Consider the following 72,089-nt stretch of genomic DNA (forward strand, 5'->3'; position numbering starts at 1 on the left):
TGTTATTGAGATACCCAGGTGTGGGTGCGATATGCAAACATTTGCAGATAAGCAGGCACAATTTATGTTCAAAGAAGATTCCAGTTGGGGAGTTATGGAGATATAGAGGAAATAAAATGGAGTAGACAGCTAGGGGAGTAAGGGAGGGAGGGAGTAAGGGTGAGAGAGAAGTAGGGAAGGAGGGAGAGACTTTACAAGAGGTGTGAGGTCCTAGCTCCTCAAACCTTTAAGCATTGCTCAAAGGCTTGGCCCTTTCTAGCCATTCATCCAGTAGCCTCTGGTAAAATGGACTACAAGATTTTTTCTTAGCTCTTGCTTTTATCTGTGCCTGGAATGACTTCTTTCTCTGCAAATCTTCAATTCCTCTGATTTTCTCTTACGTTTCAACACCTGGTTCATTTTCCACTAGACTTTTCTATTGCCCTTTAGAGAAAGGAAATAATTTCTTCCTTTATGCTACAAATATGTTGTATAGGCTTCATTTATTAGACTTATTACACCTCATTGAAATTATGTATTTACATGCCTGTCTTCCCTAGCTGGCAATGAATTCTTGGGAAAGTGCCCATGTTTTACTTATCTTTGTATCTCCATCTCCCAGCATCGTGTAATAAATATTTGTTGAATAAGTGAATGAATACATCCTCAAAAGAGAGGCAGACTAAAATGTTTTATTAAAATTTTCCTGATCTATTGACTAATTACGTAATCTTAAAAGGCATTTCACTCAAAATAGCTAATTTATATATGTAATTATTAAGTCAATTGATTAAAATTGTGATAACATTCTGAAGTTATATGCGTGTATATATGTATACACCCACATCTGTATATCTATATCTATAATTAGTTGAACATATTCTTCATCTGGGATACTAAATTAGACACTCTGGAGAGCATCCAGGTAAAATTTAATTTCACTACAAAATTTACCAAATATACCCTCTATCCAGCCACCCACCAAAGTTAAGATGTTCTTTTGAAAAAGTTTAGCATTAAAGAATTAAAGGCAAGGAAACAATTGTAAGTCTTCTATGTAGTACCTGGAATATATTTTTTCACTTTGTTGAAACATAATGAAGAAAAGTGCACATAAACGTACAACTCACCTTCACACACCTGTATAACTAGCTCCCAAGTCAAAAATACAACATTAGCACCAGTTCCCCAAAGCCCCTTATAGTCGTGCACTGCATAATGACGTGTCAGTAAATGATGGATGGCATATATGATGGTCACCCTGTAAGATTAGCACCATATTGCCTAGGTGTGTGGTAGACTGCACCATCTAGGTGTCTGTGAGTACAGTCTATGATGTTTGCACAACTACAAAATCACCTAACGATGCATTTCTCAGAATGTATTCCCATCGTTAAGCAGCACATGACTGTATTTCCTCCCCTGTCCATAACCCTCTGGCAAGTCTTGCAAGTCTTACCAGACTTCTATAGGCATAGATTAGTTTCTGCCTGTTTTAGCAGTTAAAATATTTACCATATTTAAAGTACTTATGGCTTACATAATGCATACATTATGACTACATTAAAAAAATGTATTCTTAGCTCTGCAAAGTTACAGAGATGGAGAAGACATAATCTTGACATTTCAGAAGCTTATTGGATAGAAGAGGTAACACATAACCAAATACCTATGGATGCATGATAGTGTATAGTGAATGGGTTCTGAGTGATAGCAGAGTCTTACAAAGGGAAGCTCTCATCTGGCTTCATACAAAGTGTGGAATCACTCTTGATGCTCCAAAAGAGGTATGATTTTAATAATAGATTACTTTCTGGTTGGCAGAAACAAAGCTATTTAGATCTCCATTATTGTGATAAATTTATATCATGAATAGATGCAGATCTTCATAAGCTTCTCTCTGATGGAAGCCTCTTACATCATATTAGAGATAAATTAAAGGAGAAAAGTTAGGTAGTGGTCATGATGGCAAAATACCTATTTCACCACTTTTGGGTTACTCTTTGAAAGAAGGACTATTAATTAACTGCAAAGGGAATTGGTGGCCAGAAAAGTGGGTCAGAGGGCCTAGTTTTAAAGCTACTCTTGCATATGGATGAGAAGTCACACAAAGCTAGAAATGAGAGTTTTTCCAAGGATCAATTTTCTGTAGGTTACAGATTGCCTGGGGTTGAGCTTCCAAGTAAACAGGCTTCCAGGCTGCTGAGACAGGCGGGGTGGGTCAGCAGTTGTCATTGAGAGGCTAAATAGCCACTGGGGACTAGGAGTATGAGCTGCAGAGTATGATACACTATTTTTCAGAAATGTCTTCTTTATGCTCTGATGAAAAAGTAATGCCCTTTGTCAAATCGTCTTTCTTGGAAGCCGAGTGGTCCTCACTCTATTAAACAGTTGTCTGCCCTAGAATCAGCTTAATCTCCTGAACCACTGGGTCTCATCACCCAGAGCCTTGTATTTCAGGCTAGGTCTCATTAGGCAATGCTTTCTATTACAGGCCACTTGCTTCTATAGTTGGCAATTTCTGACCTCACTCTGCTGTCAGCCCAGGAAATGGTTTATTTATCTTACCTCCCACCATCACCAAAACAATTCCCCATCAAAAAATTCTCTTCTCAACCAATGCCAATGAGTTTTGGAGAAAAATTGTTCCCTCACAAAAAATTGAACGCTCAGAGGTTATGCTATTATTGAATGATGTTCCAAGAAGAGTAGAATTTGGCTATATCTGTGCACTTTGGTTTCAAAAAAGCAACAATCTGAATCACACCTAAACTCCAAAGGCCTCATGTTCCCAGAGTCACGGTGAAGGAGAGATCTGGTCAGGATGGGGATGGTGTGTTTTAGGATGAGCCTCCCTAGAGCACAGTAAGGAAAGAGCCAAATGCAGTTGAGCTCAATCAGTCAAGTAACATAATATGATGACATTAACATGATGGCACAAAGCGAGCAAGCCTCTTCTCCCTTGAGTCTTGGAAATGGATGTTCCCTCAGCACATAAAACAAAGTGTTTTCTCTGTGCCATTTTGGACAATCTGTCCCAGGATTTGCCTTAGGGAAGACTGCTTTCTCCAAGTCCCAAACCATATAAACACTAGTTCTTCGATTCATTTGAGGGATGTGTTGAAAAGAAACTTACTTCACAGTATGGTCTCAGTTATGGAAACAACAAAACAAAAACCATGCATTTATGTAGTTCTAAACAAAGAAATACATACATATGTATACACACACACATATATAGTGCAGAGAAAATAAATAAAATAATACGTCTCTAGTGATTATGCTTTCTGGGTGTTAGAATGTATCACGAGGAATTTTGTTCTTAACTCATCTATAATGTTCTAATTTTATACATCAAGTAATATTACTTCTACAACCAGAACTGAAATCAAAACTGTTATTTTTAAAAGTGAACCAATGAATTAATAGAGATTCTTATTTGAACTCTAGGAAATGATCAGTGGTGCAGACCCCTCTGGGCTCATAGCAACATTATTAAAATAGGTCTGTCAAGATTGAGGTGTTCCCAGAGGGGTAGGGCGAGATGAGAGACTCCTTGCTCTGCGCCCCCACAGCTGCTGTACAAAGTATAACACATGGAATTTACATAGTCCACATATTGACTTACGTGTGCTTCCTGTTGGTCTTTGACCTCTTTAAGATAAACATGTAGCCTAGTAAAGAACCTAGTGTTAAGCAATACACATTCACTGAATGAATGATTGAAGGAATGAATGAGTTGAAAGCATGTATGAATGACTGAATTTCCCAACGACCAATTTGGAGGTTTTCTAAATGTTCTACAATCTGTCCTATAACAATTTCAGTTACCACCATTTTAAATTCAAAATTTACTTTAGAAAAGTAGGAACAGAGTCAACGTGAGGATTTTTTCAATTTCTTTATTCCTTCTCAGAAATACACATTATCTATTTTTAAATTCTGTGGCATCTACCTAGAACAGAAGTGTCTGGTAAAGTATGGAGTAACTCTTGCTGTAGGAAAATGTGGACTGTTTGATTGAAAGTATAGATTAGATGACAGAAACTACACTTGGAAAAATTTATTTCTACAATCAAATCAGTCTATCTAATGGACTCAAAATAGCCATATGTCAGTATAGATGGAAAAGGAAATGATATCATATACTTTGAACCAAGAACCAATGGGGTAATGATATAAAAATTAGCCTACTTTTTAATAAAATATTATATTAGTTTTTCATGTAGATAATTCAATTACGAGATTATCAAGGAATAGAAGAGAACAGATGAATTACTAGAAATAAAATAAAAATCTCCATGATATTATGTAATTGACATAGGATGATACATAGAGTTGTTCACTTTTTAAAATTTATTTATCCATTTCCCTGTAGCAGAAGATACATTACCAGTTATATATTAATATTTCAGGAATAAAACAACACCAGGAAGAAGTAATCTCAGGAGCATAACAATATTTTATGAGGATGCCATTTTTTTTTTAATAAAGTGTTCGTGGTACTGATCTGATTTTCCAAGGAATGTATGACTCAAAAGTTGGTCAGGATGACTGCTTTGAAGTTCATTAGATTTCCACTTCCTCAATAGCCAGCGTCCTGTTAAGGGGTCAGGAACATATTTTGCCTCTTTTGCGTGCAAACCAACAGATTGTGCTACTTACCTGCTGAGTAGTATTTACTAGAGGGACAGATATTGAGAGTAAAAGCAAAAGGGAAAACAGACAGTGACGTCACAGGTACCATTTACTTTCTCTCAATCATACATCTGCCCCACAAGGACCTTTATTAGGAATTTGTTCTTTGGGATTTATCACAAAACACTCTTCTGCTGTAGGCAGGGGACTCAATTCCGGACCATTCATATGATAAATGAGCATGAACTTCTCTGTGACATGTCTATTATCGAATTGAACTGTTATTTAAATCTTGCATTTCCATTTAATTTCTCACTTATGTATGTTTTATCTCTTTGACTGAATTGTAAGGTTTGGGAAGGTCACAGAACATGTATCCTTTTTCTATCCCACCCACGGTGCCTTTCCTAGTCTTCGGTAGGTACTCAATACATATTGATGGATGGGATAAGATTCAGCTGAAAATACCAGACCTGGGCCTTGCCTATCAGCTGCCAGTTCAATTCTATGACTTGCAAATTTAATTTTAAGTGAATACAAAGTACTCACTTATTCTGCAAAATGGCATAGTTAGAAAGAATCTATCTTCTCCTAGTGATGTCAAAACTCTAGATTTTCTTTCTCTTTGAAAGGCCCAAATAGTTTGCACACTTATACCAAGTTAATTTACAAGTATTGTAATATAAAAACTCAACATTTCAAATAAAAACACCCTACAAATATATTTTAAAAGACGACATTTCTGCTTATGACAGGTTTTACACTCCAGAGAATTAGAGAGTTTTATATACGACTATGAAACAGTAATCGTGAATATATCTTGAAACAGCGATAACCTCTTAATTTGAATTAATGTTCAGTAAACATTACATCCAGACAGTAGATGGAATTTTTACTTAATTTGTTTGTATTGCACAGGTAAAAGGTAAAGGCAAAATCACACAGTATTAGGGGAGGGCTGAGCTTTTTCTATTTACTGAAGAAAAAATTGTTTGTTTCGAATAAATGGCCAAATTTACTAAACCTTTACATTACATTCAATTGGCAAATTACCTTAACAATTAAATATTTTCTTGATAATGTGGAGGACCATTCAGGCAAGAACTTTCCATATAACATATCAACGTAGCATTGTGCCATGGCTCTGTAAGTCATCCTCCATACTGTACCACGTTAGCTATTTCATCCCAGCAGTACTTTAAACATCTTAAATAGTGAGGAAAAAATACATTGTGTCCAATCAAAGGGTGATAAATTCAGTAGCATCTGTTTTTATAGTACTGCTTTAACATTTTCAAACCAAATAATACAATCCTATCAAAGATGTCAAATTGGCATAAAACTTTCACTTAGAGGAACTGAAATAGGAAACTGGAATTAGATACTTGAAAAATAGAAACTTTATACTTATCAACAGCCTGAACATGCCTTTTTTTTTTCTTTCTCTGCAACAAAAAAGCTTTAAAACAGCATCCTACCTTTTAGTAGTTTCAAAACACAAGGGCAGGGGTGTGGGCACGTAGGTGCTAATAGCCGCTTAAATAATAAAAAAGTCACATGATAGTGTACTGTGGTTTAAAAATTACTGTCTGTATTTATTCTGATGAAATGCTGAAGGGCCTAACTTTTGTATCATTTTTATCAAACGCAGTTTTTCCATACTTTTCAACAAAAAATGCAGAAAATCAGCAAAATTATGGAACATATTGCAGTGTCCATTATGTGTCTCTTGGATTTGATTGTTCGGAGAAAAATTAAAGCTAAGTGGCTTTGATAAAACAGAAATTTAATACTCAAAATGAATAGCATTTTATGCTTTTTAAAAATATGATGGGCTTTTGAAAAATTCTGTTCTAAAAGGAGAGATTTTCTATACAAATGTACAATAAAAGTACTAGAAAAATGACACAGCTTTGGAAATAAGACAACAGGACCCCCGTATACTGCCTTTGTTGTGTCATTGTTCTTGATGTAGCCACTATTCATTTAGTTTAAAGACTGGAATCCTGTTCAATAATCTTGCAGCCTCAACTTCCTCCTCCTAATTGCTATACACATACTGACATCTACCTTTTATTGTAATTTAGTTATTTTCTTTTGTTCTTCTTTGCTATCTTAAAAAAGAAAAAATTATCTTAAAATTATTTCTCCTTCTGTAGGCATAAAAAGTTCTCAATTCCTTTACTACTCTGGAGAAAAAACGACCTGAAATGATGGCCTGGATTAGAAATAATTATTTAAATTGCTTTAGTTTCAGGAAATTGAAAAAGACAAAGCATATTTTCATTTAATACTAGCTCATTTTAAAGAAGCTGCTTCAGGAATCTTGGCTACCACTTGCCTGACCAGTGTCCACTAGATGACACTGTTGCATAAGCACAATAATGAGAGGCCATCGCTTTGACAATAACTAATTTATCATATATATATTTAGATAGTGTCAGTGTCTCTCTTTCCAGATGCAACTGGCTTAGCATTTTTAATTGGATATGGCTCATAACTACAACTTCATATAATTTAGAGTAAGGTTACCCTCAAAGGTTAAAATGTAGGAAAAAGAACATATCTATTTCACAGCATTCATATTTTTACAATAGAAAACTCTTTCAAGATCTGTATATTTCACAGTTAAAATAGACTTCATTATGAATTTTAAATTGTGCCATTTGAAATCGAGTGACAATGATTGTACTGATAATGTTGGTTTTCAAGCAGCATTTTGTCAGTAATCTTTTTTTCTCTCTCTCTCCCTTCCCTGTGTCCTTATTCTCCCTCCCCTCCTGTCTTTTCAATTCTCGTTTTCTTCTCTCCTTGATTCTGGATTGGGAGCCATTTGAGCGCAGTTCCAAAATCAGGGGATGAATCAATTGTTTTAAGCTTACAGCCTCTGTGCCACATTGTTGCCAAGCTAGGAAACTACAGCCTGAGAAAAAACAAAGTGAAACAAACACAATCACCCTGCACTTGTATAGATAGAGCCATTGAAGGAAACTGACTACCCAGCATTGTATACAAATTCTTGGCCCTAGGGATTTTTCTGTAAAATCCGCCTATCTGGAGACATCATGTAGATTATTGAGATTTCCCCTGATATGAGGATTCCTTCATAATAACTCATTCTTATATTGATGCTCAAAATCACTGTTACATTAAGCTCATTTGCTGTGGCTTCAATTTAACAAGCAAAGAGAAGTAAAAGCATTCCTGCTCCCTCCTATCCATCACATACACTGATTTCATGCTGTTTACCTGAAAATCTCAGAGGAGGAGTCAGGCCTAAGAGGAAATTACTCAAAGTGTGAGTGGCAATAGAGGTGTTTTACGGCATGTGGCATGTCTCAGAGGGAAGTGACAGATATGTCAGCGTGTTTTCTTTTCTTTTTTTAAGCTAGGCATGCCAGAGCTGGGAAGGCAGAGTGTGAGTCGCCCTGCACTTCTGTGAGAAGCCCTCTCCACTGTAATAGCTGCACCCCAGCAGAATGGGCTCCACACCTCTAGTGCTGAGTTCTCACTGGACTATGTTTTGTCAACAAGATTCACAAACAAAACTATCAGATTCTGCCTTTACATCTATGACAAAGTATGGAAAAGAGAACCACATGCTAAAATTTGTTTTCAAAGACATGGCCGTCATGCTTAAACATCTGAACATCCTCTTAATAGGTGAATGGTGGGAATTTGGATCAAGTGAACCTCATGCGTAATTAATTTCCCTTTCCTTCTCTTTTTTCATTTCTCAGAGTCTGTGCTTTCTTTTCTTTTCTTTTTTTTTTCCTCTGCTTACACCAAAAGAAAAACTATTCTCTCTAACCTTAACTGAAAAAAATAATATTATATATAGAAGAACTTTTATATGCTGGCTCTTCCACTCTGGGCCTATTATATAATCTCACTGAGCCTTTGATTTCCCACTACCTAATTCTGCATAGGTTATTATGAAGATTAAATGAAATCACAATATTTTTGAAGTACATGGCAAGTTTTCGACAGACAGTAGGTGTGCAGAAAATACTGACCTAAACAAAAGTACCTTCAGGTGAGGGGGGCATTAGGAAAGAATCCAGTTCAACAGTGGACCATAAAGTGATGTCATTTCAGGTTTAGACAGAAAGCAAGGGTGTAAAGACAGGAGTAGAAGAAACTAGAAAGTATCATCAAGCTGGAGAGAAGGAAATCTGGAAACGGTGTTACAAGCAAAACTGAGAATGAAAAAGGAATAATATTATGACAAGGGGGAATTACCATTTCTTGAGTGAACGTTGGATGCTAGGCACTTTCTATACACTTTCTCATTTAATTCTCGCAAAACCCCTATGAAGAGTTTTTATTAGCATCTGTTTTTTCTAGTGGAGGAAACTGAGGCTTATAGATTTCAAGTATGAAGTCCAAGGGACTCTTGGCTCCCACGTGCTGAAGCCTGTTAAATTTCCAAAGCAATTTCCACTGACATTAGGCCACCTCTCTCTCCCACCACTTTAGAGGTGAGCAAACAGGACTCCAATTTCCACATTCTCGCAATCGCACACTGGTAAATGTGGTGTTTGGAAATTTTGTTGGAGCGCTCATAAAGTATTTTCCTCTAGAAATAATGTTTGTGATGCTGGGTAGCTATTCAAATTTTTTTATCAAAAGCTTATTTAATTCAAAATGTAGCTGATCTATAGATTACAGAACCTGTATTCTATAGGAATACAAGACATCTACAGAAAACTATCCCTTCTTAATTCCAAATGAGATAGTAAAGGCCTACCACTCTACCACTTTTACCACAGCAGTGTGTTGACCTTAAAAATGAAAGTCAGTTGTTGTACCATCAAAAATGGGTTTATTTGGGAACAGCAAAGAATTGTAGCTTGTGACATGCAATCTGTGGTGAACCACAGGTAAGTCCAAGAACAAAGAAAAGGAATGCTCTTTCATAGAGGAGCAGGGGAAGTTGGGAGAGGCTGTTATAAACAAAGAGCTCATTGGAGGAAACTGAGAGTTTGAAATGTAGTGGCTTTTCATTGGCTGAGTTGTGACATTCTCTCATTGGCTAGGCTGTTGCCAGACAAGGAGAAAATCTTCCTTCCTCCTGCTGGGGTAGCAAAGCAGCCTTCTTCCCATTGGGTCTGCAACTGACCTGGAGTGATAGGGTATAATAGCTTCCCCTCCTGGCCTTTTGACTCCGTTTTAAATGAGATTCCTGTTTATTAATTTTCACAAGTGGAAAGCCACCTCTCTAATCTTCACCCCATGAAGAGATTTAATATGTGTAAAAATGAAAATAAGGGATGGATTTCCCAGAAATATTTAGAAAACATTGCAGCACCCATCACTATATATTGCTAATTGTGAGCTATTTGTTAGGTGGGTGATGATGTGTGATGGAAAATGAATGCATGTTTCGGCAGATATATATATCAATAAGACTCAGACGTTCAATTAAATGCATAGATACAAAAAACTTAGTCCCAATAATAGTGCAATGTCCCCTCTGAGATTTGAGATATACCTGGCTTGGCATTTTCCCCTTTCTAGCATGCATGAACATGTCCAAAATATGAAATCTTAATCTCTTACCATTGAATTACTGTAACACATTTAGCAAACAGCAACATGAATTCAGTGATTGTTTATAAGACTAGACATACACTTCTCCCCTTCCCTCACACATATATTTTGGTGCCTAATTTTGGATCTTGAATGTGTTCACTAGCTTAGCTTACAGGCCTGGAGATGTGATGAGTATTTTCATTGACTTCCTCCACTTCTGAAGCTCTAATAGTGGTGCCCTGCCATATCCTTCTTCTTATGAGAGATCTATGTGAGAATCACCTGGTGATAACTCCACCAGCGGCGTGAAGGACTCATCACTTATTCTCCATCCATTGTTCACTAACATTGCAAGAGAGAGAAAAGTTCATTGATATTTACTACCTTTAATTTTTTTTATTTCTTTCTCCAACCAAATATCTTTGGTCATTCATCTCCCTGCCTCCAGCCTGTAGCCTCTGCTAACATTTTTCCATTCATCCTGCAGTATTCTTTCCTTCTGACATTACCTACCATCTATGTAATCACTTATTTTTCTGATTAAAATTTTCACTTATCACCCTGTCTAGAAGGCCACAAGACACAGCAAATGTTGGGTACTTAAAATGACAAGGATAGTTAGGAAATCCTAAAAGATGTGGATCTGGTCCTAGGAGCCTATGACTTTCTGATTAGGTTTCCTTACGACTTAAAAATTATAATTTAGTACAAGTGACAGGATTTCTGAGCTGCTGAACCCAGGATGAGATGTCGCACAGGACATAGAAGGGGTTTAGCTATAGTTGATCCATTGTAAATTCAGGCTTTTAGCTACCTTCTCTATTAGATAAAGCACTCCATAGGACTGGGTCCCATGGCTTTGCCTTTGGTTAAGAAAGAATGCCCTGTGTTTAGAGAGGGACTTTTCTAGGGCCCAATTATACCTTAGAACATTAAATGGATTCTTCCATCTCTTTGTCCAGACTGACATTATTCCATGACCTTTGCAGTCAGAGAATTCAATTTTACATGTAGCAGAAATTCTTTATTTTTAGCAAAATGCTGAAGATTTTGAAGCAACACAAATGCCCAAATGAGCAAGCAATCCTACTTATATACAGAGAGATGATCATCTAGGGGTCTTTGTCACCAAACCATGTGGGTGATGTGCTTTTTTAAAAATTAAAACATTTTGGAAACTAAAGGTTTTTCTTTCTCTTTCATACACATATTGCTAATTTCTTGGTAATAGGATGGCTTAATTTGAACAGGAAGGACATGATTAGGAAGCTTTTTCTCAATTGTCAGCAGAAGATGTATAGGACTATAAATTGCTCTTATTAAAATAGCATCATAGAAAGACAAGGTCAAATGTTGATCATAAGGGCCAAACCATCAGGAAAATAGATACAGCTACATGTTCCTTACTCAGCCCACAAAGCCTGATTTTTCAGAGCAAACGCATTGGTATATACCCAGATTTTTCGTGTCTGCTTTTATATAATTCAGACATCTGCCAAACCTCTCACTCAACATGTGAGGCTTGGTTGCCTCAATTGGAGAATGGAGATGCTATTCTTCTGAAGTTACTCTGAGGATTAAGAGCAATATAAAGTACGTGAACATGTTTTTTAAGGGTAAAGCAGTAACAACTATAGGATATGACTTTCGTTTTCATAGTTTTGCATATATCTAGGATGAACTATTTTAAAAGACAAAGTCAGAAACTAATCTTTGAGATACCCTTAGAAATCATGAGTAGTGAAACTCAGTAGTTTATTTTCTAATCCAAAGCACTGCCATTATGTTGACATTTTCTTGTTTGACATGGACAATTAAGATTTGGTTTATTGTAAGAAAAAAATCTTCAGCCAACTAGAGGAATTCACCCAAGCAAGTACGTACCTTCTGAGGTGGAGCATTCCCAGCATTAGAATGTTCTAATACCGTCCTTAGAATGGTAGAGCCAGTATCACTCTGTTAAGGGTATGGTGGTGGGATTTCTCATCCAAAAGAAGCAAACTGTTGACATTTCCTAGTCCTTCCCTTAATAATTATCTCTTATTAACCTACTATATACTTTACTTGCTTGTTTGGTTTATGGTCACTTTTTCTCATTAACGTGTAAACTCCACGAGGGCAGAAATTTTAGTTTATGTTGTTCATCAGCGTATTTCCTGTACTTAAAAATGTGCCGGGTACATAGTAGGGTACAATAACTATTTTTAACTTATGAAAGACTGGAAGAGATGCTCTCTAAGATTCATTCCTATCTCCAAGTTCTCAGGAACTATGAAAAAAATGTAGTGAGTCCTATACCTTAATAAAAAAAGCTATTGACTTTATCAAAAAGAAATGCACATCTTTCGTAGACAATGAATCTCTACTTTGACTATCTTTGCTGGATTTCTTTTATCTAACTTTTGAGGATTTGGGAATCAACAGTACCCACGCACTCTCATTCCCAGAAATAAAGTGTAAAGAATAATATCAATTACTAAAAATGAGAAAACAGAAGAGCATATCATATTTATTTTGTTTCTTTCTGACAATTTGGATTTCACATAGAAAGACACCACAGACCCATTCATTTATTCAACAAACATTTATTCAGCATGTACTCTATGTCGGATAAGCACTGTGGAAACAAATTCTGTCCTGGAAGAATTCATAATTAGGAATGAGGGATACAGGTACTGTTAAGTCTATTAACATGCTCTTTTCTCAGATCCTTAGAATGGAAATGACATGTGCATTTAGACATCATTATGTTAGGAAGTTCTGCTCCTTCAAAGCCTCGCTAGCATGTTAGTAGGCTCATAAAATAAGCAGTGGCTGAAAACGTCTTCACAGGTTTGGTGACTGAGTCTCTATAATATGCCAAACATTGCAAGGATTCAAGAGCATCTTCAAACATTGTAGCAGTATAAGCCGCACCCATCCACACGTTGTAGTGGAAGTACGACGGAAGCAGAGATCCACTCTCATTGAGAGAGCGGCAGCAGGAAATTGTTCCTGTTAGGGTCCTAACAAGAAACACAGGCACCCTCAAATTGGGTAATTATAGAAAAGGCTTTTAAAGTGACTCTTTACCAAACGGTGGACAACTGAAGAGAAACAGAAGGAGCTGTTTGGAAAAACTTAACAGGAGCTATGGTCTTCAGTTCAGGGATGCAGCTAGCTCATGCAACCCCAGGGAGAGAGCTGGGGAGATAAAAACTCTCACCTCGCTCTCCTTTCTTCTGATCTTCTGCCAGTGCTAACATTGACTGAACTCAAGCAGAAGGCAAAGGGCAGGGAGTCCATTGAGGAAGTCAATACAGGCCAGCTTCCTGGGCCACAGAGCAGAGGGGAGAACAACTATGAGTCAATATGGCAGGGCAAACAAAAAATAGCCAAGGCAGGTAGGTGGCAGGTGACATTTGAGCTGGGCGTGAAGGCTGAGTAGGACTGCATCAGCTGGATGAACCAGGTCCCTCCAAAGGAGGAATGATGTTTGAAGAGTGTCTGACAGGAGGGTTTCTACAAAGATTGGGAAATGTAGACTTTGTCTAATTGTTTAGGAAATTCCCTGGGTATGCTTTTCACGGCCATGAGCTGATAGGGAAGGAACTTAGAGTCAAAGGAGGCTCAGAATCTGGGAACTGAATAAAACCTCTTGTAAATACCAGCAGAAGCACTTGAGATTTTAGGAGACTGCTTGAGCACTTTCAGCCAGATCCAAGGTGAGACTGATACTTGGAAATAGTGTTACTTTTGTGGTATGATCTGAAATCATAAAGTGATAAATTCTTAGACAAAATATTAATAAGTGCTATAGATTGAAACTCTTTCTTTTCATGCCCATTTGGTCAATATAAGTAAAGGGTAGATGGTTAAAAAAAAAACCTTAAACCTCAAATTATTTCAGAATATAGTGGGTTGCATTCTCTTGATGAGAAATTGTGTCCTTGTTATAGAAGTAGCTTGGAACTTTTAGTTCTTCTGATTTTTATGTATATAACATTATGGAAGAGCTTATTTATATCATACTCTATCCTACTTTGGGTAACAGCATGACCTGATACAGTGGTTTCAAACTTTTAAAAAATGAATTCATACACAGAACTGAAATATATTAATGAGGTAAAAGTCAGGGTTCCCTGGCAGTTTAAATCTTCACTTTTCAGCAGCAAATATTTTATTACTTGCCCAAAACTCTGAAACACCATTGTGGACCCCTAAGTTTCCTTGAGCAACAATTTGAAAATCACTGACTTCAAAAATAGAAATTCTAAGAAGTGACAGGACACCCAGGGTTCAAATCTCATTTTTAAATTAGGTTTTCCATTGGCGTCTCACGCAAAGCAATGTCATTTCTTGTGGGCCACAGAAATGCTTGTAATGATTCCCCCTAAGGAGTGATTCACAATGTGACTCTGTGCAAGTCACTAAACCTCTTTTGCTTTAAGAGTCTTTTCTGTAAAAGGGGGTCATTAATAGTTACCATGTTTCTCCCTCATCATGGAAATGCTGGGAAGATTAATCAGTGGTTGTTGCTAAGACTCTAAAAGATCCTTTGAAGAAAGGCCATAGAGAAGACTGAAAAAACAATATATTTTATTCGCTGCTACCCAGTAAATGCCCTGAGAGAGTTCAGAAACAAATACCTAAAACTCTAAGTGGATGGTGTCAGTTCCAATTTACTTTTTCGCTTGGACTGAGGTGGTGCTATTAGAGCCAACTAAGGATATACGCTAGTGCTTTCTGGAGACTGCACGTGCTGAAAGAAGCTGCAGGGAGCTGAGCAGGGAAGTTAGTAGGTATGTCTAGGCATCTGCAGACTAGTGAGAAGGAGTAGAGCAAGAGAAGTGGGGAGCGCAGAAGAGAAAACAGCAACAGGGCCTCTCTGAGCAATGCTGGGAAGCAGAGTTATTGATGTGTGTGTGTAAGCCAAAAAGGAGCTGGCTAGAACACACAGTCTCTGCAGGAACGGCAGCCGTTCCTCCAAGGGCACTGTGTGGGGAGGAAGGCAGCATTGGTCCCATTTTGCAGATGTTGAAACTGGCCAGGGAGTCTCTCTAACCCAGTTGCTGCATATCCTACATTTTAGCTATTTTATCTACACTGACCTTTATCATTATATGCAGACAGGACTGTTTTCAGAGAAGGACAGCACCCCTGTGGCAGATCCCTGGTATGCGCCTTCCTTCCATACTCCTCACTCTAGGTTGGGCTTTCTTTACTTCCAGCCTGAAATATTTCAGTGGCATTCTAAGCACAGTAGTCTTTGCCTCTCATGTCTTCCTTTCTCCAGCTTCAAACTGGTGCTGGAAAATCATCCGAAAGCACAATCTGACCTCACCAGCCTATGCCCAGAAACATTGTGCCCTGTGCTGATATCACACATGCCAAGCTTTCTGTGTGATTCTCAAGGTTCTTCATTTTCTGAACCCAATTCGCACATGCATTCCTTTATCTCACTACATTGCCCTCACTCTGAACACATCATATTTCTCACTGCTCTCAGAACTCAATCCACCTTCTTCTATTTCAATACCTTCCCACCCACCAATGTAAATTGCCCTTTCCTTTTGGGTAAATACAGAACCGTTGATGCTCTACCCATCCTTCCAACCTTATTTCAGCTGACTACCTACAGATTCTTCTCAGACTGCCCTACCCTCTTCCCCTTTAATTTCTCCCATCACTCTGCTTCCACAGCAGTCTGTCACTATACTTGTTTTCACTTGGGGTACTTGCAGTGGGCTTTGGGGTCCAAAGTCCTGGTTTCACAATTAGCCCTCACCTATTAGTTGTGATTTGGGACAAGTAACTTAATTTCTTTGAGCCTCAATTTCTTAATCTGCAAATGGGAATAAAATCCTTTTAAATGAGACAAAGTACATGAAAGCCCTTAGCATTGTACCTGGCACAGATGAGGTAGGTCCTTGACGAACATTTACTGAATAGGTAAATGAATGAAGAAAAAAATAAATTGATGGATTTTGCAATGACAGCATACCAACTGTTGTCTGGGAAGAGTGGAATCACTCATTTTTGCTTTTCAACTGTGGAATGAGAAAACATTCTAACAAGGTATCTCTTACAAGATTTCAGTGTCACTCTGCAAGTTGAATGACAGGCCTGTGAAACTTAAAAGTGGCATGTAGGAGGCGCCATGTAGTTTCAGTGGCCGTGTTGGCTTTCTCCTGTGATGACGCAACTTTCTATTTCTGAGTAAAGTCTTTCAGGTTTGTTTACCTCAAGTTCTAGTTTCAGGCATTATGTCTGCTTCATTGTTGTCATTCTTTAAATTCTCTTTCACAGACAAAGCGAAAAGTTTGGCTTTGAAGTCCTAGGAAGCCGCGTTGTCAGTTACCGCGGGAACCCACGGAAGTACACGTGAAAGCAGGCATTAGAGACGGTGGAGATCAGAGGGCATTTCAAAAGCTGCAGGAGCTATTCAGATTCTCTTATTTAAAGGGGCTCTGATGCTCGAAGATGGTGTGTTGGAGTCTTCTGTGCTACCAGTTTGAAATGTATTTGTAGTTTAATCATAGGGAGTCCTGATTTAAAATTCCCAGTTTCAGAGGGAAAAATGTTTTCTGTTCTAGGGCTCGTATATAGTAGTCCTTCCTGAGGAGCCAGATACTGTGCTGTTCTACCTTGTCTGAAATTCCTGGGAGGATTCGGGAAGCAGGAGACAAAAGGAAACTGAGATGTTTGCTCTGTTTATTTTTCTTGCTCCTAGGATGAAGTCATTGCCTCAGCGTTGACCTCTGACACCAAGTGTGCCGAAGGGTCTAGTAGACATTAAGCAAATATTTGTAGATTGAGCTGCTGATTTAAAGAATTGCTTCTTCACCCTGTGAGGCAGTGATCTTTTTCCAAGTTACAAATTTAGAGAAAGAAATGAGGTTAGCTGTGGGCAACCCCATCCTGAAGTTTCTCTGACAACAGAGTTTGACAACTGAGAAGAAAGGAAGAGGAGAGCAGGCTCTCCTGGTTTGTGTTTCACTCTGTGCAAAGTGATAAAGTTGAGGATGAGCAGACTTATTGAGCTAAAACATTAAGTTGCATGTACAGGAAAATTGAAGAAAGCCAAATGTACACTTGCCTCTCCTTGAAAGCCTTTTATGGGCAGGGGAAAAAGAAATATGTCCCTGTTGGTCAATTTCCCTTCCCTCTTAGAAGCAGAATTCTTTCTTGCTATACTCCTTGTGAATTTTTATATTATTTCAACTACCGTAAGCACTTGGCTAGATGACAGTGATTACAAGTTGAAAAAACTGAAAATGACAATTGGAATTAAATTCTATTACTTTTGGATGGACTACATTGAGGAAATAATTCCATAGATCTTTCCCACTTGAACCAAGTTTCTCAGTTGGAGAAACAAAACAACAACAAAAACAACGTTTTTCCCTTTGTTTGCATGACTGCAGTATATTCTATTTTAGGAATTAGAAGGAACATGTCTTGCAGATCAGAAATCAAAACACACTGGGTTGAAAAGAAATAATGGTGTGATTCAACTCCGATTTTTTATGTAAACTTATACTATATGATAATGCAGTTGTACTGCATATTCAACTTTGATACGTAACCTTTGAAATAAATTGGAATATTCTTTCCTGTTATTCTTGACACACACCGAGTGATCATAAACAATAATCTCATAAAGGTCACTTGCTCGATAAGCCCTGCCCTCGGCAAGAAGCATTCAGGACTGCTCAGAGAGCTTTTTCCCTTTCTCTGAGACTCTTAATTTATTCTCTCTTTCTTCTTTGAAGCTCCAAACAACACGAATTTTCTTATACCACGTAGACTCACAGGATTTCTGGAATGATTATTGTTTTTCTCTTTTTCTTACACTTTACTCTTTCTTTAAACTTAAATTGGCTGATGGAAAGTAGGCAAAGCAGTTGGGGGAAAGGGGGAGTTAAGTTATTCAGCCAAAAACTAATTGGCTATTTTAAAGAAAATGATTATTTGATTTCCATTTCTCTCTACACAAATTAATTTATGTGAGGAGGCATGGCTAAAATAAGTAGGCATATGTATACTTGCGATGTTTTCTTTTACAGAGCTTGCTCATTTATAAAATGTATTTTTATAAACACATTGATAAAATACACTTATAAAATGTATTTCAGGAAGCTTACAACAAATCCCAAATGAACTTAATATTGCTCTACCACAGTAACTTCAGCTCCTCATACAGAAGCTGAAAACCGTCTTTTATTGACTCCAAGCTCCAATCGTGCCAGTTGTGTCTTTTACCTTTATTTACCAGCAAAAATAGCCCCAATCAATATTACTCCACTTGCAGATAATAACTTCTCTTAGTATATGCCAATTCCATCTGCTACCAAATAATACAGGTGACTGTGTTCCTTACAAGATAATGACATAGGAAAGGAATTCCTTGTCACAACCTATCTAGAGATATTTACATAGGTCACGCCCATGGTATTTGGTCATCTGCGAAGCAATCTGGAAGTTGTATAGAAAGAACTCAAGATAGAAAGTCACCCAAAATCTTCTGTAGGAGGGGTTTGCCTGCACCCCCTACTTAAAGTCCATTCATTTCAAGTCTCATTACAAATTTTAACCAAATAATGAGAATAGGACATTTCCAGGATGAAGTTAGTAAAATAAAACTTTTCGTTATTTTTTATTCACCTTCTTCTAAAAAGATTTGAAGCAATTGAATGAGCTTAATTGTAATTTCAATTTACTATATGCCAAGTTCTTCATTTCTTTTATCCTTACATTTAAGCTCTCAAATGTTCTGGGGTCACTTAAGCAGTGACTCTTGTTCTCTCTCAATCAATCTCTCCCTCTCTCTCTTGGAATATGAATTAAATACTATTAGTTTTTAAATAAGGGTGAGTTGATTTGATTTCCAGTTAGGGTTATGACAAGAAGAATTATAGAATTGGTGTCATTTGAATTGGGTCTTGCAGTAGGAGTAGATGTCAAAGGACACTGGTGCAGGAATGTCATTCGGACATAGGAGTATTGGGAGAGCTCATGATGAGAAACTCCTTCTTACCCTATGTCAAACCTTACATCATTATAATGTCTAAAATTTCTTACTGCTGCTGCTGTTATAGTGGACTTTTAGAAAACTATAAAATCTTGAGAGATGTTTCTTGAAGATCTTATGTTCTCCTCTGATAATTAAAAAATGGAAGTTTATTATAGAGGAAACATTGACTTTAGATAGAGCACACATTAATTAGACTAAAAAAAAATCGGTGATGGATCTGGATAAATCTAACAAATGTTGTTAAAATGCAGACTTTACTGTCCACTGAATCTCTCTCAGCCACCAAAGTGATAGAAGACGAATCTAACAGAAGGCCAGTTGGAGCGACTTGGGGAACGAGGTGAGCAGTTGTGGCCTCTGGTAAAGAAGAGACTGCAGTGGTTGTAGCTGTTTCCCACAGAGCTTCCTCTTTTGTAAATGAATAAAAGTCAAAATATTTAATATATGGTCAAAAATTTGTAGTTTATTTTTATGGACTAAAGGATGCATGTATTTCTTTCTCTGGGTAATTTTAATTTGAAACTTAAGTAGGTACAAAATACCCACTCAAAGCCTGGTAATCCAAGGTAATTCACTTTGATGTTAAGTATTTAAATATAGGAATGCATATATTTGAGACAAATTATGCTGTTCCTATGTGGAAGGGCAGATGAAGTGAATAAAAATTCAGAACTGAACAAATTTCAGGAGCTGTGAATACATTTACAGCATATCTTGTATTTGTTCGTTTTTTAAAGCTGTTTCCCTCTTTGTTATGCTACTTTAGTTGTCTAGCACCTATAGGAATGTACCTAGAAAATGTGACTTGAGTTTATGAGTCCTGTAAGAATTTGCATTTATCTTTGTCAAGAGGATAACTGAAAGCAGTGAGCTTTCTGTGAAATATTCTAATTAATCCAACTCACCATATTTTTGTATTCTGAAAATCCCATCAACTAAAATTCAGTTCTCATTTTAAGAAGGAAAAGAGCAGAGGTGTCCCTGAGGAGGAAAAAGGGAGGAATTAAAATTTAAAAAGTGAGTAGAACTAAATGAAGGAACCAAAATAGGAAACTTCTGCATAAACATCACCCATCTCTCAGCTTTCCTTCCAACAACCCTGACCTCTGCCTTCCTGGAGGTCCAATCCTGTCGTCAGGGACCATTTTACTCTTCCAGAAAGCCTAGAAACTTTTACTCAGTTGTCTTAAACTCTGCCAGCTTGTTAGTCCGCGTCTGCATTCTGGCTGCCTCATCGGCTGAACACAGTTGCAGTCCCTAACGGCTGTTGAATGTGAGTTTTTCCATATGCAAAATACGCCCCACAGTGTAACTAAAGCAATAGAGGCCCATTTTCTAAGACTCTGCACTTGAGAATGTGTTCGGACAATCTCTGCCCAGATGTCAGTGTGCAGATGCATATTTCAGACGTTCTTTTTCGTGATTAGCATACAGCCAGAACACCTGTTTTGCTGCCTGGAGGAATCATCTTCGAAATGAAGATACACCTGCACAGTCGAATACTTGCATTATATTTATAAACAGAGCTCTTAGTGTTGGGGTGAATAGCTTCTCATCAGTTCAAAGCTGTGTGTCTGTACTCTCTGACGTGACCTCAGTCCCATTTTGTAGATTCTCATGGCCATTTTTTAAAAACCGCATTTGTAAGCAGGTGTGAAATGTTATGCTTTGCACAGGGATTACTCAGCACTTGTGCCTGTGTGTGTGTGTGTGTGTGTGTGCTTGCGCACGTGTGTGAGCGTGCATGTGCACGCACACGGACACATTCAAGGGGTGACTATCCAAATCCAGGCACAAATATCCCACTTGGGAAACAGGATAAGACAAATACCATACATAACATTTCTGAATGTTGAAAGGGCAGGCAGGCCGCAGTTCCCGTGTATGCTTTTCCGTGAATATTTAAAAGTATTTAAAACATTTATCATTTGAAAATTGTTTAAGCCTACACTATGAATATGAAATAACTATCTCTAAGAGCAAAGTAAAAAATGTGTAATTATTTAAAATTACAACAAATGACTATTCAAAACACAATAAATGACAATTATACTTTACTTTTTTATTATTATTCAGAATGATTTTATTTTTAAGCATCGTATATAAATTTATAAGTGCAAATATGATGTATCTTATGTAGATAGGTTAGGTAGCTGTTTAAGGACAATATTGCCTCCTGGAAAATTATTTTCTACAAGAGTAAAGTGTGGAAGAGTTAAAGTCCTATTAAAATCATCTTTGAGAATCTATCAAACCTATGTAACTCTACAGTTTGGGAAAAAATGAAAGCATAGGTATCTTGTAGCTGGATGTAAATGTTAGACTTTGAGTAGCATAATTCAGGATTTATGATTGATATGCTTCTAGGAACCGAGCCTTCAAATCTTCTCAAGTTCATCAAGCACTACTTTCATAGGCACTTGCATGGATAAATTATATTCTTCTAAATTCCTTAGAATTGAGAACATTAGAATTAAACTCTATCAGTTTAGTAATAATTCTACATGAGCCAGATTTTAGTCATTCATAACTAAAATAGTGAATCCTTCAGCCCAGAATAAGAATGGAAACACTCAAATAAGACATTTGGGCTGTTAGAACAAAAATATAGATTGGCCCCATATTTTGTACTTAATCTGTCTAAATCAATTAGACATTTGAATTGTGGTATTGTATTTCCAGGAAGCTTCATTGCTTTCTATTATCCTCATGACAAAAATAAACAATTCCTTTTGAAATCATAAAGAAAAATGCCTCCCACTGAGTTGATGTTGTGTGCTGTTATATGCAAGAGCATATGTGTAATAAAAAATGAGAAATTATGGATCAAATAATGATGTTGGAACCACTTATATCAACAATAGAGAGCATTTTGGATGAGCTCCAAATATCATCACTATTGTTTAATTTCAGCCCCAGTTATGCATCTGCCTAGGCTAGTGTCAAAGATAATAATCTCACCAGATAGATATAAAATGCACAGCTAAAATGACATAGCTCCATTATTCTGTTTACACATAGTACTAAACCACTCTTTCCAACAGAGCGTTTTGTCCACTGAGTTCCCTTGCAAATTCAGTGGGCTGATGTCCATTTCTTTGTATATATTAGGTCATGTTGTACCAGTGTAGGAATAAAGTAACTAAGAAGAGGCATGAATGTGTTTGCTCTCTAAAGAATCTGTTCTTTACATCTTGCTCTCTGCCTTTCACACACAATTATGGGCTTTTAAAGCAAGGGAGAGCCTTAGTGGAAGTCACAAAATGCCAATTAAAAGAAATGGACAGAAGCTGAGTGCCAAATCACTCATTCTGGGAAAAAGAGGAAGACAAAGGGAGCTATGTATTTCAGCCCTCTCCACTGAAATGTCTTCTGCTAGCCAACGCACGAGAGAATCCTCCACGAGAAGAGATTTAGGAAGTTACTGAGTCCAACACCCTGTCTTTAATTCAAAACCACTTAGCAGAGGAAGTTTTTGTGTATGACACTTGTCCAAAAGAAAAAACAAGAAAGGAGAAAAAGGAAAGGGCTAGCCAGAAATTTTCATTGCCCAATTTATACCTAAAGTAAGGTAATTTTGAAAACTATGATTTGTTGGTGGAAAGAAATATCATACTCTTTTGTTAAGTCACAGATTGAAAGACAAAACTTTTGTCATTTATTTTTCTTTGAATGCAAAGCATTGCACTCTAAGTAGGGCTGAACAGGATCTGCCTCTCCATCACTGACAGTTAATAATTAAATCAAACATTATATTCAGCAATAGAACATATGCATCAGCTTCTTTCAAATTGCATTTCCTTCCTGTTAGGTCCATTAGTGTAAACCAGACTGCCTTTAGAAACCCCCTTATTGCTGCTGTCTTTCAGCACAGTTCCTGAAATGGATAATGTGGTACATATTATGGGCAATTACACAGAACTCCCCAGCGATAGGGTTTTAGAGTTACAGAATGAAACAGCTGGAACTACAGAGCTATAAGCTAATCATAAAAAAAGGAAATAGTTAAAAAAATAAATAACCCAGACAAAGAAAAAGAAAAAAAAAAAGGAAAACATGAGGTTCTGTAAAACTGTTGTTCTTAGAGATGCTGTCTATATCTAGAAGAATCTCCAGGGTTCACAGTGTAAAACCATTTAAACAAACTTATTTTTTTAATGTATTTTGCTAAATCTTTTGCCCTCATAGTGTAAAAAACTCATAACAAACAGCTAGTAAATTTGAGGTATTGGAAACAATGACATTTTTCTCTCCAACTTTGTCAATGGAGTATTTCCATATTAGTAATATTGTGAGAAATCTAGTCTTCCTTTTCAATTTTATTTCCATGAAAACATATAGAGTCCTAGAAGATGAATTTTGTATTCACTGAATGAGCCACACACACAATATTTTCATCTTGTTATTTTCTGCTTGTGTTTGGTGCGTGGTCCTCATGCCGTAGAGGTAAGAAATTACATAATCGATCTCACCACGTGGTTTGAGGACGGCAAGTGAAGTGTTCTGCTTGAAAAATCAGACACAAGCATTAGACGTATACCTAAGGGAAAAGGTTCATATCGAAAGCAGAAAAATATATATTCTGATTTCTTTCACAGTTTTAGGAAAGAAAGTAATAATGGGTTTTGATGGCAAAAAGTTTGCTTCGTTTGGTTGTAAGCAAAATGCAGTTTGAGCTTGCGCCATTGAAGTGTTTTGAAATTTTTCAGTAAAATTACTTTATAACTTGAGAAATAATGGAACAATCTGCACGGTAACTACTGTGAAATGAAACAAAAGTGGGTGCAATTTCAAACTTTAAATATAGCCACGAAACTATTTTCAAATTTGTTGCTAAAGTATTCCACAAAAAACCAAAGATAATAAAGGCAGAATATTTGTCCAACTCTTAGAGGACTATTCGTTTTTCTCTATAAAGAGATGGATTACATAGTCATAGCCAGATTTATGTGGCTACTTATATACTTTCATAAGGCTTCAGTAGCCAATATTTATTTCAGCAACAATAAAATGCAGCAGGAAGGAGCAGGACATAAAACACGCTATCCAGTTTGATATCCTTAGCAGTCGTTGTCTCCTCCTTCCCTTAAGAGCAGTGATTCTTTCTTGCTGTTATTTTTTCCCCCTTTCCAGTAAAAGCTTTATTATGATGGAGTGGAAGGAGGGGAAACAGAGATGTTAACAAGATGAAATGTTAAAGTCAAAGGAAGACTATGTCTCCTCATTATAAAAAGTAATGTTCACTTTAACAGTAAAACCCTCATTTGTTTTTATTATTGAAGCTATATTGGTGACTGTACAATATAATAAGTGAATATGCTCTGAATACCCAAACCTATTTGTTATGTAACAAACAAAGTTCAGGAGATTTAATTGGAGGTTACGTTTCTACATGTCCCTGTTTTTCATAAGAAGGGACATTGACTGGAGGAAGAAAAGACCTAACAGAAATGGCATGTGTATTGGGCAGAGGGATAAAGAAACCGATAACGGATACTTCAAGAAATTTCTCACTTCTTTTTATTTCTTTATGAATTTGCCACATGGGAAAAAAACTGTTATCTGTTTATTAATTTCCAATACAGGAAATTTCCAGAATAGTGTCCCTCTTCTTCATATTAAATATTTTTTGTTTCCATATGGTTTGCATTTCTATTTAGACAAAATAATAGCCTTTTAGACAAATTTTAGACAAAATAATGCCAGTTACTGAACTAAACACTTTATGTATATTAACTGATTTTATCCGTCTAACCATGCTGTGGTATAGGTGCAATTATTATCCTCATTTTGCAGACAAAGAAAGCAAACCAGAGGACTTTCCTAACTGTCCACTCACACTGTTTTATTCAATGGTGGAGCTGAGGTTTGAACCCAGGCACTGGAGGCCAGAAGCTGAGCTCTAAAATATTTCAATATATTGCCTTTTAAGATTTGCTGATCTTTATAGTACACAAATTATCAGGCCTGAGAACACTCTCCTTAAGTGGCTTGAGAATGACTCAACAGCATGAATCATGCAACTATGTCTGGAACATACAAATCATGATTCTGCAATATTCTTTTAGTTGCTATTGGAAAGCCTGTAAAATTCCTACATTTACCTTAACCCTAATTCCAAAAAAAGGACAGAGTCCATCCTGCTAATATCATGCTACATTTAGTTCCTTGATCTGTTAATTTAAAATATTATGCTTCATTCTAACAGTTATTCTCCAGAAGGCTTCAGACTCTTGGCTGGAATTGCCTTGAAAACAGCTGGAAAAATATTCTCTGATAGTCTGGTCAATGTGAGGTATAAAGAAGTTACCTCATTATAAGGCAGCATATCATGCATAATAAATTAACTCCACATTTAGATCTCTTAAAATTTATTATGTTTTCCTTCTTATAAAAGAAGTTAATCTCAGGCCTGCCCAGTTGCATAGTGGTTAAGTTCACACACTCTGCTTTGGTGGCCTGGGATTTGCAGGTTCCCAGATCCTGGGAGTCGACCTACACACTGCTCATAAGGCATGCTGTGGAGGCGACCCACATACAAAATAGAGGAAGATTACTGCAGATCTTAGCTCAGTGGCAATCTTCCTCAAGGGAAAAAATGATGAAGATTGGCAATAGATGTTAGCTCAGGGCCAATCTTCCTCACACACACACACACACACACACACACACACAAGTTAATCACGTGTAGAAGTAGTATTTTCCCTTAATGAAAATATAGCAAAATATTTGTATGATTTTGAGTTGGGTGAGCTGCTTCTAAGGGAGCCCAGACTTTCAGAATACATAAAGAACAGGATAAATGTTCTTGAATACATAACAGTTTTTAAATGTATGATAAAGATACCATGACTTTTAATAATACACCCAGATTATAGACTAGGAAAACATTTGCTACCCGTATGACATAGAAAGGGCTAATATGTATTAGCAGATATAGAGTGCTTCTTCATCCTAATGCATTATCTATACTAATATTTCTCAACCTACATATAAATCAGCGAAGCCCTTTTTAAAATGGAGACCATATTTCAGCAGGGGTTGGGCCTGAGTTTGTGCATTTCCACCAAGCTCCATGTGATGCTGATGCTGCGCATTTACATGTCACATTTTGGGTAACATTGATCTGGACCATTCCAGTTTATGTAACAATATAAATAATCTAATAAAATTTTGAGGACAGTTGTCATATTTTTATTCATGGAAATTGTTTGAAATGGTGGTTATTTAAAAGGAGTACATTTTTTAACTTGGGGTTAGAGAAAGGATTTCGTATCCCTACCACCTAAGAATGAGATGAGAAATTTTTTTCTCTACCCTCTCTAAATCTAATTTTGAAAGAAAAACATTTTTTAAAAAGAAGACACAACCCAATAGAAAATTGAGCAAATGATAATAAAGGATAATTGACATGAAAAGTAGTTAAATGGACAATAAATTTAATTTGGGGTTGATTAATTTGATTCTTTTCCTAATTTCTTAGGAAATTACATTTATTTATTTATTTATTTATTTATTTATGTATGTATTTTTTGAAAGTGAACTTCTTTAAAAAAAAATTTTTTGTTGTTAAGGTATGCTTTTTTTGGTGAGGAAGATTGGCCCTGAGCTAATGTCTGTTGCCAATCTTCTTTTTTATTTTCTCCCCAAAGCCCCATTACATAGTTGTATATCCTAGTTGTAAGTCACTCTAGTTCTATGTGGGATGCCACCACAGTGTGGCTTAATGAGCAATGTGTAGGTCCACACCCAGGATCTGAACCGGTGAACCCCAGGCCACTGAAGCAGAACACAGAAACTTAACCATCAGCCATGGAGCTGGCCCCAGGAGATTACCTTTATCTGTTTGTTTTTGTTTTTTTTTATTTGTTTTCAGATGTACATCATAATATATTTCGAATTCTGTGTAGATTACATCATGTTCACCACCCAAAAACTAATTATAGTCCATCCCCTCACACGTCAGCCTAATCTTCCCTTTGTTAACCACCAATCCAATCTCCAGTGCTATGTGTTTGTTTGTCATGGTTTTTATCTTCTACTTATGAGTGAGATCATATGGTATTTTACTTTCTTCCTCTGACTTATTTCATTCAGCATAATACCTTCAAGTTCCATCCATGATGTCTCAAATGGCTGGATTTCATCATTTCTTATGGCTGAGTAGTAGTCCATCATGTGTAAATACCACATCTTCTTTATCCATTTGTCCCTTGATGGGCATCTAGGTTGCTTCCAAGTCTTGGCTATTTTGTATAATGCTGCAGTGAACATAGAGGTGCAAGTATCTTTATGCCTTTATGTTTTCAACTTCTTTGGATAAATACCCAGCAGTGGGATACCTGGATCATATGGTAGATCTGTCCTTAATTTTCTGAGGATCCTCCATACTGCTTTCCATAGTGGCTGCACCAGTTTGCACTCCCAGCAGCAGTGTACAAGTGTTCCCTTCTCTCCACATCCTCTCCAACATTTGTTGTTTCCTGTCTTGTTAATTATAGCCATTCTGACCAGAGCGAGGCGATACCTCATTGTAGTTTTGATTTGCATTTCCCTGATATGGAGATTATCTTTAAATACCAAGTTATTTTGTTTATTTTTTATTTTTTAAAAGATAGGCTTAAATTTTTAGAGTAGCTTTAATTTGTAGCAAAATTGAGCAGAAAGTACAGAGATTCCTCATATAGGCCCCATATATGCACAGTCTCCCCCGCTGTCAACATCCTGCACCAGAGTGGTATATTTGTTACAATCATGAACCTACACTGGCACATTATCATCACCCAAAGTACATAGTTTGCACGAAGCTTCATTCTTGGTTTTGTACATTCTATGGGTTTGAAAAAGGTATACTGATATATATCCACCTTTGGAGTATCATACAGAATAGTTTCAGAGATCTAAAAATCTTCTGTGCTCAGCTTATTTATCCTTCCCTCCCTCCACAGTTTATCCATTCACCTGTTGCAGGACATCTTGTTAGCTTGTTAGTTGGTTATGAACAAAGCTACTATAAATATTTGTGTGCAGGTTTTTGTGTGCACATAAATTTTCAACTCCTTTGGTAAATACCAAGGAGTATTGCCTACCAGTGATTGTTAGATCTTACGGTTAGAGTATGTTTAGTTTTGTAAGAAACTGCCAAACAGTCTTCCAAGGTGGTTGTACCATCACCAAAGAATTAGAGTTCCTGTTTTTCCACATCCTCAACAGCATTTGGTTTTGTATTTTTGTCATGCTAATAGGTATGTAGTGGTATTTCATTATTGTTTTAATTTGCAATTCCCTAATGACATATGGTATTGAGCATCTTTTTATATGCTTATCTCAATATATTTTTAATTTTCCCTTGAGACTTCCTCTTTGACCATGGATTATTTTGAAATGTGTTGTCTAATTTCCAAGTGGATGGAAATTCTCCTAGTATTTTTTTTTTTGTTTTTGATATTTAGTTTTATTCCGTTATGGTCAGAGAACATATTTTATATGACTTTAATTTTGTAAAGTTTGTTAAGGTTTGTTTTATGACCCATGATATTGTCTATCTTGATGAATGTTCTAAGTTTGCTTGAAAAGAAGGTACATTTTTCTTTTGTAGAGTGATATATTCACTATATACCTATTAGATCTCATTGGTTGATGGTGTTGTTCAGTCCTTCTATTTACTTGCTGGTTTTATGTCTAGTGGTTTTATCAATTACTGAGAAAGGGTGTTCAATTCCCTAACTGTAATTGTGGATTTATCTGTATCTCCTTTCAATCTTCTTAGTTTTGCTTTCGTATTTTGAAATTGTTGTTGGTGCATTCACACTTAGGATTGTTACAGCTTCTTGGTGAAGTGAGCATTTTATAATTATGTAATGACTCTTTTTGTCCCTGGTAGTTTTCTTTGCTCTGAAGTCTCTGTTATCTGATATTACCGTAGCCACTCCGGTTTTCTTTTGATTAGTGTTTGCATGGCATATCTTTTACCATCTTCTTACTTTTAACCTACCTATAATATTTCAAGTGATTTTCATGTAGACAACATATAACTGGGTCATGTTTTTATATCCATTCTGTCAATATCTGTCTTTCAAGTAAGTACTTAGACCATTTATATTTAATGTAATTATGGATGGTCAACAGGGAAACATCGTACACTCTCTTTGGCCGCAGCATCTGGTGGGGAAAGGTAGAAGCACCACCTTGCTGGTGCAAAGTGGGAATGATCAACAAGCTTTGTGCACAGTTTCCGTGACTGCAGTGTCCAAGGGGGAGGGAAAATAGCACAGGCAGCTATTTCATGGTTTCCACCTGGAGTAGGGCAAGGTTAGTCAAAATGGTTCTCTCCTTCAGGGCTCCCTGTTTTCTGGTGATTTAGCTAGAGAGAGCCTACTTTTCTTGGGGGCTTTTTTTGTCTGTGACCTTTGGCCTTAGGGGATTTAGGGCTTCTCTGGAATCCAGGTCAGGATATACAGGGGTCAAACAAAATAAAACAGAACAAACCCAGGAAACTCACCTCCAGGCCCTAGCCACCCTACCTTCTTTCCACTTTGGAGCCTTTTGATAGCTACTATTTGTATTTTGTGTAGAGTGTTATGTTTAAGAAGGAATAGGGTGAAATGGGTTTATCCCATCTTCTCTGGAACCAGACGTCTTTCTGGATTTTTAAAAAAATTGTATTCAATTGAATTGCTTATTCCTGTAATTGATACCTTAAATACTCCTTACACAAATAAATTGTTCAAAGTATTGAGCTTTATCACTTTATTAAAAATATTTTCCTTGACTGATATTCAAATGAACTTCATATGATGTGAATCTTTTTGAAGAAAACATGAAGTCCTTATTGCATCTATCAGAATATAAAATGAAGGGAGAGCTATCCACTGAAGTGAACATAAGCATCAAGGAAATTGGTTTCTGGGGGAAATTTTTGGTTTTTATTTTACTGAAACAAATGATCTTTCATTTCCAAGGAGTATGTTTTAGTTATAGAATTCACCGGAACATCTCTTCTATGTAGCTGTATTTTATTTTTGACTTGGCATTTGTTCCCAGGTTATTTGGGGGGAAATTCTGGTTGCATAGATGCAATGATTCATTAGGCAGCCTAGCTCCTATGTACAGTACTCAAGGCACACACTGAGTATTCAATAAATGTCATCAAATAGAATGAGCGCCTGTTTTATCATTGATTATACTTTTATAACTTATTCAAATTCTAGTGTTTAATCCTCAAAAAATTAGTTTTTACATTCACTTATTTAAAATGTATTGTGTCTTATAGGAACTACATAAAATGTTCTGTGGTAGGCATAGAGAGAAGAATAAAATATAACCCCTTTACTCAAGAAGATGATAATCTAACAAAGGAAAACAGATATGTAAACAAGAGCTACACAGACAGGGGTTTGTAAAGAGTTTGGGGAAATACAAAGCAGAGGACTATCAATTCTACCAGAGGAGTTGTAGGGAGCTGGGAATCTGAAGAGATTTCATGACGGAGAGAAGAAAATTGCAGACTGCTGGGGATGGGTGGGGGCGGGGAGGAAAGGTCTGCCACTGCTTGACTTATTTTCCACCTCCTAGCAGTGTTAGGGGAGATAGAGAAGAGAGTTTTGATATGGGACACATCAAGGACACAAAGGCAACACAAATTCAGATTAATGTATGATTACATTCCATACATTAATGTATGATTACATACACAATCACACTAATGTATGAGCAGGAAGGCATCAAAGAAGTTTCTTAGGTGGGCATTATCTATCCTCCCCTGGATTTATATTGCTTGGTGATTGGTAATACTGTTCCCTGAGATAAAAGATTATGTAAGCTAAAGCAGATTGTTAAGCAAAAGAAGACAGAGTCCATTTTGAATAAGCTGTTCTGAGGTGCCCATTGTACATCCATGTAGACATAGCCAGTGTCCACTGTACATGTTCAGAAAGCTCAAGAGTGAAGCTGAGGCTTAAGATATAGATTTGAGAGTCGCTAGGATGAAATAACCCAGGGAAAGTGTATAGAGTGGAAAGAGAAAAAGTCAAGGACATCACCTGAGGAAATACCATGGTTTAGTGGAGATGAGAGTAAAGGGAGCAAGAAGGAAACAGAAAAGAGAGATCAAAGAGGTGGGAGGAGAGCAGGCGTAAGCAGTGTCACTGAAACCAAGGGAGGGAAATGTTAAAGAAAACAGGAACTGTCAGAAGGGTCAAATGCAAGAGGGCAGTCTAGTAGGATGAGGCGTGCGAAAGCCCACTGGCATCGTCAGTAGATGGTATAAATAAACTCTGACGATGGCTGCTTGAAGTGTGACTGGGAGGCGAGAAAGTGTACAGAGTGCCTATATACCCTTTTATCAAGAATCTTGGCTAAGATGGGGAAAAGGGCAATAAAGAGGGAGTCCATGCACAGGTAGCCAGAAACAAAATGCTGAAGAAACAAGATCCTAGCAGAGATAAAAAGGCATGAAGAATGACGAGCCTTGAATAGGATCACGTGAGCCTCTGAAACCAGAAGGAAGAAAGGAAGGAAGGAAGGAAAGAAGGAAGAAAGAAAGAATCAGAACTTGTACATAAAAATGAGTATTATTTTTTTCAAAATTGTTGTTGTGAAATGTTATAAAATTATTACAATTTTGATGGCTCGGTTGCTTAAAATGTTTTAGGAATGTCCCTCTCTTAAGTTCACCCTCAGAGACTGTAGATTTACCACACACTCACATACACACAATACACACATGCATGCACACACATCTAAATTTTCTTGTTTAAATGCAGGTATGATGTTTGGAATTGAGAAAAGTTATTTTGAATATATGATGAAAAAGGCGAGCTCGTAGACAATCCTTTGGTATAAAAAGATGTTTTCTAGAGTAGACTTATTAACTGGCACAAAAATACATTCTAAAAAGGGAACCTCAAATGTTTGTTGTTTAAAAATATTAAAGTGCATGGCCTTTTTTGATTCAGTACTTTTATGTATTCATTCAATAGAAATGTGTAGAGATTCCCCTGCATGTCAGGCATTAACCTAGAGAATACTTTGGTGAGTAGTACTCAGTGGGACATGTTTTCATAAATTTATTATAAACTAGATTTTATAACAATATATGCTAACTTGATATGACTGCATATACTCTCACTGAAATCAGTTAAAGGCAATATTTGGCTCAAGTCTTTAACTCTTCTGGTGATTGTATTTATATCAGTTCTGAAGCATTTGGGCATGACTCTCACTGACTTAATTTGCAATTATATATACTAACAAAAGAATTCAGCTGATAGGGAAAGTTCTAAAATCTCATAATGCTGAGGAGAGAATTCTAGGTTCACTGAACTCAACACAGTTTATATATCTCATTAGAAGTTTGGAAATGTTAATGATCCACATACAAAAGGGCCTGGCATTAATATGCACAGTAGGTTTTCTCACTCCTTCCTCATGCCTATGATGATGCTTCTCTCTACTATATGCTTCAACTTCTATATTGCAGTTTCTCCAAGAGTGGTCAGGTGGTGAATCTGCATTTTTCACAAGTTTCCCAGGTGATATTTATGCAGCGTATAATTTGAGAACCACTGCTAAAAATTGTTTGAAAATTGCTGGGCAAGAGTTGTGGAGAGAAAAAAAAAACCCAACTATTGCATCCCCCAGAGACCATATGCTTTCATTTTGAAGAGCTGTGCCCAGGTGATCAGGTAGGACTGGGGGCCAACAGGCAGCTCAGTGTATTGCCAAGAATATTGATTTTGGATGAAGCAGACTTGAGTTGGACTCCTGTCTAATTCCCTCTGGCCCGTGTGCTTAAGAACAATGATTTTACTTCTCTGATCCTCAGTTTTCTCCTCCGTGAAATGGTGGTAGTTACTCCCACACAAATTTACTGAGGAGATTAAATGAGCAGAGAAGTACAAGTGAGCCTCTTTCTTCTCCCCTTCTCTTTATTGATCCTATGTTAATTTCCCCACCCAGTCTCCATTCCAGAGGCGCAATCTCAAATGCCTTAAGACCAGGTCCATGGGTACTATAACTGAGTTAAGTAGTGAGGGTAAGACAACAGAAAATTATAGAAACTGTGTTAAATTAGAGAATGTATACCCTACCTAAAGACATTTTAAGAAAAAACAAAATAACTCACTGTGGGCCAAACAAAACCCATCTGCTGGTCAAATCAGATATATATAGTTTGCATCTCCTGCCCTAAACTGGTAAATTCAGGTCCTTTTTTATAAACCAAATGACTTGGATGGTAATGCCTGTTCTTAATCATCTTGATACACATCCTCAAGTCCCTGAACTAACTAGCTAAACTCAGTAACCATGGATTTTATTCCCCTTTTCCTGGCTTCCTCTTCAGGTATACTGTAGAATAGGACTCAGCATGAGAACACTACTTTCTTTATATACAGTTTTATTTCAAGCTTTATTGAGATGTAATTGACAAAAAAATGTATATATACTTAAGGTATACAATGTGATGATTATATATATATATATATATATATATATATATATATATATACACTGTGAAATGATTACCACAATCAAGCTAATTCACACTTCCATCACCTCACATAGTCACCTTTTTTGTGTATGTGGTGAGAACACTTAAGATCTACACTCTCAGCAACTTTCTTGTATACAATTAACCATAGTGACCATGTTGTACATCAGATCCCCAGAATGTATTCATCTTATAATTGAAACTGTATACCTTTTGATCGACATCTCTCCGTTTCCCCTACCCCACCTCCTCAGCCCCTAGTAATCACCATTCTACTCTCTCCTTCTATAAGTTTGACTTTTTTAGATTCCACATATAAGTGAGATTATGCCATATTTGCCTTTCTGTATCTGGCTTATTTCCTTAGGATAATGTCCTCTAAGTCCATCCTTGTTGTTACAAATGGCAGGAATTCCCTCTTTTATAGCTGAATAATATTCCATACATATATTCTTTTTCCATTCATCCATCAACAGACACTTAGGCTGTTTCCACATCTTGGCTATTGTGGATAATGTTGCGATGAACATGGGAGTGCAGGTATCTCTTCAAGATACTGATTTTTCTTCTTTTGGATGTATACCCAGAAGTGGGAGTGCTGGTTTTGAGACCTCTGAGTTCTTCATTCTGCTCGAACTTCCCACCTGCTGGATGGTAGAGAAAAGAGGAGACATGATAAAGGATTAGGGCCTGTCAGATCAGCCCTCTGTCCTGTCTAGGAGAATTTATTTCATTATTTATCAGAATCCAAAGCAAAGGGCCTGATGAAGGGAATCTTATTTCCACAGTGAAGTAGAAATAAAATGATTATTTGATTATATCAAATAAACCTGGGTTTCATACCCAGCTTTGTAACTTAGCAGCTTCACCACCTACCTTCAACTACTGACTCTCTCTGAACTTAAATTCGCACACCTGCAAAATAGACACAATAATTCCTGTGGTAGTGTTGTAAGGATTAAATGAAACAATGCGCGTAAACTTTTTGTACCACAAAAATTCTCATCCCTGCCTTTTGAAGTTTTGCTTAGTATTTAGCTGATGTATTTACCCTTTAGATTCAATCTTAAGTGAGCCAGTTCTAACCAAGTTAGCAAATCCATCATCAATTTTTTTTCTTAAATAAAAAGCTGGGTGGGCTAGTGGTATCCAGTGCTAGATCTGAGCACTGTGTAATCCTTAGCTACAGTCTCTTGGCACAAAGTCTAGGGACCAGAGAAAGCACCCTCTAGGAATTCTGAGTCAGTCATTAAATAGACAAGCTGGAGCTGAGTAACCAATTCTAAATTAAGGCAAAGGAGCAAAATCAAGAGACAAAGCCAAGTTCTGGTAGCACAGAGTGGGTGTATGGAAAGTTGGGGCAGAGACAAAATGGCAGAGCCAGAGAAATACTCTTGGATAAATATGAGCAGCTTTTCACAGGAATTTTGAGGTGAAGGTAGGGTTCGTATGTCTAGGAAAACAGCCTGCGAGTAAGGTCGGACATAGCCAACTCGTATTCTAATTGGTATATTTCAGGCCCCAAATCCTATTCTTCATGGCTTTAGCCCAAAGACCAACCAGTCAGCCTACTTGGACATCTACCTGTTGTCTGCTTCTGATACCACCTCCACTCTTGTGCCAAGCTATCTATCTAATTGGAATAGCTCAAGATTCCTTACATCTATTGTTTTTTATCTATATTTGCTTCTGTGAATTCTTACTGACAACCTTGGTAAGCATCTTCCCCAATGGATCTGTCTTCTAAGAAACACTGACTTGATTCTCTTTCTTCTTACCTCGGGCTACTGTCTCAGATCCTTTGCATTGCTTCCATCTCCTTCAGTCTGTATACACACCTGTTAATTAATATGCAAGTGTTAATTACTCCTTTTAAATATTTCTGTTCCTGAGTTGGGTTAGCAAATGCCTTCAAGTGAATAGATTAACCCAGCCTAAGCTATCTCCTGATATTTGAAATTCTTAATTGCAATATTTTCCCCATTATCTCCCAAGCCATTCATGTAAATTACCTTCTTCTCTTTCCCCTTGAGTAACTGACAATATTCCTATTAAAGAGGATCCAGTAAAATTTATGGAGGCCTCCTTCTGCCTTCTAATCCTAATTCTCTAATTCTGGACTACATCTGGAAGTTGACAATCCAATCTGACTAAATTTTCAAATTATCTTTCCTGCATATTTTAAAACATGTCAACAAGATTAAACATGGCTTAAATAAATACAATTTCTCCCCCAAACTATGCCAATTATACTACTCTGGTCCTTCCTCCCTGAAATACAAGAAACAAATCCAATTTTGGAGGAAGAGGGACAAATGTATACAACAGCTCATGGATATTGTTTATTACTTGGGTATATAGAAAATCACACAGTATTGCATACTACAATAATACAAATCATAGCTTATCGGACAACATGGAGGAAGAAAGATCTAGAGTTAGCACTCACATTATAAGAATTTTATAAGAATTCAAGTTTCCAAACTTCAGATAAATTAGGGAGAAATAATTTGGATTACAAAAGATTGATGAGGTTTAGGACAAAATTCATCAGAGTTCTTCAAAACAGTAAACCACCTAAATGAATGTAAAATATGGTTTTTATTTCCAGAAATCAATATATATCTTTTCAGCAATACAACAATTGTGTAAAGAACATAATCCACCTAAAACATTGTATAAACCACGGACAGAACTCCTTGAATATCAGATATACAATGAAAATTCAAACTTACCATTAAATTATATCAACTTTCTAGATATGCTCTGTTAATCTACCTGCAGAACAGAGGCAATTACTTGATTTTTTTCTCTCTAGTTGTCTCGTAGTTCTTTATAATAGGTGAAAAATGCGCACAAACACACACAACAAGAATTTTTTCTTGTTTTGTTTGTGTTAAGATTTGGCTAGATTATCTTTTGCAGTAGAAATAAAATAAAAAGAAATAGAAACACCTAGAGTCATGCATCGTAAACAAATAGAATTTAAGATAGAGTTAATTTTAACTTTATATATATCTGTGATTGTATATATAAATATTTAAATTCTGATCTGGTTATAATACATTAAAGCACTTTTGTTATGCTTTTTGTAAACAAAAAAAAATCTGAAAAACAAATCTTACCTGCAGGAAAAAAACAGTACTTAGTTCAGAGCTGCATCATAATGCATTTATTAAAAGAAGAAATGTTCATAATCTGAAGAAGAACATTTGTGGTAATATTAAAATGATCAAAATGTTAAATCAAGGTTGTGATTGATACAAATTTGCCTTCAGTAAATGAATTTAAATAATTTACCTTCTCATTATTGTATTCTCATTTTGTTATATAAATATAGGAGAAGTCCTTGGACAGGAATTATAAGAAGGTACTTTATTTTAAAATGATAGCGAAATATGGATTTATGCTTTGCAACAAAAATTAATTAGAAGCAACATCTTTTTCCAGCTTGTGAAGCAAGTTTGTGTCACTTTCAAGAAAAAATTTTTTTTTTGGCTTTTAAGTGTTGATTCACAAGGATGTAACTATTCATGCAAAAAAAAAGATTTAAATCAGGGACTATAATTGCACTAGGTGTGTTTCTGTATTATTAAGTTTGTTTGAATGGGCTTCATCATATACAGGTTTTGTGTACTAATGACTACATGCTTTCTATCGGCTTTGTTTGTTTTATAAATGTTTATTTTTAATTAAATAGCCCTGTTTCATTCACCCCAAAAAACCTGTACCTAAGACCTAATATAATCTTATCCTTGCTTACAAATCATCTTCATTTGGGGTCTGTTTTGAAAAGTAAGACACCATATGAGGCACTCTAGGTAATTTTGGAGTCCTTCAGGCTTTTTGCTTTCCAGGAACATGTAGTCAGATGAGCACGAGCATTCTTTGCAGACTTTGTCTCAGGACAACCTTCCCCCTAAGCAAGCCCAGGATTGTGTTTCTTCGATTTATGCAATTGATTTCTCATCAGTAGATCTCTGAGAGAGATGATATTTTCATACCCATCATACAGACGATTAGCTGGGACTCGGAGAGGTTAAGTGATTTATACAGCTAGCAAATTGCAGATCTTGGGCTGGGATTTAGATCTTTCATAGAGAAGTTCATTCTCTATTCTGTGTTGAATATCTAACACTGAGTCATCCATTGTCCCGCTCAGGGGTTTTGCTATGAGTCATACATGTGAATTTACTTGTGCCATATATTACTTGGGCCAATCAAGAAACTGAGTGGGTCCATTTTGATGGGGTATGAATGGTAGAGATCATACTTAGTGCTAAACTCACTCATAACATGTCTAAATTTATATATTGATAAATATTTATAAAAATACATTTTCAAAATCATATCATGTTTTGAAAATGCTAGAAGAGCTTTCTAATTAATTCAGTGAACATTAGTTGAATACCTACTATATGCTAGAGATACTAAAATGATTTTATATATATTTTTATATAATTATTAAAAAATAACTCTATAGTAAAAAGAAGATATATAAACTGTCCATAAGAACATAAAAAGATATTCAACATCACTAATTGTCAGAAAAATGCATATTAAAACCATAATGAGATATCCTTTACACTTGCTGGAATTGCTAGAATTGAGTACTGGAAATAGTGATGAGATTATGGATCAAGATGAACTCTCACATATCCAACCACTTTGGAAAACTATTTGGCAGTTTCTCTGAAAGTTAAACACATACCTGCCCTCTGAGGCAGGAATTCCTCCCCAAGGTTTTGACCTAAGAGAAATAAAAACATACATCAAAAGAAGATTTGCACAAGAATGTTTTTAAAAGTTCCCATCACGAGAAGTAAAAATTTTGTAACTATGTGTGTTGATGGATGTTAACTAAATTCTTGTGATAATCGGTTCACAGTATAGACATATATCAAATCATGACATTGTACACCTAAAATTAATACAATATTATATGTCAATTATATCTTATTTAAAAAATAAATAAAAGAATGTTTTAAATACTTTATTTATAATAAACCAAACCAGGAAGCAATTCCAATGTCCATGAATAGGAGACATATTCATACAGCGGAATTTGTTGTTAGTGCCTTCAAGGGGATTCCAACTCCTAGCAACCCTATGTACAGCAGAGTGAACCCTGCCTGGTCCTTTTGCGCCATCCTCTCACCTTCCAGCACTGTATCAGACAACGCCCTGCTGCTGTTCACAGGGTTTTCATGGTTGGTTTTTTCAGAAGTGAGTGGCCAGATCCTTCTCCCTAGTCTGTCTTAGTCTGGGAGCTCCACTGAAACCTGTCTGCCATGGGTGACCCTGCTGGTATTTGAAATACTGGTGGCATAGCTTTCAGCATCACAGCAACACAGAGTCACCACAGCATGGCGATGACAGAGGGGTGTTGTGGTTCTCTGACCGGGAAATGAACCCAGGTGGTGAGAGCATGGAATCTTAACCACTAGATCACCAGGGCTAGCAATGGTGGAATACTACACAACAATAAAAAGAATGAAATATTGATAACACTCAATAATATTAGTGAATCTCACAAGACTAAAGAACTAAAGAAGTCAGATATGAAAGAGTACATACTGTATGATTTCAGTACATGAAGGTCAGAACAGACAAAACTAATATCAGGGATAGAAAACAGAGCAGTAATTGCCTATGGTTGCGTGAGGGTGAAGCGACTATAAAAGAGTGTGAGGAAATTACCTGGGATGAGGGAAATGGCCTATAGCTTGATTTGTGTGTCACCTGCATGGATATATACATTTGTCAAAACTCACCAAATTGCTCACCTAACATCTGTGTGTTTTGCTCTATGTAAATTGTACCTTAATTTTTCAAAAGTAATCTTACGGTAAATCCTCTTGTAAAGAAAACAACCAGTTTGTAAGCAACTTCCACCTTTTTCTGTATGTTAATAATTAATTTTGAAATTTAATGTTTGCTTAAAGTTAGGGATACCAACCAGACAAGTCTAGTTGAGCCCTAACGAGCATGGATTTTCAATCTATCCCTCTTAAAGTTTGGCTTCAGAGTAGATTTACCTCATTCATTTATATATTCATTCATACATTTATTTTGACAAATGAGAACTAGCATACCCCCACCTGGAGGCTGCCATTTTCCAGAAAATTGAAAATAACATGTGTTAAAGATTGGTATAGGCTATATGCTATGATTTCTAACAGTTACTTCAAGATATTGAACTGCTATTTGCCAACCTTTCCAGGCATGATAAGTGTGAAAAGGACCCTGGTCCTCTGTGTTTAAATGCTGCTATGTAAATAGATTGTTTCTGACGAGCACACTGCTCCCAAGCGCTATGCAACACAGAGCCTCAATCATCCGGAGGGTTAAAGCGACCTTCCCACATGGGCCCCCGGCGTACCTTTCAGGTGACCTAAGAGGGCCTCACCCACATTGTTGGTGGAGAGGGTTGTGCTAGTTTCCAGGAACATTCAATCCGTGGCCTCTGTGCAGAGCCTGCCAAAAGCACTGCAGTCGGTTGTGCCAATTGTGTTGGTGTTTTATGGCTCTGTTCCTCTTTAATGATCTGTAGCCTCTCTCACCATGCAAGCTTCTGAATCTTGGCTCCTTCCCAACTGCTCTATTGATCTGAAATTTGGCCAGCAAATAAAATCTTTTGTTTGTTTTGGGGATTATTTTTATTATCTGGCTTCAGACAGGGAGCACAGAATGGGGTGGAGACTTCACAGAAATGAAGGCGTCCTCTCCTTTGGTAGTGCTCCTGAGGGCCTCAGACCAGTCCTCTGCTGCGATAAAAGAGCCCTGTTCAAAGCTGTAAAGAGAATTCACATTTGCATTGTATTGATGGCAACAACAGCTTGTCAGGCCCCCATCTGTCAGAGCAGAAGGTATTCTGCAGTTCAGAGTCAGGGCTCTGGGGCACCTCTTTCTGGAGTGATCTACTGCAAAACAGCAGGCACAAGTTTGTAGGAGAATAGTTTTACACCTATGTGGAAAAATATCTCTCTATATTATCATTTTAGGGCTGGGAACTAACCCATATCTTGACTTTTTCAAGCTCACCAGAGTTTTAAATTCCTCAAAATCTGTTTCCAAAACTGGGTGCCCCAGGCACCCTAGTAATTCTAAATGACAAAAAAGGTTCTTCAAAAAAGTTTTCTGGTCAATTATTTTGGGGAAAAGCTGCATGTAATATTCATTTCTTAAAGATTTATAATTTGTATTAACACATTCAACAGCTGTGAAAAACTCTCTGAGAAAAAAACCAGTTTTCCTTTCTTTAAACCAGCACTTTCCAAATTTCTTGACCATGGAGCCCCGTTTAACATAGGTTTTGTAAAATATATCTAAGATGGGAATATAAGAATTTCCCAGGGAAAACCTTTCAGAAGAGGAACTGAATGAAATATACAGTAAGGTATAAATGATTAATATCAGACCTTCCCTGGAAGCAGATTTTGATGGGGCATCACGTATGCATATATGTGTGTGTGTGTTTGCATTTGTGTGTGTGTTTCTGTGTATATGCAAGTGTTAGGGTTAGCTGTCAAAAAAATCCATTATCCTCATCTATAGCTGTAGTCATAGCTAGGAAGTAGCTTCCCAGCTGAGGACTACATTTTTTAGCTTCTCGTAGAGCTGGATATGGCCATAATTAATATTTGCCAATCGAATATGAGCAGAATTGAGATGTACAACTCTTGGCTGAGGCTTCTACCACAGAACTCGGATGACACCAAGTCCTCCAGAGCCACAATATGTAGAAGTTTGGCTGCTAAATCAACATCTAGAGGATAGCCATTTGATAAACAGGAACAAATACCTGTTTTATTACATGAATGAGAAACTTTTATTATATTGAGAAATATTTTAGAATCTATTTGTTACAGCTCTTTAGTGTAATCTCATTAATACTATATTGGGAGAGGGATTAGTGAGTATTTGGGAAGGTATTTGGAAAAGAATGAAGAGAATCACTTAAGAGCATCGAACACCTGGAGGAATTAAGCAGTAAGTATCTCCAAAGAGGAGAGCCAGGGTCTGATGCGCTTACACTAATTTTGCTTCCTTTCCTCTAAGTGACTAAGAGGACCAGCATTGGAGACAAACACACCCAGTGTCAATGTTTGGCTTTGTATATACCTTTTCCCTTTGCCAAGTCTCAGTTTCCACGTGATAAAAAAAAAATAGATAATGATTTTCAATTTACATAATTATTTTGAGAAGATATATGCAGTGTTTAGCACAGTATCTAGCCGAAAACACACACAAAAATAAAGGCGTAGTCATTGAGTCTAGTCACGAATATTTTATATCCTCCTTCTGGGCATATAGTATGATTTCATTTCCCCACCCCCTTTGAAATTAGGAGCTGTCATGCTACCTAGGCAAAATTTTTAAGAGCCAGTATGCAATTCTCATGTCCCCTTTTTGCTACCTCAGCAATTGTGAAACACAGAGATGGATTCCCCCTGGCTTGGTACTTACAAGAGGACAACCAGAGCTGGTCCCCAGCTGACCTGCACTAGACACGTAGCATGAGTGAAAAATAGACTGTTGTGATTTTAAGCCCTGTACCTTCTACCACAGAACTCAGATGACACCAAGTCCTCTGGGGCCACAGTATATGGAAGTTTGACTGCTAAAGGACAGCCATTTGATAAACAGGAACAAAAACCTGTTTTATTACATGAATGAAAAATAAACTTCTATTGAGAAATATTTTAGGACGTAGCCTTTACTGAATGGTTCGGAAATTGGTTGTCAGCATTCGAGTTCTGCCACAACACGCACCTAAATTGCACTCAAATACATATCATTTGCTTACTGTTCAGTTGACAGTCAGTAAAGAAACTATTACCGCAGGCTGAAAAGCTGCGACCTATGTTATAAAATCACAAAATACATGTTAAACCTGTTGCCTGCAATAATTTGGAAGAAAAACAAATACCTATTGAACCTGGAGTTCTAGGAGAAGAGATTGGAAAACAGAATGCCACTACGTGCTTGGGTTAATCCTGGTTGCTTTTGACAAGACGTTACAAAAATGAGAGGAGCACAACAAAGCATTGGCTGGTTTGTGAGCAGCAATGAAAGGGGTTAGAGAGAGTCTAGACTTCAGAGTTTTCATAGGGTTAGAAAGATAAGTGCTTTTCAACCCTAGCGGTAAAAGATAAAACTGAGAAAGCTTTTGAGCAACAAAGGTTAAACCTTGTAAGGAGAATCAAATTAAGGATATGGTTTTCATACTCAAATCCATGAATTAAGTTAATCTCAGAGCAAAGACCCAATTACAATGCTGGCAACCAGTAAATGCTTTTAACTGGAGAAAGAACATTGATTAGAGAAAAGAAATTAAAAGTCACTATTTACTTCAAGAGAATAAGACGTATGGTGGGGGAACATGAAGAAAGCAAAAAATATATAGAAATAATGAAAATTATGTTAAAAACCAAACAATGGATATGATAATTTGCATATACATCTGACTGTAATAAATACATAAGGAGTAAATTTTTCTGAGAAATTCATACTATCAAAAAGACTATCGGCCTATATTAAGAGAGAATTTGATATATGATTACCACTGACTTTCTAACATCCAAAGTATAATCTTCAACACAAGACGGATAATGGAGAAGGTAAAACAGCAGGAGTCAGAGGTCAAGGCCACAGAGAACACTGAGTGAGCATCACTGGGGCGTCCTGGCCTTTGAGCTTGTTGCCTTGATTGCCTGGGAGATGTATGTTGAACTGAGTATTTGTACTCAGTAGTGATCACAAGGATTGTGGTAGTCAGTAGGACTGTTCGTAATTATTCTAATCTCTTCCATTTGGACATATGGTAAATTAAAATATTTTTGATCTCTTTGCTCTGAAGGTGTCCACAAGATTTGTTTTGACACATAAACTAGGAGTGTACGTGAATCACAGTGTCAATTCTAAGTGGAAACTTAGAGAACTGACTGATGATTTGCCCTATTTCTTTTTCTTACTTGGCAATAATGGTAACACAGAAATGGAACCTCCCTCAGCTTGGTTCCTCATATGAGGATGGCTTAGAAGCTTGCCATGTATGTGAAGATTGCAAAATAAAACATTGTAGTTTTAAGCCAGTGAGATTTTGAAGTCGTTTCTGCAGCATAGTCTAGCCACTCTTGATTGAGAGAAATTTGAGCCAGTGTTACTGGGATAGTTAGTGTTATATTAGGTTCGGTCAGAAAAAGATGCAACATTAATGTTTCGGAGCAGTGTTTTTCTAACCATGGATTGTGGCTTGTTTATTAGTGGGCTATAAAATCACTTTGGTGAGTTTAGGGAGCAGCTTTTTCTAGAACAGGATGGAAAATATCATATAGTAAGATCAAGCATGTTCTCTATGTGTGTGTGTAAAAGAGAGTGAAAGAGAGGTCAGTGTAAAGTGTATTTCTTAGTGTGTGTGACGCACTGTCAAAAAGTTTGAGTCACTGACCTGAAACCTAGTTAATTGGAACACTTGATTGGTGGAATTTAGATATGTAAGGCCCATACCCCAAAGAGTTTGTGGTCTGGTGATGTCAAAACCTTCTGTTTTCAAACTTTTTCTGTTAAAACTGTTGTTCATAGAGTTCAGTGAAATGCATATCAATTTCTAATTGAGTTCAGATGAAATTGATAAACTAATGTGGGTGACGTATGAAAAGCTATGTCAAATAGCATCTATAGGGAATGATAAAGATTAGCATATATTGTCCCAATTTTCAAAAACAGTATAAAGTTAGCGACACCTATGAGCCAGTGAGCTTGATGTTGTGACAGAAAATATAAAATGATATATCTTTGAAAATTTAAAGAAGTGACAGCATGAAGTTTTGTGATTAAGTTATGCCAGTTGAATACATTATTTTTAATAGTATTCCTACATATTGGTTCAGAGTTATGTTAAAGACTATGTCAAGATTTCAGAAACTCATTTGGCAGAATTTCTTATAATATACTTTTAAAAAATGAAGAAATTGGGTTGGATGATTGTACTATTGGTAGATTCATGATTTCTATAACGACCATTTACAAAGGGCGTTACTAACAAATCCATTAATCTGGAGGGAGATGCCTAAGGACATGTTCAGGCCTCTGCCCTCATATCTTTCCAACTCAAACGTATGTTCATTATCTTCAGGAAAGAGCTTATCTCATTTTGGGGTGACATAAAACTGAGATGGACATTGAATAAAGTAGTTTAGAGGCTCAAAGTTAAGAATGTCCTCAAAATGGTAGAATTATGAGTCAAACCTAAAAAATAAAATCTAATAAGAATAATTATAAACTTAAACACTTAGAGTTTAAAGGCACAAACTCAGAATAGACAAAATTATAGATACAAAGATGTGTTTCAAAGACAACAGCAAATAGTAAGAGAAAATGCTTATATATCACTTACTTTGTGAAAAATACTTTTGTAACTATTTTATTTATATTTATTCATCAAAGCCACCCTATGATGCAGGTATCATTTTTATCCCCAATTACTGATGGAAAAACTGAGGCATGGAAATTTTAAATAAGTTCCCAATGTCACAGAGCTGATAAACCATAGAGCCTGGATTACAAGATAATAGTCTGGCTCTGGAATCTATTTTATTTATCTTTTGGATTCGACAATGTGCTTAATGTGCTTTTGGGTTGAGACAATAAATGAACAGTACAGATCCAAAGCAAGGTAGAGGCTGTGCCATGATTAGTCCTTGTCCGAAATACTGTTCTCACTTACGACCGACACTCCTTAAGAGAAACAGTGACAAACAAGAGTATGTTTAGAGAAGGATTGAGTTTGTGTAAAGTGTTTAATCCATGAAAATGTTCAATAGTCAAAAGAACTGTTGATTTACTGATACTGAATCTGGAAATGAGAAAACATGAGGACTGCACCAGCTGTCTCAAAAGATTTGAATCTATGTCACAGAAAAAAGAGATTTGTCTCACTGTGCACGAGTTAAGAGAGCAGAGCCTTGATGAAGTTAATGAAGGGTAGATTTTGGCTCAATATAGGTCATAATTTCCTGATAATTATAGTTATTTATCTAACAATGAAGAAATGGGATCCCTTATTGGGTAAATATGTTTTTAATACCAGAGGTGTTTATTAAAGGATGCATAATAATATATCAAGAACGTTGTAAAATTTTTATGCACATAGTTGCATGCAGACTACATGGTCTCAAGTATTTATAGGTCTGAGAGTCTAAAATTCTATGAATTTCAAAAAGAAAGAGGCAAAATCGTATCATTTCCTTTCAGCCAGAGACCACCAGGAACACACTTATATTTGACCTAAGTAGGGTTTATTGACTTGTTACATTATTGACTCATAGGGCATCTTGACAAGGTGTCAGAAATGACTTGTTTTAGGATATGTTTGGGAGAGGCTTTAAGGAAATGGGGCTTTACTCTGCATCAGATTCTAAGCAGAAGCAGAGGTGATTCTATGATTAGCTATCTTAATACTTCTTACCTGGAAGGGAGAAGAATGGAGTGAGCTAAAGTTTTGATTGATAGTGAAGCAGCAGACACTCATATTAGCCAGGATAGGAAGATATTTGGTCTATTTTTGTAGTGGGGACAATATTTTGTTTGTCTATGTACACACGATTACGCAGTTGTCTTGTTTTTGGCTTGATTTATCACAATCACAGAATGGTCTGATTTTGGTACTCTGTAAGATTGTTGATGTTCAATAAGAGAACAGAAGCTTAGCTGTGAGTGCTAGGACATTTCTTCTCCAGCTCCCACACTGCCTGTGGCCTGTGAAGTCCTTTGTGACTTCAGCTCCTAAATGACAGGCCTGCCTTGGTTCCAACTTCCATTGGGTAACCTGTTCTCCAACAGAGTCCTCAAGGGCAGTGGCTATGCTTTGTTTATCACACAGAGTCTTGTGTCTTAAACAGAGTAGCCATTATGATGATGATGATATTATTTAATATATAATATTATATATGTATAATATATATGTTATAGAATATATTATGCATTACATAGTTTATTATATATATTATTATATTAATATGCAGAAGTGATTTAAAGTCAGTGTTTGCATTTTGTTAGCTTCCATCACTGAATCAAGCAGAGCACTGATCCATTTAGGTGTAACTGTCAAAGGTTCAGAAACAGCCAAAGTAAAAGTGATGAATCATTGAAGTATTAATTGGTAAAAGTTTATTGTGCACACATCCAAAAGACACTTTGCAAACCAGGAGCACTCAAACCAAAACGTGGAATAAGGCTCGGGGTATATTGTCATAAAGCACCTTACATAGTAAGAAAGCAGTGACTGTTTATTCTTCACAGTGATTGGTTATAATATTAGAATTTTCAGTGGTTACCTCATACCATCAACCTTGGGAAACAGTTTTGTTTATGATTTCCAGAGGCATAAGCAAGAAATGACCCAGGTCAAGTTAGCCTTGCAAAATAAGTTAGATTAAAATTTGTTTGTATGGCTAAATTGGTTTTGTCTGCTCAAGGAATTTTCAAGTTTGGTCTCTGTTTTTGATTTTAACAGAACCAATGCAAATTTGACAGGCTGAAATATCTCTTATTGGTCAAATGATTTCCAAAATCTTTAGACATTAGATAAGCCCGTACTGTGACACTCTTGATGTCAAATTCAGACTACTTCACTGACACACCTGCAAAACTTGAATGAAGGAAGCACAGAAGGTGTTTGGCACCTTAATGTGCAAATTACATAATTGTACTTGTTTCAGCCCAGCTGGCATGTGAAAATCTGGGCTTTTAACTATGCCCACTTCCTTTAATGAAGAATCCGCTTAGAGGGACTTTTCATGTTGGTTGGTTGCTCTCTCACTTTTTACATGCCTCGGCGTTCCCATTCGGTGTGATAGCTATGAGTGAGATTTCTCATGCTATGCTCAAAATTCATTGCACATGTGTGGAAGCCCTTTATGTTTGTTTGTTTCAAGACTGTTCACTTACTCTTTGGAAATCTAGAAAAAAATACACAAAAAGGAAGGCATTTTCAACACCCTGACAGAGGTGAGTTTTCAGAAATATCAATAATGATATTTTAAAGTCTGCATGGATTGGTTAGGTATTTGTCTCTCCCTACAGTTATGGTTAGTTTGGTTGGTTAGTACCTGGTGCTAAGGAGACCAAGTATGTAGCTTTGATCCATTTTGAACTAGAAAGCTTTGTTGAGATTGTTGCAATTAAACACTCTATTCTATTGCCAAGGCTATGAATGGCCAAATTCCAAGCACTTAATGGACACTAGAGTGAGTAGTGACGGGGAGAGTTCTCAGTGCAAACCATCACTACGTCTTGGAATGTTGTACTTTGGGGTAGTCTGGTTAAAGATGTTGGGAATGTTGGTAACTGTAGTTAGAGCAATAACAATAATGGAATGGGACTGCATATTTACTTACACTACAACCTGGCAGCGTAGAGAAAACAAATGCACCTTTGTTTTGTGTCTTGCTAATTTGAAGCACCTCCTGAGCCCTGACACATGGGATAGTGAAGAGGAAAAATTAACCTTTGGTTTTATCTGTTTTAAAACTTAGTCTCCTCTGGAAAATTAAGCTGTTACTTTAGATAATACTTAGTCTGACTTAGGGCAAAAGCCTTTGCTCCACATAATTCTGTTCTCTACCATTCTCCCAGCTCCTCTTCCAGAAGGCATCCAGGTACCAAGCGGGAGCGTTGAGGCTTAGGCAACACGTGGCAAAGGAAGAACAAGAGACCTCAAGTGTGGTCTCACTGGCTTTTTGGGTCTCTGGCAGGTTGTCCCTTATCTACCTGGTTGCTAATTATCCTGTGGGTTCTAGTGACAGAAGTCTGTCATTTCTGATTCTGTCATACCTCTTGACTCAACTGGGGGCACTAACTCGGCCCCTCTGCAGCTCTTGGACCACTTGAATCTTTTCTGTCTCCTCTTCTGCTCAGCCCCCTCACCAGGCACAATTACTCCAGCCTCTGCTTCAGGGTCACCTGGCCTCTTCCCATGGTGTGCCCACAGACTTTAAACTCGGAAGAGGCAATAGGGACTTCTGAGTCTTTCATCCACACCATGGAGTCCAGGTCCATCTAAATAAGTTGAGCTGGAAGTTCTTCCTCAGGCTAACTGCTCTGTATACCAGGTTTGTTCAAGTGTGTCTGTACACCTGGTGAGTTGAGGCTTCTCATAGAGTCCCTACTGGGAATGAAAGAAAACCTCCCCCCATCCATACTCTCATCACTTCCTCTCCCCATCATCTCCCAGGCCACAAACGAGCAGAGTGTCTCTAACTTTTTCTTCATATCTGGGTCTCGTATCTGCTAAATTCAACAACCTGGAGAGCTAAGCATGTTATGTTAAATGGGAGCTGAATAAATTTAGCAAGAAATCACTTCTATATAATTTCTGACTTTCACACGCAGTTTTTCTTGGGGAAAATGTGATTTCAGAGGTGAGTAGTTTAAGGAAAATATGCTTTGTAGAGAAATTAAAATGCGTTTGTTTAACACTTGCAAAATTACCATTCTCATTTCCTAACACAACCAATCATTTATTAATCATTTACTATGTGCTGAGCACTGGCCCCTTCACATAATTCTTGTCTCGTCTAATTCTTATAACAACCTGGAGAGGTATTATTCTTCCTATTTTTCAGATGAGAAAACTGAGGCTCGGAGTAGCTACATGATTTGGTCCAAGTCTACAACTAAGTAGAAAAGCTCAGATCATCAACAGATGTGTCTGACACTTATGCCAGGACTTCTAACCAAAAAGATACATTGACGATCTTTATAGTCCAAGATTATCTTATTTTTCAAAGGGCATCATATTACTCGTAATATGAGTACACATTTTATTTGAAATCGACACAAGATAACATCTTTGCAGATGGTGACCTAGAATTTGTAAATATGTTCAGCCATGCTAAAGCAGTAATGAGTGTATGGAGAGAGACATCAAGGGTGTAGGAACATTTTCAGGACATCTGGGGCCCATCAGCATCAAATCATTTAACAGAGTGCAAACAATTTAACACTGAGAGCCTCTCAATTATCCACTTGCAAATAAATAAATGATAAAGTATAAATCTTTACCCTGTAAGCAAGTGAGTACCCTTCTGGGTTGCCTTCTCCAATTTGGCACCATTAGCTGTGAATGTTCAAAATATGCACACAAAATTTAACATTTATCTATGCAAAATATAAATTAGATAAATATGTCACAAATATGGATACCCTAAAAACACTGCACTACCATAGTCAAGTGGAAGTGTATGGTAGGTGATCCACCAGATGGAATTATCCATACTATCATTCCATGAAAACTTACATCATGTATCTGACTCCTGTCTGGGGCCATAATACTTTATTTTTTCGTGGACTTTTTACTGTCGTGAAAAGTGCTAGGATTTGGAAGCCAGATCTCCTTTGGCTTTACATTAGCTAATTATGTGACTGGTGTTTTCTACATGTCAGTTTCCCCATAAAAAAAGTGAACAATAATACCTACCATTCTCACAAAGAAACTTCCCACATCAGGGATGTAGGGATGTTTTCAGGATCTCTGGAGTCCGTCAGCATCAAATCACTTAACAGAGTGCAAACAAGTGCAAAAAAGGAAACATATGGGACTAAAAGGAAGAAGTACACGTAAAGTGCCAGCATGTAATATGTATTATGTACACCTGAAATTCATGTAATGCTATAAACCAGTGTTACCTCAATAAAAAAAGAAAAAGAAAAACAATATGTATTTATGTAACAGTAGCTGTTACTGCTAACGTTATTAAAATCATTACCGTTCACTCCAGTGCTTTATTAGTAGTATTTTATTTGACTCATGCATGAGTCCTTTGACATAGAGATTGTGGTGCCAAGAAATCTCAGGCCCATGAAACCACATCTATTGTGCAAAGTCATAGATGTAATCTTTGTTATATCCAGATCACAAATTCCACACTCCACTCAATAACGTTTTCCTTATACTATTTCTCATTTCTTAAAGTGTAGCTTGATACTCTCACCTTCTCTTCCCACGCTTCATCTCGCCCTGCAGCCACTCTTCTCTCCCTTCCATATGCCACACTGTGAATACCTAGGAAACCTCTGCTACCTGCTGTTGAACTTTTCTTACATGCAGACCACAAGTTCTGGAACAATATCCCTTTAACCTCCTGTAATAAAACACAAACTATTAAAAATTTCCATTTTTCAGTATTTTGATCATTCTAGGTTTCAAAAATAATGATTTAAAAATTCCAGAAATGTTGGGTAATTTTTAAATCAAACTTTTAGCTTTAGAAGTTTTAGATTTAAAGAATTATTGCAAAAAGAGTATGGACAACTGCCACATACCCGGCACCCTTAAATTTGTATGGTCCATTTATCACAATTCATGAACCAATATTCATACATTATTATTAACTAAAGGCAATATTTTATTCAATTTCCCCAGTTTTTCTCTAAAGTCTTTTTTCTGTCCCAGAATCCCAGCTAGGATACTACATTACATTTATCAGTTATGTCTCCTTATGCAATTCTTGGTTGTGACAGTTTCTCAGACTTTCCTTGTTTTCAATGACCTTGACAGTTTTGAGATTACCAGTTAGGTATTTTGTAGAATGTTCCTCAACTGGAATTTTGTCTGATATTTTTCCTGTGATTAGAATGGGTAATGTGTTTTGGGGAGAGAGACCACAGAAGTGAAGCGCCATTCTCCTCACATCATATCAAAGGTACCTTATATCAATTTGACTTATCACTGTTGATATTAACCTTGATCACTTGGCTTAAGGTAGTGTTTGTCAGGTTTCTGCACTGCCACGTGCCTATTTTGATTACTTCCCATACTCATCTCTTTGGAAGCAAGTGCCTATGTGAAGCTCACACTTAAGGAGCGGGAGTTACGTTCTACCTTCTTTAAGGGCAGAGTATCTACATAAATTATTTGAGATTCCTCTTCATGGGAGATTTGGCTATTTATTTATTTATCTGTTTATTATTGACTCATGGATATTTATTTTATACTTGGGGATGTATTCCAATACTAATTGTTTTCCTGCTCAAATTTTTCCTGCTTTGGCCACTGAGAACCCTTTCAGTTGGCTCCTTTATTGCTTTGATACACTCTCATTGTGATGTTAGTTTGCTCGTTTCTTTTGAGTACTTTCTTACTTTCTGGCACCACAAGAGTCTCCAAATAAATTTTGTATGTTTCCTGCTCTAGCCCTAGAATCAGCCATTTCTCTAAGAAACCTTGGTTCCTTTTCTTGGGAAATGGTATTAGTAATCAACATTTAGGTATTAGGTGTGTTTATGGCTACTCGGATGTCATTGCTTCTATGCCCTTTCTGCAGACAAAGGAAGGAGATAGATTTGTGTATACTAAACCCTGTAGATACACATATCTACAAATATTTCTGTATGTAACTATCTGTAGCTATAGTAAGCTAAATGTAAGTTCACACTGATGTCTAACAACTCTAATCCATCACCACATGGAACATCCACATTCAAATAGTACTCTTCCACTTCACGTGTAGTGCAGGTGTCTTTTTTTTCTTATTGAGTTAATGACAGGTTACAATCTTGTGAAATTTCAGTTGTACATTAATGTTTGTCAGTCGTGTTGTAGGTGCACCACTTCACCCTTTGTGCCCACCCCCCACCCCACCTTTCCCCTGGTAGCAACTAATCCGTTCTCTTAGTCTACATTTTTAAATTCCTCATATGAGTGGAGTCATACACAGATTATCCTTCTCTAGCTGGCTTATTTCACTTAACGTCAAGGTCCTCCATGTTATCGCAAATGGAATGATTTTGTTCCGCTTTGCAGCTGAGTAGTATTCTATTGTATATATGTACCACATCTTCTTTATCCATTCATCTGTTGATGGGCACTTAGGTTGCTTCCACGTCTTGGCTATTGTAAAGAATACTGCAATGAACATTGGGGTACATAGGACTTTTGGAATTGCTGACTTCAAGCTCTTTGGATAGATACCCAGTAGTGGAATGGCTGGATAGTATGGTAGTTCTATTTTTAATTTTTTGAGGAATCTCCATACTGTTTTCCATAGTGGCTGCACCAGTTTGCGTTCCCACCAGCAGTGTCTGAGGGTTCATTTTTCTCCACAACCTCTCCAACATTTGTTACTATTAGTTTTAGATATTTTTGTCATTCTAATGGGTGTAAGGTGATATCTTAGTGTAGTTTTGATTTGCATTTCCCTGATGATCAGCGATGATGAGCATCTTTTCATCTGCCTATTGGCCATCTGTATATCTTCTTTGGAGAAATGTCTGTTCATGTCTCCAGTGCATTTTTTGATCGGGTTGTTTGATTTTTTGTTGTTGAGTTGTGAGAGTTCTTTATATATTATGGATATTAAGCCTTTGTCAGATATATGACTTGCAAATATTTTTTCCCAGTTAGTGGGTTGTTTTTTTGTTTCAATCCTGTTTTCACTTGCCTTGAAGAAGCTCTTTAGTCTGATGAAGTCCCATTTGTTTATTCTTTCTATTGTTTCCCTTCTCTGAGAAGACATGATGTCTGAAAAGATCCTTTTAATACTGATGTCAAAGAGTGTACTGCCTACATTTTCTTCTAGAAGCCTTATGGTTTCAGGTCTCACTTTTAGGTCTTTGATCCATTTTGAGTTTATTTTGGTGAATGGTGAAAAAGAATGGTCAATTTTCATTCTTTTACATATGGCTTTCCAGTTTTCCCAGCACCATTTGTTGAAAAGACTTTCTTTTCTCCATTGTATGCCCTCAGCTCCTTTGTCAAAGATAAGTTGTCCATAGATGTGTGGTTTTATTTCTGGGCTTTCAATTCTGTTCCATTGATCTGTGCACCTGTTTTTGTACCAGTACCATGCTGTTTTGATTACTGTATCTTTGTAGTATGTTTTGAAGTCAGGGATTGTGATGCCTCCCGTTTTGTTCTTTTTTCTCAGGATTGCTTTAGCAATTCAGGGTCTTTTGTTGCCCCATATGAATTTTAGGATTCTTTGTTCTAATTCTGTAAAGAATGTCATTGGGATTCTGATTGGGATAGCGTCGGATCTGTAGATTGCTTTAGGTAGAAAGGACATTTTAACTATGTTTATTCTTCCAATCCAGGTACATGGAATGTCTTTCCATCTCCTTATGTCGTCATCCAATTCTCTCAGAAAGGCCTTGTAATTTTCACTATATAGGTCCTTCAGTGCAGGTGTCTTTTAACAGCATGTTCACAATTTGTCCCTCTATCCCTTGTGACATTGCTGTCATTCATTTAACTTATCTATATCTTAAAGTCACCCAACACATTGTTACTATTGTTAAACAGTTATCTTTTAAATCAGTTAAGAATAAGAAAAACAATTGTATTTTGTCTTCATTTATTCCTTTTCTTACACTTTTCCTTTTTTTAATATAAGTCCACATTTCTGACATATAATTTCCCTTCTGCCTGAAAAAAACTTTAACATTTGTTGCAGAGAAATTCTATTGGAAAAGAACTCTGTCAGGCTTTATTTTTCCAAGAAAGTTTTTATTTCTGTTTCACTTTTCAAGGATAATTTTGCTGGATGTTGAATTCTAGGTTGCTGGGTTTTTTCCTTTCAACACTTTAAATACTTTAGTCTATTCTCTTCTTGTATGTATAGTTTCTGACAATAGGTCTTCTACAATTCTTTTTGTTTTTCGCTGAGGAATATTCACCCTGAGCTAACACCTGTGCCAGTCTTCCTCTATTTTGTATGTGGGTCGCTGCCACAGCATGGCCACTGACAAGAGGTGTAGATCTGTGCCCAGGAACCAAACCTGGGCCACTGAAACAGAGCACACCAAACTTAACCACTAGACCATGGGGCCAGCCCTGGTCTCCTACAATTCTTATCAGCGCTCATCTTTGGATTTCTTTTTTCTGTCCTCTTATAAGATGTGCTATTTGTCTTTTGTTTTCTGTAGTTTGATTGTGATATGCCTTGATTAATTTTTTTTTCTTTTTTGGTATTTTTTGTGCTTGGTACTCTCTGAGTTTCCTGGATCTGTGGTTTGGCATCTGTCCTTAATTTTGAAAGCTCATTATTAATTCAAGTATTTCTTATGCTGCATCTTCTCTTTCTTCTCCTTCTAATATTCCAATTACACATGTCTTACACCTTTTGATTTTCCATGATTTGTGAATGTTTTGTTTGCATTCTTTTTTCCACTTTGCATTTCAGTTTGGGAAGTTTCTATTGACCTGTCTTTAAGTGCGCTGATTCTTTCCTGAGCTCTGATGAGTCCACTGATGAGCCTACCAAAGGCATTTTTCATTTCTATTATAGTGTTTTTGATTTCTAGTATTTCCTTTTGATTCCTTCTTAGATTATCCACCGTTATCCTTGCATTACCCATTTGTTCTTGCATGTTGTCTACTTTTTCCTTTAGAGCCTTTGCCATATTTCTCACAGTTATTTAAAATTCCCTGTCTGAAAATTCCAAAATCTGTGTCATATGTGAATCAGGTTGAAATGTTTGATTGTCCCTTCAGACTGTTTTTTTTTTTTTTTTTTGTCTGTTAGCATGACTTGTAATTTTTTTGTTGTGAGTTGGATATGTTGTATTGAGTAACATGAATTGGGGTAAATAGGTCTCTAGTGTGAGGATTTATGTTAATCTGGCTAGAAGTTGGGCCTCATTTAATGACTGCTATAGCTATTGGTGCCAGAACCTTCAAATTCCTCTGTTGTCTTTGCTTTTGTCTCCCCTTTTGGCTTTTGGTTTCTCTAAACACACCTTTTGAGAGAGAGTCTTTGTCTTGGGTCTCTTTCCAGAGTACTCCTCTATTATTATACTGGAACTCTTTTGATGTCATGGTAAGGTATGGGGGAGGGGAGCAATCTATAATATTTTGATTGACTAAATCTCAGTCTTTCAGTGAGCTTGTATTTGTGGGCTGTGACCTTCACAGTGTTTCTGCTTGTAGATCTCTTCAACCCCTGACAGGAGGCAGGAAGGCACCAGGGATTTGAAGTGAGAGGAATACCCTTACCCATGTCTCTGGGATAAGGGTCCACTAAACTCCCTCCCCTTAGAAAGTAAGCCTTTGTTATGGAGAAGGCTCTAGGCATATTTCACAAGGATTACTCTTCCGCTCCCCCAGATAGAGCGGTAAGGGGATCCTTTCTCAGATCTTCATTATGAGAACCTGCTATGCTGCCTGGAAGTAAAGCTCATGGAAGTGTGAGATTTTTAAAAGGGACGCTTGACCTCAAAGGAAAAGGAATCTATGTTTTCATGATTATGAGTCTGTTATGCTCATTACAAAAAAGGTTAGAAAACAAACAAGATTAAAGATAAAAATAGTTAACAAAAATTAGACTCCTTAGTAATTTCCACTGTGAAGAAATTTCAGTATTTATGCATATACATATTTTATTTGCATTTTCCCTCTAAGCCTATTTAATTTCCTAATTTTTTCACTCACCATCATAAAAATCATGAGGAATTATTCATAAACATCATTCTAATGGATGGATAATATTCATCATGAGGATGTTCTTTAATTCAGTATGCCATCCTGTTAGTGGCTACTTAAATTGTTTTGTGTTTGTGTATGTATGTAACAGTGTGTGTGTGTGTGTGTGTGTGTGTGTGTAGGAGCTCATGTATGTGCATCCTTCACTGGATATCAGATGGCCATTTAACTGTGCTCCTCAATTTTTTGCACATTTTTAGCATCAGTACTTGCAAGTCCTCTGTCTAACTTTTATTTTTCCCATCTTCCAAGATCTACACTACCATTCTTATCACCTATAGGCGCCAATTATAATGTGTTTGATATAGATCCTGAAACATGTCAGTATCCTTTTAAAATATGAAATATTTTACGTATCTTTCTAACTTTCTAATAGATGGTATAATGCTTTAGATTTTCCAACATTTTTAACCCAGAGACTTTTTCTTTTCTGAGTATTGTGCATTCTGCTAAATATGTACATATTATGTATGTACATATAATTTGCTTCTTCTCACTGCTACCTAGTACACACCACACTGAAAACTATTTTACTTGCCACTCTCTTCCAGCACAAACAACATTGGGTTGAACATCCTCATATGTGTCCATTTCCATACATGGTAAGAATTTCTCTGAAATATATAACCAGGATTGGGCTCTCTGGGATAAAGAGCATACGTGTTCCTCCATAAGTGTTGCTAAATACTGATGTTTTGCTTTCCAGAATGGCTGAAATAGTTTACAATCACATTAGCTGTTTATGAGAATTTTTTGCCCCTCTTCCTTGTCAGCACTTGCCATTATTTGAGTTACTAATTTTTTCCATTCTGATGCATATAAAGTGATATTTCTTTGTTGTTTTAATTTGCACTCTTCAAACGACTAGTAAGTTTGACCGCTTCATATACCTCTTAGTCATGTGGACTTCCCATTTTGTGTACTGCCTGTTCATTTTCTTTGTGTTTCCCTTTTGGTAGTTTAAAAAGTATCTCCAAAAATTATTATATACTTCTCCTCTCAAGAGGTGTTGCTTAATTCTCCTCTTCTTGAGTGTGGGCTGGACTTCTAAAGAATATATAGCAGAAATAATGGCATGTCACTGAATATGATCTGTTTGTTACTAATTGTTACTACTACAGTCTAATTGTATCAGAAGGATTCCGTTCATATTACTATGTCTTTCTCTCATGGTATAACATCTAATAGAATGAGTGTCCAGGCCTTTTCGAAAGTTAACCTGAGTATCTGTAGATTCCTACTCTTCCATATTTATTTTAGAATGAGTTTGTTGAGTCTTCCACTAAAACCAGCTTAAATTGGATTTTCAAAAATGGAAATGCCATCATTCTCTTCTCAAAATAGAAAAAAATAGAAATATGTAAAAAATGTTCACATTCTTTTCACTCCCTAATAAATACATTATTCAAAGAATATTAGGCTATTACTTATAGCACTTTCAGCTCTCTACTCATAGATAAGACCCTTCCACTTTCCAAGGGGTTCATAGCCCTAAACCGTCATGAGCACAGATATAGAATGAGTGACTTACATCTATAGCCAAGGTTCTTCAATAAATTTCCAAACAATTGCTTCAGCTAATGGGAGAATTCCTGATTTTTTTTTCTACAAACTTTCTTAGAGCAAATGGATGGCAAAAATCTATTTGCAAAAAATCCTTGGTCTTAATATCCTTAAACCTTAATCAGTTACCATATTCTATTAGAATTGAACAATAACAACAACAAAAAGTAGATGTTTTATGTAAGAATCTTTTTGCAATTGGACTGGATTCTGATAAGGGCCTGTTTGTTCTGCTCAAGGAACACTTGTAGACATATATGAAAGACTCCAGCCTAAACAGGGATTGTAATATTAGTATCTTCTCTTCCAATTAGAAGTAAAAAAAAATGACATAGTAGGATTAGAGGCATTACTGGCCCCATTTTGTGATTGTTCCTAGAAACGGTTGAGGGGAAGCAGAATATGTGACTCTAAAATATGCCACTTTGACTTATGGCTTATTTTGATCTGAAGGCAATCAAGATCCAGCAGACTCAAGAAAAACTGCCACCTCTGCCTGAACTACCTAAAAGAATTTAAATAGTGGGCATGGCTCAGAAAAAGAGCTATTACCAGGGATAACTTTTTGTCTGAATGACCTGTCTGCACGGCAAGGAAAACATCTAATTACCAAACATCTGCTCTTCTTATCAGCCTGTGAATTACACTCCTCCCCTTTGAAACCCTGGGCCCTCACCCATTAGCTCACGATGGCATATAAGCCTCAATTACCCAACTTGCTTTGAGTTTCATATATTTGGGGTTCCTGTACATATGAAATTAAATTTGTTTTTTCTCCTGTTAATCTGTCTTACATCACTTTAATTATTAGACCAACCAAAGAACCTAGAAGGGAAAAGGGGAAATTTTCCCCTACGCAGTCTACATAAGTGTTTATTATGGATCATTTGGAAAATTAAAATACATAAAGCTTTATCTTTCAGCTTTTTTCCCATTCTTAATAAAGCATAAAGTTAAAGTAATCAAACTGCTAGATCAAGCCCCACTTGAAAGGAGTTATTTCGATACGTAGTACTTATGAGAAGTAACAAATTCCCTGTTTTGTTTGAGCCTGTTTGGGATGGGTTTTACGTTACTTGCAACTTTAGGAGTCTTAATCAAAGCACGATACAAATCTCATGTTAGGTTAAAATCGAAATGGTAGGCCTTCCCCAAATTGTCTGGATTGGTTATATAACTGACAGAAGCTAAACTTCGTTTGAAGTACTTTGTGCTTCTAAACACATCTCAAATATCCTACATAGTCCCAAGTAATAATAAGAAAGTGACCCCTAGCCTGTGGCTGTCAAGTGATGGAATGAACCCACGGAGAGAAGCTAATACATCACCGGGAGATCAGTGTGTACAGCTGTAAAGGAAAATCAAGGAGGAAACTATTTCTCCAGAATTTTCTGAAGTAATAGAGATATTTTGCTCTGCTATATGTGGAAAGAAGTATAGAACACTGTATAAACGTTTTATTGCAATTCTTTGTATGATTATTATTTAAAATGCAGTGCAAGAAACATTCCAGTAGCTGCTAATGGTTAAAGGTAAAATGTTCTTTGTAGAGCAATTTCCTCTATTTTCCATCGACACCAATTTAATGCAGTCAGTTGTTTAAAACAGCTATTTTTATATTCAGTTAAATGTAATACTACAGTTCATATCATTTTCTTTTCAAGGGAAAGTGACTCTATGAATCTAAATCTAAAACTGTAAGTCAAGAGAAAACAAATCTAGTATTTTTACATGAAAAAATATGGAATAAATCAATTAAATGACAATTGGGTCAACTAATTGTTTCTGCAAATCAATCAATTATTTGATGAAATTGGCTGGTCAATTTAGTAAAAATATTAATCCAGATTGTTTTATGGAAATCCTTACTTTGCCTGATTTTTGCCTATTCATTAAGACTCAACCAACTAAATGGTGACATCATTCAAGAGCTCGTGAACTTGACCCTCTTATTATTTTACTCCCAGTTCTCCCAAGAGTTCCAATAGTATCTTGTATTTATCTCTATTATAGCTCTTATGATAGCAAGAGTTAACATTCATTGAGTCCCAGCTGTGTGACAGGCACAGCTCTTGACATACATTATCTCATTTAACCTTCAACAAATCTATGAGATGATTTTGTTGTCGGTGGGTGTTATTTTGTTTGTTTGTTTAACAAGTGAAGATACTGAGTCTCAGTGAGTTAGTTAATTTACCCACCGTAAGTTAGTTAATAAGAACAGAGAAGGTATGATCAGAGAGACAAGAGGAGAACCATGAACAGTGTTTGGTCTCAGAAGTCAAAAGAAAAGAAAATTCCAATAAGGAAAAGATAGTCAAGAAAATTAAGGCTAAAAAGAAAAAATGATAGCTAAGAGCAATAACTATCATTGTGTAGTTTCAGACTGGTCTTGGTGGCAGAATCTCAATTGTATTATAAAAAGGCAGTGTATAAAGAAGTAGTCAAGATTCAAACCTGCATCTGTCTGATTTGGAAAGCTCATAGTTTTTCCTACACACTAGTAGTTCTCAAACATCAGTATGCATAAGAAACATCTAAAGAAATTTTCATGAAGGCAGGTCCCTGTCTCAAACAGTAAACCTCTGGCGTGAGGCCTAGCATTTTTAAGAAGCATCACCCCAGGTGATTCTGATGAAGTTGAGAGTGGACCACGCTTTTAGATAAAACACTTCCCTCTCACGCCAACTCTACCAGGGAGCTTCTCGAAGGGAAGGGACCTCATGGGGTTTTTGGTAGTGAGCACAGTGAGAATCTAATGTAGCTTTACAGAGCTAAATCCAGTGTGCTTTGGAACAAACAATTGACTATAATTTGAAAATATTCATCTTAATTGGTCATGGTCATAATTTCCATAAACTCAAGTATGTTGTTGTTTGTGTTTTGAATTTGCACACTGATTCTAAACAGTGTCCCTTTTTGTTCCCCAATGAAATCCTGAAAAAGGATGCAGTGGTTTGGATCTTTGCCCTGTGAAAGGTCTCCTGATTTATTTCGACCTGTAACTATTTTCGTTGACTGTTAAAACAATTCATTTGACAGGGCTTTAACCTTCCTTAAAATAAATTGGGCTATCTCTACTCAATCTTTTTTCTAACTCTTGTGATTTTCTTTTTCTCATTCTAAAAAACATATGTGTTTATTATTGAAAATTTTAGATAAGCAGTAAGTTAATAAATTTCTCTCATTATTCCACAATAGATGACATATTCATATGCCTCCTTTCAGCTTATTTTATAGTTATCTATATACATTTATAAAGAAGCATTATAATGTATAAAACATTTTGTAGCCCCCTTTTGAGCTTAATTTTAAATGATTAATAATTTTTGTACTATTAATTTTCTTTAAAACTGCTCTTTAGTCATATAACATTGAAATGAATGTATATATTATAACTTTAGTCATTTGCATCTTTTTGGAATTTTAGGCGATTTTCAATGTTTTAGTATTATAAACCATGTTGGGGAAAATTATCATATTTAAATCTTTGCTCACATTTTTTTTTGTTATTCCCTTAGTATACATTTCTAGAAGTAGAATTGCTGGTTCAAAATATAAATATTTTCAAGTCTTTTGCAAGCTTGCCATCTAAAATGCTTTACAATTACATGACCCAAGCAGTGACGAAAATATCTGTTTCTAGGATCCTCATCAACACTAGAAATTATTACTTTTAAAAATTTGGTAACTTCAATGGTGAAAATAATTTTAATTAATGTTTTAACTTGATTACCAGAAAGCTGAATTATTTATTATAAGTTTCTTATTTGTTCAGATTTATTTTATTGCAAAATGCTTCTTGTGTTCTCTTTGTTGGATGGAACTATTAATTTCTCAGCCCTTCATGACAAACCAAAAGGATGGCTCTCCCACCTCTGGTGGAAGATTCAACATTATTTCCTGATTCTATCATCTTTGAAAGTGCTTTACCAAGCACTACTCTTCCTTTGTTGTCGGGGCTGACCCTGAGTTATGGTGAAGATTAAGTGACATAAAGAAAGTAAAATGATTATCTTAGTACCTGGCACATAGTAAGCCTCCAATAAGTTGTAAAAATTATCATTATTATATTAGGTAAACATAACCCTTGAAGTAATGGATAAGCAAAATGCTCATCCAAACAAAATCTTATAAACAAATATATAAGCATATCCTGAGGCTTCTTGTGCAGCTGAAATAAGATCATGTAGTGGACACCCCTTGAAATCTAGAAAGTTCCACATAATGTATGTTGAAATTATCACTGTAATTGAAATAGTTCCTATAATCTGTTGAGTGACTATCCATCAGTGAAGCAAGTGCTGTTATTTTTCCACTCTGCCGAGGAAAAAACAGAGGCAAAGAAGATTTTCAATTTGCCCAAGGCTACATAGCTAGCAAGTGGTAGAGCCAGGATTCTAAATAGGGGATTGGCATGGCGTCGAGCTCCATCTTCTAACACGTCACGAGATAGCTTTGAAGTTCTCTGCAAAAGAGAAGAACACTTCAGCTTGATATCTGGGGTGGGAGTTCTAAACTTATTTTTGTTTGAGGATGTCAAGTGCCACTTGAAAACTCTGGATTCTTCCCTCAGAATGGCTCATTCGTTTTGTCTATGGTAAAACATAGCATGTGTGCCACACGCCATATATGCCACAATTTATTTTTCCATTCTTCTGTCAAAGGGCACTTTTTGCTTCCATTTGTTTTTTTTTTCTTTTTGTTTTGTTATTATAAAGACGCCATGCTATTTCAGATGTGTTTCCTGATACACATTTGTAAAAGTTTCTTGTGGAATGTAACTAGCAGTGGAAATTGCTAGGTTCTAGATTATGAAATGTTTTGGTGAACAAGGTATAACATCACATATTTATAAAGAATCCGGTATATAATTCCACCAACAATATATACATTTATACCAGGCTTACAGAATGAGTTAGAAGGTACCCCTGTCTCCCCCCCATTCTCTAGAATGATTTATATAGGATTGAAAAGACGTTCTTTTAAATCTTTGGCAAAACTCATATGTAAATTCTTTGGGATCTGGTATTTATTTTTAAATCTAAATTATCAATTCAGTGTTATTTTTTTCATGGTTACAGGAATAAACAGATTTTTAATTTCTTCTTGAGTCAGCTTTAACAAATGGCATTTTTCCAGGAATTCTTATATTTTGTCTCTTAAAGTTGTTTGTTAAATCAAAGTTTTCTTCCTAATATTTTATCTCATTTTATGCAACTCTATTATGTACCTTTTTCTTTTTATTATTGCTTATTTCTGCCTTGTTTGTTTTTGACCAATCTTGCTAGAAATTTCTGCTTCATTAGTCTTTAGATACACTGTCAAATTCGCATTGTTGATCATCTCTGTTATGTCTTTGTTTTCTATCACATCAATTTCTGCTACTTATGAATTTCTTTCTTCTAATACCGGTGCTTTTTCTTTATTTTTCTAACTTTCAAAGTAGGTGCTTAGCTTATGAATTTCCAGCTTTTTTCTTTTCCAATGAAAGTATTTAAGGTTATAGTTTTCTTCTAGGGATTGCTACTTTATTCTTTTTTCATTAATAATCTTTATTTTTTAAAGCAGTTTTGTTTTGTTCTGTCATGTTTCATTATAACATTTTTGAACTTATGTTTTTCAGTTCCAAATGTATCGTGTTGTTAGTTTTCTCTTTGTTGTTGATTCCTAACTTAATTGCATTTTGGTTAAAAAAATTGATTTGTATGATACCAATTCTTTGAAATTTTGGAGACTTATTTGTTGTGTAATACATGCTCAATTTTTGTAAATGTTCCATATTTTTGAAAGAATGTATTTCCTACATTTGTTGAGTTCAGTGTCTAATATCTTTCTATAAGTAATTTCTGTAAAGGCTGGGATTTTCTTTTTCTGCTTTATGCATGTATCCTGCATGTATGTTAAACTATGTCTAGCCCTTAACAAGAGTCCAATGAATATTTGTTGAATGAAAAAATTTTAGATTAATTTTGCTAATTGTGTTGCTCACATCTTCTAGGTTTTCACAGTTTTTTTGTGAATTTATCAATTCCTCTTAGTTTTGTCAATTTTTGCTTTGTAGATTTAAAAATAATGCTAATAGGCACATGTGATTAGAATTATTATATGCACCTGGTAAATTGAAATTTTATTATTCAGTTTATCTAGAAATGCTTTGTACCCTACAGAAGAATGTGTACTCTTAACAATAACTATATCATTTTTTAAAACATTTGTTTTCCTAGTATCTTTTTTTTAAATTTAAACTGTTCTTTTTCCTTATGTTTTAAGTGTGAATCTGAATCTTGTAACCTCCAATTGGCTGAACTGTTTTTTAAACCATGCCTTTCAAATGGAGGATTGAGTCTGTATTTTAATCACTAATATATATGGGTTCATTTCCATAATTTTCTTTGTGTTTTCTGCTTGTTCCATATTTTATTTTTTTCCTCATTTACTGGCTTTTAAAAAGATTGTTTGAGGATTCCTTCATTCTATTTTATCCCCTCTTATGAAAATTACAGAAGTTATATACTCTAAATTTGTTCTTTATTGGTTACTCTATGAGTCTAAACTCAACTGGTATATTTACTCCCAGAATGAGTTAACTCAGATCTGGTTATAACACATGGAGAATGCTTACATTCCTGTTAGCCACTGCATGTCAAGCACTGTTCTAATTTTCTCATTCAATCCTCGTACAAACCTATGAAATAAATGCTATTATTAATTTTATTTCACAGATGAGGAAAATAAGGTCCATGGCGATGAATTGACCAACGACATACGATTAGAAAATGTTCAAGATGCGATTTGAGCTTAGACAGTTGAGGGCCAGAACTCACGCCCTTAACTATTATTTTGGACAGCGTCTGCTTCTTGTTAGTATTTTAGGCCTATGTTTTGTGTGCGAGTGTGGGTCTGTGTGTGCATTCAAACCCCACAAATTAAACTTTGTTTTTAATATTTGTATACTCAATTTTTATTTATATATATCCACATATTTATTGTTTGTTTACTCAACTTGTCTTTGTAACTCTGACCTTCTTTCTGGGATCATTTTTCTTCTTATTGAAGGAGATTTTTTGTAAGTTCTTTAGCAGCAGATTTTTGGTTAAGACGAGAAAACCTATCTGAAAGTATTTTTATTTCACTCTGAGTATACCGTTGTAAGTTGAATATTATTTTCTCCTAGCATTTGGAAGATATTATTCCACTATTTTCTTCTATTTCTACCAACCATTAGTATTATTATTGTTCCTTTTTACATAATTTTTTTCTTTGCATATGTTTTCTTTGTTAATCTACATTTTGATCTAATGTATATACACTTTTTGTTGTTATTTCTTGGGATTTATTTGCTTTCTAAATTTGAAGATCGCTGTAATTAATCAGTTCTAGATTTTTTTTCCAGCTACATCTGTCTCCTATCTGCTCTATTATCTCCTCTGCAAGTCTGATGCCTCGTACTTTCCTTCATGTCTCTCATGCTTGGTTTCATCTTACCCGTTCTTTTGTCTCTTGAGCCACAGTTTTGTGTCTTTTCTTCATATCTATCTTCCAATTCGCTAATTTACCCTTTCATAATGTCCAATCTGTTCTTTAATCCTTCCTTTGAGTTTTTAATTTTAATTATGGTATTTTCCATTTTTAGAAGTTGTGTTTGATTTTTTTCCCCTTAAATTTACCCAGTTATTGTGATAGTCTCTTACAGCTTACTCATATTTTTGATTCATTCTTTATGTCCTTAAACATATTATTTCTGTTCACTTTTGCCAGATACCTTGAGGCACTCCCAACTTTTGTTAACTTTAATGAAAAGCCTCAACTGTGATTATGCAAAAATCAAAAAGGATTCAAGCTTTTAAACCACAAACGGACCTTCTAAAGGCTATGATTTATCAAGGAGATACTTTTTTCCCTTTTCTTCTCTGAACCAAAGCTGAGACAAAGTCTCTTGATGTCTACCTCCAAGGAGAAATGCTCCTCCACTACCACAGTCTATCCTCTTCTGAGGTACAGCCTTTCCTGAGTCCTGGCTTTATTAGTGGGAGAGGTCTCTGATACGACTCCCAACACTGTGAAAGTCCAAAGCTTTGTCTTTTGCCACCTTGCCATAAACGGTAATTAACATTGTGGTTTAGACTTCACAAACTTTACTTCTCAAATTTAGTATATACACAAATCAAATCACTTGGGTATCTCCTTAAAAGACAAATTCTCAGTAAACAGGTCTATGGTGGAGCCCAAGATTCTGTGCTTCTGACAACACTCGGGTGATGCCAATACTGCCAGCTTGAGAACCAGTGTTGAATAGCAAGAGAATGACTATCAGACTGCGGATCCGGTGGGTATTCAGTTGCTTAGCTCTGGTTAACCTCCAGGAATTTTCCCTCCCGGCTAAAAATGATTTCACTTAATTTCTTACAACTTCATGTGTTCATTTAAAAAGATGTCTTAAATTTTATCTAGCATCTTTGAGTGTTTCGTAGTATGCAAGTTTTAGGCTACTATATTGTGGGAACCAGAATTCTTCTCCAAATAATGGAGAGTCTTACCATCCTTGGTATTCATTCTTAAACTCATCCCATTAAGTATTATTTGTACACTATAAAATACGTTGTTCTGATATAGATTTAGTTAAACATTTTCATATGGAATAGATTTTAGTCATTTTAAGTGACTTTAGGATTCACTCTAATGATATGTAAAAAGAAAAATGAAGAAATGAAGTAAATATATAATGAACTTTTAGACACTTTATGCAAATGACAGATAAAAATAGTTCTCAAATGAACATGTTAAAAAGCATGGCTTGACTATTTTCAAAAAGAAGGTTATGTTAGAGGAAACACTGTACTTTTGATCAATTCATTTTAAAACATACTTTAAAACTTCTTATATATTTTTTAAAAATCTGAATTGCAGCTATTTGATATTTGTCTTATAAGTGTTTATATTACTTAAAAATATTCATCCAAACTCACTTCGTGTTAGTTTATAGCTTTGATTAGATATACGATGATGCAGAATAATTGGTTTCTGGTTGTTTCATGGCAGGAAGATGAGTTCTGCTAAAAACATGGTCTGTAATTATTAAAGTCCCACTGCCATGAGTATTTTTTAAAGTAATGAAGGGTTAATACAAACTATGATTATTTTGTTTAACTGCCTTTTAAAACAACCAAACTCTTAAAGGTTATTCTAATCAAAATCTCAAAAAGCTGCTCAAATCAACAGTGAAAACTTGACATATCTAGTGGCATTTGGATCTTAGAAGAGCTCAAGATCGAACAAATAAATGCTAAAGGCTTGAATATGGATATTATTTATAAAGCCATGTAAGACCATCTTTTTATTTTTAAAAATAAAACAGAATGCCCATACATGCAAATTGTAAAGCACATTCCAAGGAAGTATACGTTGTTTCAAGCAAAGTATACAAATAAAATAAGCAAAGACATAAAGCACAATAGATTAATTGTACAAAAATAAAGCAAATGAAAGCTTTTTTTCTGCTATATCAAGGGAAATGATGAGATTAGCAAAAGGTGAAATATATACCACTAATGAATAAACAGGGATGTGAAATAAATAAATACTCTTAAATGGTTAATGTTCTGAATTAAGAAAGATAATTCGGTTCACTAAGAAATATACAGATTCTTCAAAAAAAAAGTCATTGACAAAAGAAATGTTAAGGAAATGTTGAAACAACTTAAACATGCACAAATTTCTAAAACTGGATGCTGCATATTATGAAGACTCCAAAAAGAACTGACAATCATCTTCATTTAGTCCCTTAAAATTATTCTTAAGATGTCGTTAAGAACAAGACAAGTTTGAGAATTAAAAAGCATAAACAGAACAGAAAATATGAACCTAACACAAGAACTGAGACAAGTGATCCTGGGTATGGCTCACTGTAAGTCTGTTAAGAAAAAGTAAGTGTTATGAGGCTAGCCCTCATGAGTTGTTTACCTTCTTAAAAATAATGAGGATTGTATCTTTTCAATAGATTTATAAAGTTCTTGGTGATGATTTCTCTCTCTGATAACAGTACAGTTATAGATAGAACAGATGCCAGATTTTCTAACTCCGTGGTTCTAACGAAGAAAACAGAGAATATTTAGTGAAATATGAAGATCATCCACTATTTTGTCCATCCTCTGTTCTTGTCCATACGTGAGGCTAAGCTAGAGAAAGAACACTTCTTCTTCTTTTGGAAGGACATAGAATCAAATCACATTTCCCTCAGGCTTATCTGATCAAAATGGTTAACCGTGCATTCTGTGTTTTTTGCTAGGAAGTGAAGGAGGTGGCGCTTTACCACAGAAAATGAAGAGGCTAGAAATAATGTTTTAAAAGACTTTTATACAGCTTACATTCTAAATATCTCATATAATAAAATTCAAAACAATAAGCTATTAATAACCCATGTTCACATAACCTTATAAATAAGGCAGTGTACTTTGAGAGTCTTAAATCACTGATTTTTTTTATGTCTGTGTTTTTTTTCTCCTATATGAACAGGTCTGCACTAGTCTGCATTAATTAAATTTAAGTAGGATTTCTGAGCCTGGATCATCATTAAGTCTGTGGCCCTGATTTAAATCTGCAGTAAAACATTTCTCTATTAAGTCTTGTGCTTTTGTGTCATATTTCATACACTAGTTGTCTCTTAATTAAATCCATGATGGTCCAGCAACACAGACTATTAAAATAACTATACTTTGCTCTTGACATATTTATGAGACAGAGTCATAAGACTATAGACTGATACTTGAACTACTCACTAGAAATGCTAATAAGATTATGATGAAGGTAAGATTAGAACATTCCTCTTCTTTCCCTTCTCTTCTTTCTAGAGATTTATTTTTATAACTGCGGTTCACTTCTATTTCAGGGTCTGACTTTTTCCCCAGACCATGTGAAAGCTCTTTCATTGCAGAATAACTGCAAATTAATAGTCAATGGAAACCCTGCAAAGTGCTAATTTATATCACATGATGTTAATATAAACATTGAGATATATTCTCCTCTGAGTTTTGCTCTATTCACAGCTGCATGTAAATATTTTAATCTAGATATATGTTTGCCAAGCCGTTAGGTGTTGAGAGTGAAGAAAATTTACAAGGACTGAAAAGAGAAATAACTCTGAGTGAAAAAGCAGTTAACTTTTAGATGGGGTGAAAGGAAGTCCACAAACGTCAACCTCAGATAGACAAAATTTTCAATCTGCTCGCCACAAAGAAAGACGGTCTCTTCCTCGGTGAATTGTCAGAGAACTTGTCACAGCATATGGTGAAAGAGAGTTTCCAGTTTGTTTTGTTTGCTTTCAGTAGCTTGATGTACACTTTGATTTTTGTTTCATTTTTCTGAAAACATTTTTCGTTTGTTTGTTTGCCATGTAGGGGGTAGGGCCTGTAAGGGGGAGAAGTGTGCTTAAAGGATCAGGAAGTTTCAATGACTGGAAGCTGTGTCAAAGCAAAGAATATGGACAGAAACAACTGGGAGACTCTTCATGAGGTGATCTAACACGAGCAGGTATCACCTAATACAAATATAAAGGAGAGTTCATAACCTTTAAATGCCTCTTACTGGTATCAGTAGCTATTCTGCAGTTTTAAAAAATCATACTATGCAATTCAATTCATCATTCAGCTCTATTTTTCTAGCAGAAGTTTTTAAAACTACTGCAAAGTGAGAGATTCACTTAAAATATAGTTTTATTATAGCATTGGTCTGTGATGAACAATGCAAGAATAAAATAAATTCTAATGTCTTGTCAAGAGTAGCAGCTACAGTCAGGCAGCTCCACTAAACACATTAAATTTAATAAAATCACCCTCACGTACTCCTGACACTAGTAGTAATTAAAATAACTTGTTTCAAAAAAAATTGGTCCTATACATGAATACTTATTGGCAATTATTTCTTAGTTCTTCAAACCAAAGATAACATAATTTGATTCTCACACAATTTTCTTGTAAATGCGGTTCATATTGGGTTTTATATGCAGCTTAAGACTGTTAATTGCCATTTTGAGCCTCACAGTAAAATAGAGTTCAATATGTCGCTTTTCTCAAGCATAGAGAAATGTTTGAGAAATGCTTGTCTTAGTCTAATGAACTGTGAATAATTTACATCCTGAGTCCTATTTTTTGGTATAAGTGGTTCTGACTTTTCTTAAAGCTTGTAAAGCCTAATCAACTTGTTACATTCATCTGATTAAAGAAATATATGGCAAAGTAGAAAGGTGAATACAGTGCTTTTTAAAGACTCTTTGGTGTTGTTTTGTTTCTTAAGGCCACTTTTTCATTTGGATATATTTTTCCTTTACCATTCTAGACAACGTATTGTAAACTAAGGGTTTTATTTTCCATATTTGTGAGAAAATATTATCTGACTTAAAATATTTTCAAAATCCCCTACTTCTTGGCAGGCACACTCAATAACTTCTTGAATTTACAGAGACCTAGCTGTTCTGTCAGGAAGAAAAAGGAGCTGTTTCAGGGTGCGAACATTTTTCATTTCTGAAAGAATCACAAATACGAGATGTGATTCCAGCCAGTTCTGAGCGTGTGTGCTTAACGGAACTATGCCGAAGAGATCAAGACACTGAATCTACATTCAACAACGACCACTGGAAACAGCAGCTTCGTGTCACCCGCATGAGAGGGCGGTGCAGACATTTTATCTTGCCCGGGAGCTTGGAAAAGAAGTAAGCTAATTTAAAATTCACTATGTATGTGCTCAAGGATCTTTTTTTTTGTAAAAGGCATAATTTTAAAAGGACTTAGAAATATATTAGAGAATGTGTGAGTCCAAAGAAATTTTAGAGACAGTTTGATTTTACTCTTCATTTTGTGACAGAGGAAACTAAGTTCCAAAGAAATTAACTCACACATTTTTTGTTCCATACCATGCAGCAGAATGATGAGTAGCAGAACAAAGGGATACCATGATGTCAATTATTTAAAATTAGGGATGTGAGGAGATGTGGAAAATATCAGTGAAGGGACCAGCAAACAGTTATTCCTTCTGAGACTGTATTATGCTACTGTTGCCAATAAAAAGAGATCTCTGCTTGAAGCTACAGCATGCCTGCCAGCTCTGTGATTTCCTTATCTTCAGTGTGAATGTTGGACTTACATGCAGTGAAAAATGAAGGGGGGAAGAAAGGAAATAATTTATTTGCATTTTGAATCTACTCAAATATTGAAAGTCCATGAAGTTAAATGGCAGAATGGAATCCCACTGTGTTTGCATATGTAATTCAATGTGCATTGTTCCTGGATAGACTGTGAATTAGAATTTGTCAGAAGAATCATCAGGCAAAGCTAGGATATTAACCACAAAAAAGGTCAAGATACGGAAACTAAAATGGAGCCACTGGCAAGAAAGATGAGGGTACACTGAAGTCATGTTTGTTGGTAAATGAGCAACGAGGAGAAGATGGGCCAGGAGACCTAATTCAAAGCCCAGGACAAGAGAAATGATGACATGTGTTGTGGGAAATCAGAATCTAAGTACAAACGAGGAAAGCATATGATCAAAGGATGGCAAATTTTTTTCTGAAAAGGCTAGATAGTAAATATTTTGAGCTTTGAAAGTTATATGATCTCTGTCATAACTACCCAACTCTGCCAGCCATAGATATAAACAAATGGGCATAGCTGTGTTCCTATAAAACTTTATTTACAAAAAGAGGAACTGGGTGGATTTGACCTGTGGGCTATAATTTGTCTACACCTGTTCTAGATAGAAAGGTATATATAGATAGAGAGTAGGTAGCTAGATAGATGAGAGAGAGAGAGAGAGAGAAAAATAGATACATAGATATTCATATAAATCTTTTTCTCTCCATAAACAACATATCTACCTATTTCTGGGGTGGTATCTAAATACACTCTGAGAATGATAGAGGAGTGTAGGCTTCTATTAAAAACAAAGAACACATCTTTGCTCAAAAGAACCTCCATGCCACAGCCAGTATAACTCTAAAAATATAAATCGAATCATATCTTCTTATGATTAAAACACTCCCATAGCTTCCTATTACAAGTAGAATAAAATCCAAGGTTTGGGCCCATGCCTAACTCTCTGATTTCATCTTTTACCATTCTCTCTCTTACTCACTACACTTTAGCCAAAATAGCCTTTTGCTTTTTCAAACATTGAAATTGACACCACAGTCATTTACTTGCTGTTTTTTCTGTGTGAAACCGCCTGCTCATATATTGGTGTGATTAGCTTCATTTCAATATTCAGATTATCCAAAGTCCCTTTTTCAAATCTTCATAACTCACTCATCAATGTTGAAATCACTTTATTCAGTTACTTACTTATTTTCTGTCTCCCTAACTAGAATAAAACTGCTCTAAGGAAAAAGAATATGT

At 36.0% G+C, this 72,089-nt stretch overlaps 1 long non-coding RNA gene across 1 annotated transcript; it reads right to left on the reverse strand.

Moving 5' to 3' along the window:
• Positions 1-33,690: 33,690 nt before the first annotated feature.
• On the reverse strand, positions 33,691-38,910 carry LOC138924379 (uncharacterized). Its single transcript, XR_011439426.1, has 4 exons — positions 38,371-38,910; positions 35,438-35,497; positions 34,536-34,574; positions 33,691-34,306 (listed from the first exon to the last, which is right to left on the reverse strand). It is a non-coding gene; the product is annotated as an uncharacterized lncRNA (long non-coding RNA).
• Positions 38,911-72,089: the final 33,179 nt, after the last annotated feature.

The sequence above is a fragment of the Equus caballus genome, chromosome 5 (assembly GCF_041296265.1).
Source record: "Equus caballus isolate H_3958 breed thoroughbred chromosome 5, TB-T2T, whole genome shotgun sequence".
In the NCBI taxonomy this organism is placed as follows: domain Eukaryota; kingdom Metazoa; phylum Chordata; class Mammalia; order Perissodactyla; family Equidae; genus Equus; species Equus caballus.